The 54,933-nt window shown below is 41.1% G+C and overlaps 1 protein-coding gene and 1 long non-coding RNA gene across 5 annotated transcripts; one reads left to right on the top strand and one right to left on the bottom strand.

Moving 5' to 3' along the window:
- Positions 1-1,203: 1,203 nt before the first annotated feature.
- On the top strand, positions 1,204-48,191 carry TNFAIP8 (TNF alpha induced protein 8). 4 transcript variants are annotated; one of them, XM_035100002.3, is made up of 2 exons: positions 1,204-2,397; positions 44,947-47,681. In XM_035100002.3, the coding sequence occupies exons 1-2, from the start codon at positions 1,968-1,970 to the stop codon at positions 45,510-45,512; spliced, it is 996 nt and encodes a 331-aa protein (XP_034955893.2). In that variant the 5' UTR covers positions 1,204-1,967; the 3' UTR covers positions 45,513-47,681. The 4 variants fall into 4 exon arrangements, with proteins under 4 accessions (XP_034955893.2, XP_034955892.1, XP_060136128.1 ...); XM_035100001.3 differs by having other exon boundaries at positions 1,605-2,150; XM_060280145.2 differs by having other exon boundaries at positions 2,296-2,329.
- LOC148684382 (uncharacterized) lies at positions 33,756-52,768 on the bottom strand. Its single transcript, XR_015946138.1, has 2 exons — positions 52,657-52,768; positions 33,756-33,852 (listed from the first exon to the last, which is right to left on the bottom strand). It is a non-coding gene; the product is annotated as an uncharacterized LOC148684382 (long non-coding RNA).
- Positions 52,769-54,933: the final 2,165 nt, after the last annotated feature.

Below are 54,933 nucleotides of genomic sequence, written 5' to 3'. Positions count from 1 at the left end.
AGCCAGAAATTTCAATGTTTCCATTTACTATGAACAATAGCATTTAGAGCAGGCATCCCCAAACTGTGGCCCTCCAGATGTTTTGGCCTACAACTCCCATGATCCCTAGCTAACAGGACCAGTGGTCAGGGATGATGTGAATTGTAGTCCAAAACATCTGGAGGGCCGAAGTTTGGGGGGGGGTGCCTGGTTTAGAGCCTATTATTATCTGTCTTTTACAGTTCTCTCCTTGTTTTTAAACTTCTGTATAGCATTTTGTATGTTTTAGTAGAAAATGTGTGTGGGTTATTTAAAGAGCTAAAACCCAGAATTATACTCGTAGATATTGTTTTCACAGGACTTCTGGAAGTTCGTATTTGTGCTCAGCCTCATTACAGTCTGTAATGGTAGCCTATACTGAGGACAAGATGACCCTTAGGGTTACTTCCAAAGCGAGTTCTAAGATTCTGTGTTGCTTTCCCCCTTTAATAGACGGGGAGCTGAAGCTACAATAATGGCAAATTATCTGGGACCATATAATACAGCAGGTCTAGGTTTAATAATAATAATAATAATAATAATAATAATAATAATAATAATTAGCCTACATCCCACATGGCTATATAAATGCTAAAGAGAAACCAACAACTTTTTGTTGTTGTTTCAAGCTCCTTCAAGGCTCCTTTCATGACAAAGCAAACCCAAAGCCCATTACCTCTTTATAAACATTGTGCACTTCCAAATATTATTTCCAATACATCACCAAACTATAAGATGAATGGTGACAGGGATTCCTACAAGTTGCTTTATTCTGGAATGAAGTTATTCAGGGAATATGAAAGATTGTTAAAACACATATTCAAATTTCTCCCCAGTTATCCCTACTTAAATATGAGGGCATACACCATAAATACATTTTGCCAAAAGGAACTTTTGACATGGATGCTGCCAGGATCCCTATAGCAAAATAGTGGAAATTGTTAAAAAAAAAATAAAAAAAATAAAAAAGATTATATCCTTAGGCTTAGGGCATAAAAAAATCTCTTGGAATTTAGTTATTGAAGAAAAATAGCACATATCTGTAAATCTGAAGCTAAACTGTATCTCTCACCACACTATCTACAGAAAGATGGTTGTGATTTTAAATTGGGTGTCATTATTTAATATATTTAGGTTTTGTACGCGCAGCTGGATATATTGTTGATTTTTTTTGTTATTGTGTTATGTGTGTGTTGGGGGTATGTATTGTGCATACACAAGTGGGAACTGCAGCAAAATGTTGTAGCATATTCCAGACCCTATAAGAGGCGGTCTGGTACACCTTTTTGAACCTTGGGAACTTTAATTTACATCTCAGAGCTATGATTCCCAGCATCCTTAAACTACAGTTCCCAAGAATATTTGGGGCGAGTCATGTACTTTAAATAGATAGCATGTATACACATTGAGACACCCTTAGTACTGTATAGTAAAATCTTGATTTCCCCACCTGAAGAGTCGGCCAGCTATGATGTGCCCATTGTTGTTATTATTTATTATTTATACCTAGCAACATGGGCGGAGCTGCTCAAACCGCCCCCCCCCCCCAAATCAAGTAAATAAATAAAAATACTTAACTAAAAGTAGACATTGTAGAAAGTTTTTGACAGATTTTCCTGAGCACTTGGGGTCAAAAGAAAGCGATTTAAATGGCCATCTGCCATGGATGCTTTAGCTGAGATGCCTGCATGGCAGGGGGTTGGATTAGATGACCCTCGGGTCCCTTCCAACTCCAACTTTCGTTCCCGATCTGATAGACAGAGGATGAGGACAGGCGGGTGTCCTGTACCGGTTAAAGCAACAGGAGCGCTGAAGCACCCAAAGGCGGGACACTTCAGAAAGGAGAGACTCGTGTTTCGCATCACAGCTGCCAAGTGTTCCCTTTTCTCGCCAGGAAGCCTATTCAGCATAAGGGAATTTCCCTTTAAAAAAGGGAGAACTTGTCAGCTATGTTTCGCATTCCCGTTTCTTTACAAAGGGTTAAACCATTGAGAAAGAGAGAGAGAGAGCACGGCTCTCTGCGCCTGAGACAAGCGGCCAACGAAACACCACCTCTCCCGCTGGCGAGCAGCGGCCAACGCCCTGCGGCCACTGAGGGCGAATCCTCATGCGGCGCACCTTTCAAACCTCCGGTGAGACCCCCGCCGCCCCCCAGCCCCCTCCTCCGCTCTGCGATTGGCCCGAAGTTTCAAGCCCCGCCTCTCCTTGTCCCCCTGTGGGCCAAACCTCTTTCTTTCACCCGCCTGTCACTCGGAGCCGCGCTCTCTCGCGCGCCCCGGGGAATTGGGAAGAGTTGTGAGGAGTCGCCAAGGTGCTGCTGCTGCTGCTGGCGTCGGGTTTTCCCCTCCCCCTCCCAACGGTTTCTCCGCGGGCTACACAGTGAGTGTGTGACGTCGTGGCTGCGACCCTGGAGGGAGGGGTCGGTGTGTGTGTGGGGGGGGGGTCCTTTATGACGAGAAAGAGAGAAGTAGCGGCAGCCGCAGCTTCTCCCCGCTTGTGAGGAGACGGGAAAATGCTCTTTTTAAATAGTTTACGGTGGGGGCGCTCTGAGGGGAGGCTTCCCTTCTTGGCTGGGGAAACGTCTTAGACTTCGCTGAGGAATTCGTGAGATAGATAGGGAGTAGTACACACACACACACAATAAATAAATAAATAAACAAAAATAAAAATCACAGGTTGCCATGTTGGTCTTATTCGAAAACCATCCCCAGATGACGCTCACATAATAGTCATGCTGGTTTGGGATACATAGCAGCCAACTCCTAGGAGCCAAGGTCCCTTCGCCCCTCCCCAAATAAAATATTTGAGGGGCCGGCCCCTCCCCCAAAGTTGATGGACATTGCCATTCAAATTGTGTGTGTGTGTGTGTGTGTGTTGCACCACAGGCAGGGCTTTGATTGATTGATTGAATTTATATACCGCCCTATACCCGGAGGTCACAGGGCGGTTCACAAATAATATTATTTATTGAATTTATATTTAATATATACCTGCACCCCTATTATTATTATTATTATTATTATTATTATTATTATTATTATTTATATACTGCCCTATACCCAGAGGTCTCAGGGCGGTTCACAGATATTATTATTTATTGAATTTATATGCAATATATATCTGTCCCCCATTGGCATCCCAGTTGGAATACCAAGGAGAAGTAGGACTGCGAAGGAGCGAGCTGCTGCTCTCCTTTTTTTAAAAAAAGGGGGGGTGAGACAGAAAGCTGGAAATCTTGCGAGCTGAGACTCTTCATCTCAGAGGTTGTGAGCAAAATATTCCTGCACTGCAGGGAGGTTGAGCTAGATGACCCTCATGGTCCCTTCCAACTCTATGATTCTGCAAACTCCTCTTTTTTGGAAGGTGGGCGGGGGAGAGAATAAGACATTGCTCCTGCAATCCCATTGAGCAATTGGGATCATTGGAAGGGGCGCCTCTTGTTGAAGTTGACTGTCTCCCCAACTCTCTCAGGTTGGGTTGCTGGGTCAGCTCGTGTAACTGTGAAAGGCGTATGGCTGCTGCTGCTTTGGAATTTCCAGAGGCTTGCAGCCCCAGAGCCCTTTCTATTCTTTTCTCATCCTTTTTTGGGGTTCATTGTGGAGCTGGCCTTTAAAAACACACACATACACACCGCCTGAATGGTGGGTTAACTTCTAGCCTGTTGTTCAGTGTGCTTAGAGAGGCTTCTAAGTGTGGCTGTACAGGTCGCTAGGATCTAAGCAACTGCACTGTGTAAGCAGGACTGCAGCGTTAAATATTTAATGTTAAATATATGTTAAATGTACATTGTTAAGGCTATTTAAGGGAATCGGATACCAATTTAAAAGCTTCAGGGGTTGCCATTCTGTGTGCTCTACTATCTGTCTTGTCTGCTGCATTTGTACACACAAGGCAGTTCAAAAGACAGTTGCCAAATAATAGGAAGGGCCATAGCTCAGTGCTAGAGCAAAGGTCCTAAATTTCATCTCTGGCATTTAATGGTAAAGCTGGGAAAATCCCTGTCTGAGACCCTGGAGAACTGCTGCTACCAATCAGTGTACAGTCATACATCTTGTTACGAATGCTGCGGGTTGCGTACGACACGGGATACGTATGCGCCAAACCTGGAAGTACCGGAACAGGTTACTTCTGGGTTCGGCGGTTCACGCATGCGCAGACGCGACGAATGACGTCATGTACATGCGCAGACGCGACGAATCACGCTGTGCACATGCGCAGACGCAGCACTTCATGTTGCGTACTGCTCATGTTGCGTACGGGGCTCCGGAACGGATCCCGTACGCAACATGAGGTACCACTGTAAATGATACTGAGCTAGATGGACCAATGGTTTGAATTGGTTTAAGGCAGCTTCCTTTGCAAATAAATGCAGCCTATATATCGACCATCCCCAACTTGTAATTCAAGCTTCCATTATCTTTGACTGTTGGCTTTGCTGGCTGAGGCTGATGGGAGTGGCAGTCCAAAACACCTGGAGGGCACCAAGTTGTGGGGGGCTCCAGATGTTGTTAACCCCCCCAGCTCACATCCGTCCCAGCCAGCATGGCCAGTGATCAATGATGATGGAAATTACAGCCCAGCCACACCAGGAGAGGCACATCTTCCCCATGTCTGCTATATATGAACGGTGTGTGTGTATGAGAAGAAAGGAAACAAATGCCTTGGGTTTTTTATGGGTGTAATTAGAAATTTTAATATTCTGTCAAAATAAACTGCATTTTGATTTCTAATTTGAGCAAGCCTGAAAGCAGGAAACAATATTAACCTATTCAAGGAATTAGACCAGGCATCCCCAAACTGCGGCCCTCCAGATGTTTCGGCCTACAACTCCCATGATCCCTAGCTAACAGGACCGGTGGTCGGGGAAGATGGGAATTGTAGTCCAAAACATCTGGAGGGCCGAAGTTTGGGGATGCCTGAATTAGACAATAATCTATATTATTGATTAACCTCCCGAGAACAATGATTGTTCAAACTAAATTACTGCTGTGAAACTGTAAAAAGAAAAAAGGCATGATCATAATACTTGACACATTTTTTAAAATGATTTGTTGTTTTAATGATCAAGTTTATATAATGGGAGAAATACTAAGTTTGATGGTGATTGTAATCAGAGTATTTATTTCATGGGTTTCTGCCTTGGGGAAACTGGGGGAAATGGAAGTATTCAAACCAGTTTATTTTGCTTCATTCACCAAAATATATTTTATTGAGTTGTTTGGAAAGAAGATTAAAAACTCAAATAAGTGTCTATGTGTATGTGCATGCATGCACACATCTGTTATACATTGTATAACATGTTTTGGGTTATGTGGCTAAACCAGATTTCTCTGGTCAATGTTTTTCATTTGTAAGCAAACTAAGGTGACCAATGTAATCATTCTTTTGCTTTTCCTGTCATCTAAAGCAAATATTTGCTTTTTAATAGGTGTATACTTGATACACCCGCTTTGTATGTATAATGTGTATTTGGTTGGGTGTAGTGCAGGAAGAATAGGATATGCATCCTGAGTTTGGCAATGATTCAAGTTTGTTCTGGTAGATAGTTCAGAGCAATCTTGTCTTGCACCTTGTACCAGACTCCTGCCTTAAACATCAGTGAAAGCACCCACATTAGAACAAAAAATCCTGCGTAGGCCAAAGCTATGTTTCCCTGCATGCCAGTAATCCAGGGCTCTGTATTTTCTTCACTTAAAAATAAAATAAAGGGGAAAGAAAAGAGTATGTACTGATACTCCACATACTTTGTCAATGAAAGCTAAATTCTGTGACAGTGCAATTTTTTATACATTTGATTTGTGTATATTACCTTGCTTCCACTACTAGTGGAGGGACAAAACATTATATAAGGCAGTGAAAGTATGCCTCTTGGTAACCAGAAATCGTGCTCACTGCTCTCACATACCTGAGGTTTCACTAGGCATTATCCTTACTGTTTCTAAAAAGGAAAAAGAGATTTTCAGGATGCTCAATGTATGTATGTATGTATGTATGTATGTATGTATGTATGTATGTATGTATATTTCTATACTGCCATTTACCCAAAGGTCACAGGGCAGTTTAAAATATAAAAACACAAAAAAATATAGTACAACAGTAACAAACAAGAATCATACCCCCAGTATATTCCAGTACCCATCTCTGTACTTGTGAAATGTGATTTGTGAACTACCTGGATTTTTTAAGGACAATTCAAGAAAGAAAAAGACTTGGGGCAATGTAATGTGTGGCAATTGTAACATAGGCAAACATTCCAGTAATACAGGTTGAGGAGTTTCCGGCCCACTGCTTAGGGAAGAAGAAATGTCTGGAAAGGGTGTGAACAGCCTTATTTATATTTGAGATACGGGTAGCAATCATTCAGAAATAAGATTGAAGTTTTGTAAGGTTTGGATCGATGGTCCTGGTTGTAAGTTCAGCAACTACTAAGAGGATTGTGATTAGAATTTTCCTCCCTTTTGGAGTCCTGTTTGCGGGCAAACTGTAGAAAGGAGCCAGGTCTACCTGAGTAGACTCCTCTCAGACTTAAAACCATGATTGTGTAGCTAGACTGTGCACTGAGAACAGGCTCCTCTACAGACATGTTCCTGCAGAGAATGGATGATGGGGCTAGGTCGGTAGGGATACTGGTACAAGGCCAATAGGTGCAGCCCCTCATCTGAATGTTATTCTTGTGGGTAAATGCCAGGATCTGTCCAGGTCTTCTTAGGCCCCTATGCCTGGGCAGGACGTCTGGAACACCTTCAGCATACACCCGGGAATCATGGACTCATAACTGGGCTTTATGAGCACCAAATCAGCAGTAAACAGCAGAAGCATTTGTAGAGGTTTCAAAACATTCCTCATTTATTTCTATTAACTACTGCATATTTACAGATCTGGCTTTGTGAGTGTTACAGCCTCTCACTTAGCCATCTTGTCTACAGAAGATATTAAACTGCACACAGCACACGGCAGAGAGCAGAGTCAGGACTGAAAAACAACAAAGTAACAATTCCTAACTGTTCCCTCTCAACAGCAGATATCACCAGATTTTCAGAATGGGAGGGGTGAAAATGCTCACAACCTCCCCCTTTTCATTCTGACCATTATGAAAATCTAGCACAAAAGCAATTTCTTTACATATATACCAAGTTGTTCCTTATTAACAGCTTTAGTCAAAGCATCAGCAGGTATTTCTTTCCCTGGCATATATGAGACTTTTACAACTCCCTTCTGAATGCATTCTCTGGCACGGTGCAATTTGATTAGCAAATGTTTTGTTCTTTGCTTGCACCCTTCTGAATGGATTAGTTCTATGCAGGCTTTGTTGTCCTGATAAACTTGAATTGGACAACAAATTTTAACTCTCATATCCTCACATAGTTGCAATAACCACTCTACATTCATGAGGGAAAAATTTAAAGCGTTGAGTTCTGCTTCACATGAACTCATGCTTATTGTTGCCTGTTTCTTACAAGACCAATCAAATAGGCACTGATTGTACAAATAACACACACCTGAGGTGCTCTTGCCATCAGTTGTATCACTACCAAAACTGGCATCGGCATAGATCTCAAGACCTCCAGAGTTTTGGCTAGTAAGCTTCAACCTGTAATGCATAGTGCCTTTTAAATACCTAACTATGCGTTTCAGCGCCTTCCAGTCTTGCACTGTAGGTTGATTTACATATCTGCTGAGCAAATTTACGCTAACAGCAATGTCTGGTCTTGTGCACCTTGCTATAAAACTAAGTTTACCCAAAACACTTCTGAACAATGTAGTGTCAGGAAAAACATTAGCATTAGTATCATGTTGGTACCCTGTGACCATGGGGGTGTCTACAGAATTGGCATCTGTCAGATTTAATTTTTCAATCACATCATTGATCTTACGTGATTGATGCAGCAAAACATCACCTTGCTTATTTCTCTCTACTTCCAGTGAGAGATAATTGCTGACTTCCCCTAGGTCTTTCATATCAAAATGCTTTTGCAGTTTTGCAAGAGTGGTTTTGTAAATATTTGCATCCTTCCAGAAAAACAAAATATCATCCACAAAACAAATGCAGTACAATTTGTGCTGGTTAGATTCTTTAACAAAAACACAAGAATCAGCCTTTCCTTGCTGGAAACCTAAGGAAAACAGCACTTCTGTCAGCTTAGTGTGCCAGCATCGAGCACTTTGTTTTAGACCATACAGGGATTTTTTTAATTTACACACCATTCCCTTTTTTATCTGCACTCCGTCTGGCGGTGACATGTAAATACTCTCATTGAGAATTCCGTACAAAAACGCAGTATTTACGTCGTGATGAGATATGGTCATGCCCTCTTCTGCAGCAATTTTCATCAACAGCCTAACTGTCTCAAATTTGACTGTCGGTGAATATGTCTCATGATAGTCCTGATCAGGAACTTGAGAAAAACCACGTGCAACTAATCTGGCTTTATATCTGACCACTTTACCAGTCTGATCAGTCTTGGTTTTGTAAATCCACCTGCTGTCTACAAGTTTCATGCCTGGTTCTGCTGGAACCAATTCCCACGTGTCATTTTGCTTTAGGGAATTCAATTCAGCTTTCATGGCGTTAAGCCAAGGTTCAGCATCTTTTTCAGGTAAATTTTGAACCTCTTTGTAGTTAGTTGGTTCAAAAACTGAGTTTGGGTTGCTAGTGGCAGCCATATCTGAAATAGCAGCTTTAGCAAATTCTTTAGAAAATCGTTTAGGTGCTTGTCCCTTGGTAGTTCTCTCAGATCTACGCAATACTCTGGGATCCTCTGGGTCTGGTTCCTCCTCCTTGGGAGAATGGTGACCTGTATCTGGCAAAGATTCTACCTCTAGATCAGTGTCAGACCCATCTGATTTCTTAAAAGAGGTCTTTTCATTCTGATCATCTGTATCAGTGTCAGAATCTGTGCTACCATCAGCATCAATTACAGGTTTTGCCTCTTTGTTAATTGGTTTCACCACCTCATCATCTGAAATGGGATGACATTGAAAAATGCCAACTTTGTCCCATTTTGGATTACAATCCATGCTTCTGGTCAGCCTAATTGTGTTTGTGTCTGTCATCAGCACACGATAAGAACCTTTTTCATAACCTAGAAAAATGCCATGTTGACCAGATTTGCTCAGTTTGTCACCTTGCAGAGTGTGCACCCAAACTTCAGAACCGAAAATTTTTAAATGTTTTACAAACGGTTTCCTTTTGAACAGCATTTCGTATGGGGTGCAATCAATGGCTGATTGATATCTGCGGTTGTAAATATAGGTGAAACACGATAGAGCTTCAGCCCAAAAGGGGTTGGGTAGGCCTGAATCATGCAACAGAGTTTTAATTCCTTGTTGCAAGGTCTGGTTTACTCTTTCACATAAACCATTCTGCCATGGAGATCTGGGCGTGGCAGTCATGTGCTCTATGCCCTGTTCTGCAGTAAAGTTTTCAAACTGTTCTGAACAAAATTCTCCACCCCTGTCAGTGAAAAGACAACGTACATGCTCATCGTGAACATTCCTGAGCCATGCACAAAATTTTTGAAACTTAGAGAAGGCTTCAGACTTCTTTTGTAACATATAGACCCAAACATATCTAGAATAGGCATCTATCAGAACCAAAAAATAACATGAGTTTCCTCTAGAGAGCGCTAGAGGTCCAACCAAGTCTGCATGCACAATCTCATAAGGTTTCTTAACCTCCCTCCCAGATTTTGTACCTTTGGGAGCTTGCTTAATTTTGTTCTCTGCACATGAGACACATTTCATATGATAAGGACACTTTTGAACTTTCATGCCCTCAACCATATTTTGCATTTTACCTACTGCCTGGAAATGCAAATGACCAAACAAACGATGATAATCATGAATACAATGGTTATGCAATTTCTCATTCTTATCTACTGATATATTACAGCACGCCTTTTCAGTTTCTTTAGTTGCTCCAGCAGCTGTACCTGTAACAAAAGGCAATACATATAAACTATCAACACACTTAGCATAAAGAATGAGTTTGTTGTCTCGAAGAATTTCACACCGAGAGTTTGCAAACACCACTTTAAATCCTTGAGCGTCTAGCTGAGAAACACTCAAGAGATTATCCTGCAAATGAGGAGCATACATAACATTTTTAACTGTTGCATTAAGGCTCTGCAAAGAAACCGTTCCCTGAGCCAAACTTTTAATAGTCGTTCCATCCGCTTGATGAATTGCTCCTCCCTGTTTCTCAAGATGAAGAAAGAGATTTTTATCATTGGCCACGTGCCTTGTGGCTCCTGAGTCGACAACAAAAACAGAACGTGTGAGTTGATTAGAACTGCGTGAAATCAAAGCCTTTGATGCAGCTGGCCCTTGGGGTTTTCGGCCTCCTCCCCCTTTGCCTTTGAAGTTGCCCTTCTTCTTTGAAGAGTTTTTACACTGATTTTTAAAATGGCCGACCTCTCCGCAAGAAAAACAGCGGCGCATTTTAAGAGCTTTTGCAACACTTTCACTTTCCCCTGTTGAAGGCTTGTAGGCATTTCCAACAGCCTTGTCCCTGCTTTCTCTAGCAGTCTGTCTGCGATCCCACTCATTCAAGAGCACGCTAGACACATAATCTTCTGTTAGACGGTCATTGGGCAAAGACGACAATTGAGCAGCTACAGCATCATAAGATTCATCCAAACTGTTTATGATAAGCATTGCAAAAACAGCTTCTGAAATATTTAAGTCTCGCTGGACAAGATCCTGTCTGAGACGTTTTAATTGGGCTAGATGGCTGGGCAAATCACCATCTTTCTGCAATTCCAGCCTACACAGCTTTTTAAAGAAAAGCACACTGGATCCTGCATTTTGTCTTAGATGCATATCTCGAAGTTTATTCCAAACAGCCCGTGCAGTCTGCTGGTTCTCCAAGTTGACCAACAACTGGTCCTGGACACTCAGAATAATTGTCCCCCTGGCTCTCATGTCTGCCTCATGCCACGCTGGCCATCCATCATCATCCTCATTAGGGGGGTCATCTTCTATAATATGGTAAAGCTTTTCCCTTTGTAAAAGTGCTTTCATTTTGACCTGCCATGTAGGATAGGTCTCTGGTGTAAGGAGAGGAAAAGATAGAGACATCTGGCCAGAATGTGCAGAAGCCATGCCTGTGTTTAGTTAACAGCAAGACACTTCCCTTCATGCACCCCAAATACTCTTGACTCTCTCAGCAACTTCTCTCCCCACTCAGCACAATTAACAGGCAAACTGGAAAAGCGTCTCTGCTGTCTTCCTGGCAGCCAGCAACATACCTTTCTGTAAATCAAACAGCAGCTTGAAAAACAGCTTCAGCTCACAGCTCAACTCCGATGTGCAGCATCAGATGGAAATGGATCAGAAACATCCAATTATCCAACCATCAATAGCCATCTGCAACCACCAGTCTGCTACCAGCAACCATCCGCCTGCTACCATATGTGGGTAAATGCCAGGATCTGTCCAGGTCTTCTTAGGCCCCTATGCCTGGGCAGGACGTCTGGAACACCTTCAGCATACACCCGGGAATCATGGACTCATAACTGGGCTTTATGAGCACCAAATCAGCAGTAAACAGCAGAAGCATTTGTAGAGGTTTCAAAACATTCCTCATTTATTTCTATTAACTACTGCATATTTACAGATCTGGCTTTGTGAGTGTTACAGCCTCTCACTTAGCCATCTTGTCTACAGAAGATATTAAACTGCACACAGCACACGGCAGAGAGCAGAGTCAGGACTGAAAAACAACAAAGTAACAATTCCTAACTGTTCCCTCTCAACAGCAGATATCACCAGATTTTCAGAATGGGAGGGGTGAAAATGCTCACAATTCTCATGAAGATTAACTCCAAATAGGGTTGCAGGGTGTTGATGGCTATCTCAGGGGCGTGGGTTCAAGCCCCACTTGGGGGCCCCTTGCAGGGGATTGGACTCAATGACTCTCATGGTCCCTTCCTGCTCTACACTTCTATGTTCATGCCTGATCAACAAATCTATGGCTTAACTCTCCCACAATTTGAGGCAATGTTCGGTCTAGTTGTCTTTCTCCTGACTGTTGATGGAAGTAGGTAGCATACTTCCCTTTACCAGTACTGTATACTCTTCAGAAAAAGTCTTTCAGTTACTGTTGGAATTGCTGCCTTTATAACAGTAGTGATTAATTTGGAAACAACACATAATATTCAGCAGCAAATGTGTATTTGCTTCCATAGTGTGCATGTGACATGGAACTTGGATCTTACAAAAAGCTATGGGTGTTCATGCCATATACATATGTAACCTTTTTGTGTACTTGTAAAATAGTTTAGTATACAGTATAAAGCAGCCCTTAGCAGTCCTAGTGTATTCCAAGGTCTATTAACCTTACCAAATGAAGTTGCAGACATAATTCTACATGCTACTGGCCAAAATGTGATGAAGGGAGAAAAGTAAAATCTAAAATACATTACCATGATTTTAATAACTATTGAATTTTCGGACAGCTTGTGACAAGGGCAAATGAGTTTGGAAAAATTATTGATTTTTCGCTTCAGTAGGGAGAAAATGAACAATGGCAAATAGGTACATCATCTAGTAAGGAACTTGATAGGAAGCATTACCTTAAGTTGTCCTTGGTAAGGAAGTTGCTCTCATTTGAGGAACTGTATCCTTCATTTTCAAGGGCTAAATTAGATGTGACTATTGCAGCCTCACCACCCACATATCTGTTCCATTTTTGTATTTTCAAAAGGCATGTTGTGGGTAATATTTAACATCAAAAAGGGTTGTATAGCTGACAGCTAAACCCTCACATATCTTCCCATGGCCCACTGCTAAGAGTCATTCTCCCCCCAACCTGGTGCGCTTCTAGCGTCATTCAGATGGTAGGCCCCTAGAGGGTGAGTGGGAGAAGATTCAGTTGTCTTTACATGTGTACACTTTTTGCAGTAAATGTTAGCTCCCAGGTGATGTGCATAAACAACAAAAATGGATGGCCCAATGGCTCTAACAAGGCACTTTAAGAAAAGAAAATACAAAAATCAATAAATTTAAACAGTAACAGAAAACATTAAATACTAAGACAAAGTTGAAACTTCCAGTGTCAAGTTAAAATTCATTAAAAGCCATGCTGCCTTAAAATATGTACGCTATGAGTATGATGTAAACCAGGTTTTTCTTCACACATGTAAAGGCACTTCCTGTGTATGCGTGTTCGTTCCTCTGAATGCAATGTAGAATAGCAGAATTTGGGGGCAAAATCTCCTGTATGAATGGTACTACAAAATACTATGAAGTACAGAAGATTATTTGTTTACTTCATTTTCCATTCTTCTGCATGCGCCTGTGCGCTATCCCATCTAGCACCTGCAGACCAGAAGATAGGATCTTGCTTCTGTTTGGGAGGAACAGCACTTTGATTTATTAAGGTGGAACCCAGGAACTGTGCAGGAAGCCTAAAGTGTTTGGCTGTTTCCCAACATAACCATTTAATAAAATTCTTCATTACATGAGCATAATTACTAAGTTCTTGTTCACAGCTTAGACTTTCAAGATGTTGAAAAGACAAGAGTGATGGGAGTGAGGAAACTTTACATCTGTAACCTGTTTATATCTGGGCACCTTCTTAGTGCGTCTTCTCTGGGCACCAAGGAGTGTTCGGAGGTAACAAGACTCTTTCTTGGTGCTGTTTCAAGTGCTTGCTGGTGGTTTCTTCGGCTACTGTGTTCATTTAGAATGCTATTATGTATGGAGCAAGTGGTATGTGTAGCCTGTACGTTTCGGCTAAAACTCCCATCACTGATCATTGGAAATTGGCGAAAGCCTGTTGTTGTGGCATTCATCCACAAGTCACCAACCCGTTTAGACCAATGGGGACATTCAGATTTTTCAGTGAGATCCATGGGCAGTATATTCTAGCCCAGGGGTCAGCAAACTTTTCCAGCAGGGGGCCGGTCCTTTGTCCCTCAGACCGTGGGGGGGGGGAGCAGACTATATTATTTTGGGGGAAAATTCCTATGCCCCACAAATAACCCAGAGATGCATTTTAAATAAAAGCATACATTATACTCATGTAAAAACACCAGGCAGGACCCACAAATAACCCAGAGATGCATTTTAAATAAAAGGACACATTCTACTCATGTAAAACAAGCTGATTCCCAGACCGTCCGTGGGCCAGATTTAGAAGGTGATTGGGCCGGATCCGGCCCCCGGGCCTTAGTTTGCCTACCCATGTCTAGCCACACAAGGCGGAAATTACTACACCCAGATCTTGCCATACAGGCAAGCAGGTAATATTAACACAGTTAAAGGGCGCATTACAGCCAGCCAAAAGCACTTAAGAGCATGAAGAGCATGATGATGTGTAGTTTGCAAATGAGGGAGGCACCATCTGGGAAGAATCCAGAGGGCGGAATAGCCTAGGAATCAGCCTAGGAAGCTGATTTTGGTCCAGGGTCCCCCACCTCATCCTAAATAATCTAGCTACGGTACCTGCCTTTGGTACTAGGGGAGGCTTCACTTAGCAGTGTGGGGTGCACTGGTGCTTTTCTTTTCCTTAGTATGACTAAACATACAGCTGCATTGGAGTCGTCGTCCCCAATTGCTGACCTTTATATTAAATTGGAATTTTCCACCTGAATGTTAATGGTACTGTATATAAGATGGAGGAAACAACTAAAATATAATTTTCCTTATAGAAACATGAATCATAGAGACAAGTGGAATACATGTTCATAATGGTGTCTGTATTTCATATTGCCACCTGATCTTCTGTCTACGCTTACAGTGTAAACAGGGCTTTCTTTGCATAGCTCCTTATTTAGATTTGCATAGCAGGTTCTGGAACTAGTTTGAGGATGAGCTGCACAAATGAAGTAAGCATATAATTCAATTGGTGTATGCAAAGACAGTTAGAGGGAGGCCTTCATTCTGAATATGGAAGAGGCATGAATGAGAAAAGTTACTGGACATTAAGGTCTGACTTTATTAATATACCGGTACAGTGGAACCTCGGTTTATGAACACCTCGGTTTACGAATTTTCGGTTTACGAACACCGTGGACCCATCTGGAATGGATTAATTCACTTTCCATTACTTTCAATGGGAAAGTTCGCTTCAGTTTATGAATGCTTCAGTTTATGAACAGACTTCCGCAACCAATTACACCCATGCTTCAGGTTAAGTACGCTTCAGGTTGAGTACTCCGTGGACCATCTGGAACAGATTAATCCACTTTCCATTACTTTCAATGGGAAAGTTCGCTTCAGTTTATGAACAGACTTCTGGAACCAATTGTGTTCATAAACCGAGGTACCACTGTACAGCACTTTATTTTCATCATCTGATGCTGGTGAGTGGCAAGAAGCTGAACTAAGCTATAGAGCTATATAACACTAAGCCATGGTTTGTTAAACTATGGCTTATTTCATCATCTGAACTCTGCCCAGAGGCTTAACTATGGTTTATTAATGTCCAGCGAGCTTCAGTATGAAGCAATAGTTTGTTCTTAAGAACAAACTTTGATTGTGTTTTAACAATGACTTAGTGTTCTGTCCTTAACTATGATTTGTTTGCTGCCTTGCCAAGTTCACTTGCCTCTCCAAGAACCTGTGCAATGGAGCTACCACAACACCACCCAGTGCAGGATGAAAGTGAGTCAAGAAGTCAAGAAAATTGCCACACAAAATACTCAGGTGTATTCCTTTGTATTCCAACACCATGGTGATTCCTTTCATCCTTTTACACCAGAGAGCTGTATGTCCTTTAGCATACTGCCCTCTGGATGCTTTGGACTAAAACTCCTAGCATGACTCCAAAGTGGTAAAGTTTTCACTTTATTGAATGAGGCTGGGAAGCAAAATAGTGCCCCATCCAAGGGTGGATTGATGCTCTGCACCATGGAGGCCATGTGCTGAAGAGCAGGGACAGGGCAGAGGCAGTAGACGAGTGTTCCAGGCAAAATTGGCATTGCCACATTTCAACCAGGAAAGACAGCAAGGCCCCTAAGAGCAAAAGAAAGCTTGTTAGTACCCTGGAGAGCTCACATTGGCCAGTGCTGACTAGGACTCACTCTGGGAGAGCTGTTGTCCCTTTTAAGGACTCCTGAAGGTTGGCTGGCCTAACCCACCACATAGCCCCTATTTCCTCCGAGGAGCTGTTCTTAAAAGACCATTGTCTTTTTCTGTAACCACTGGTTTCTATGGCATGGAGGTGGTGAGGGATGGTTTAGAGGTGTGTCAACTGAGCTGGAAGATAATTGGGAAGTTAATTGGGAGGCTGCAATAGGAATGGGGTGTGGGCTTGACCCTCTTTTTACCTGTTGGTAGAAAAGAGTGTGGAGAAGTGAGGAGCACTGAATTTTACATTATTCAAAATAATGGGTCAAATACTTCTGAGCTTTAAAGAACAATAAACACATTCATATTTTCTTGCATTTATAATGTCATTATATATATATATATATATATATATATATATATATATATATATATATATAACAAAATGTAATTACTTAATAAAGAATACTTTATTAGACTAATATATAATATAAAATATAAGATAATAATACATAAATCTTCAAAGAATCAGGAAGTGATGAGCCATGACAAAATGACATATTGTGTCTTTGTCCTTTCTTCTTCTCAGTTAATCTATTTTCAGCTTAGTAGCAGATTGTCTTCATGTTTTCGCCTAGTATTTAATGCATCCATGTGCATATCAGTGTCTTTTCTTTGAATAATAGGGAAATAGCTTTGTGCTGCAGATGGAAATAGAGCTATTTGAATACTTAGTTAACACATAGTAGCCTAAAAGACAAACAAGTTAGGCTGACTGCTAGAAAGGATTCCCAGAATAAACAGGTGAATAAGTAGTGGCGTTGTTGAAAGAATACATGAATTGTATGTGAAATACCATTTTGCCCCCTAGTCAAAAGTTCACAGAATGAATGCGGGAAATCACTGTGGGTTACATGCAGTATGGTTGCTTTAACGAAGGAAGGCTCTTTGATTCCAGCAGAGGTTGTTGTCAGCCAAAAAGGAAATGAGGCTATTTTCATCAATTTGTACTCCTCCTCACACCATTTCCCATGCTGTTCTAAAGGAACTCCCAAACTTCTGGAGAAGGTTTTGGGAGGTAATCGGTGCTGCTAAAGGAAAGGTGAAATTCACATTCCTTCTCTGTTCCACTGATAAAACCTCTGCTGGATCAAAGAGTATTCTGCCATGGTAGAGGCTTTCTGCTTATTTTATGTGTTAGAGAGCTTTTGCCTTTATATTACATGAACTCCAGCTTTTGTGTAAGCTGCTACAATTGGTCTGCACGTCAAGCACCCCTAATCCCCCTGGCTCTGTGTTAGGCCTTGCGTTGTCCAGACCCTTGTTTATTTATTTATCTACTTTTGTTGATCGTGTTTTTCCACTGGCTGATGCCCGAGGGTAGTTTTTGCAGAGAGCTAAACTGGGAAAGGCAAACAATATAGAGCTTACTAGTGTGTATATGCCAGAGGGATGAACATCATCTATTGATACCAAGAGCAATGCTGTAGTTGCATACTTTCCAAATGAGGTCAGAGAAGCGAATCGTGTTTTCTCTCTTTGATTTTACTGCTCTGTAATTGCAATCTATAGCAGCGTTCTGCCCTCCTTGTTGCCATTTGTCTCTCAGGTATTCCTTTAACACTGTGTGTGTCTAGCACTTTCGCTATGCAGCTTTCGGCAAATACTGAAGATGCACCTCTTTACCCTGGTCTTTGACACCTTAGATGTGTGTTTTCAGGACCCACCCTATTCATGTGACTGTGATTTGTTTTAAGTATTTATATGTCTGAATTTTAAATTATTGCAGCAGCAGCCCTCCTAGACTTGTTTGTGAAGGACGAGTAACAAATTACATAGTCTAGAAAAGTAGTACGCAAATAAAGTGACAGTGACATAGTTTGAATGCCATGCTAAACCATGGTTTATTGTTATGTGCAGTGCTTTTTAAGTAAGAAAGGCGCCTTTACTCACCATGAAATTGTTACAGTAAGTGCCACACTTTTAACATTGGGGGGATGTGGGTACTGTGTACCCTTGAGTACCCTCAGGGAAAAAAATGGGTTATGTACATGAGCTACAGCAAACCCCAGACTTCTTAGCTCCCCACCTCTCCTCCTGCCATATTGTTGGGAGAAGGAATTTAAGCAAGCCAACTTCATAGTCCATAGCTTGTTAAACCACACTCCCCAATTTGAAAGAGATGAGAAGCCATTGCTTTAAAAAAAAGTGAAATTAAAAGCTTCACATAAAGCATAGGAACTTGGGAAGCTGTCTTAAACTGTGTCAGACCTATGGTTCATCCAGTTCAGTATAGTACACACTGACTGGCAGCAGCTCTCTAAGGAGTTCAGAGTTCAGACTTGGGTCTATCCCAGCCCTACCTGGAGATGCCAAGAATTGAGCTTGGGACTTTCCATATGCATAGCAAACACTCTACCACTGAACCTCACTGTGGCTCATGTGTGATTTATTATGATGTGCAAATGTAGCCAATGAGAACCTTTTAGTAGGATCAGCATTCTAATTGGTCCTAATAAAGGTAGAGGCAAGCTTTTGTGTATTTTCGACTCCAGACTTCAAATTAAGCTCAATATGATTAAGAGTTTGCAATGAGAAATGCATGAACAGTAAATTGTATTGATTATTATTTCTGAACAATAACATAACACATAGGTGCCTATTTGTGTGGTTTGCATTTGTGTACAAGGTATAATTCAAGAGTTAATACCTCATTTGTAAGAACATGAACTCTGCAGCATAACTTAACATTTTGCAGTATTTTGCAGTTAATATCTCAATTTATTTTCTTGAATGCTCAGTGACCCAAACGCCCCCCCCCCAAAAAAAATTAATGGGCCAGTTTAAAGTGTGTGTTAGTGCTCAAAAGACCACTAAAATCCAAATGTTATAATGCAACAATTCTAGTCTTGCCCTTTTTATTGTTGAATCATTGTACTTCAAGGAACACTTTTATAGCAGGATCCTTGAAATCATTAGATGAGCTTACAAAACACATCACTATGTTTTCACTCCTCTCTTTCCTGTGTTCTTTATGACTTTCCCTTTTAATGTTTTCAAAATTCACTCTGTGACTGTTAGATGTTTGAGCAGTGATAATACGGGAACACCCATGTTGTAACATGACTCATATTTGTTCTTATTTGCAAGGAGCCTTAAATTCAGTTGTGTCATTCCTACTACTTGGGATGCATTTGCTTATTGTTGTTGAGCAAGAACTGTGATTGCATTCCAACTTACTACATCAGTTGCCACTTAAGATAAATACTATGGTCATGGTTGCATCAATACTAGGGCTGTTCTCTAACTGGGAACAATCAAATATTGCATCTTATCACTAGGTATATAATTCTGCAGAATAATTTAGAATAATGTTTCATCTCAATCCAGATAATATGGAAATGTTGACAAAGTTTCATCAATTTGATGAGAGATTTGCCTGTTCTATTCACACTCTCTCCACTTTTAATGATAACGTATGCAGCTTGTGTTTGCTTCTAGACCTGGAACTGCATATCCTGGTGGCTGCTAAAGCTTGAAGTGCCTTAAGTACTTCAGACTGATGCACCAGTAGAAGACAGAGTCTTCTGGCCTCTTCCGTATATGCTTTGCTTCTTTCCAAGCCTTAAACGATTAGGGCTGAACAGTCAGGGTAAGGAAAGTTTTGTGTCTAGGCTGGTGCCAAGTGAAACTTCCATCCCAATGATGATTGTAGATAGAGAGACATACATACAGAGGTGGGTGAAAGTATGTAAGTGGGAGAGAAGGGCTAATTACATCAAAGCCCTTTCTCCCTCTGCTTTGGCTTTGACTGCTGCAATTCAGAATCTGGGAGTGTCTATCAACAGTTCTCGTGGCCTGGTGGTGGCGGTGGTGCTGGTGGTGTTAACTGATGGGTCTGTCCAGAATCAAAACATCCATCATCCACAGTTTGATCATGAAAGGGGGAGCCGGCTTGGCATATATAACTGAGACCTGGGCAGATGAGTTTTTGTGGTGTTGGAGAAAGCTTTCACTGTGGTTTTGGGGGACTTCCGTATGCGTGCTTTTCACACTGAAGCAAAGCAAAGCAAAGATGTTTATTCGGCTGTACGCCCATCATAAAACACGACACAACAAACCAAATCAAATAAAAACCGCAGACTCGTACAAACCACAGATAATATAACACAATTCACAGCTCACACAATTACTCCTCACCATCACTGTTAAGCATGTATGTCACCTTGGTACTCCAGTGACCTGTTGATAATAAAACAGGAGGGCTACAGGCACTCCGAAATCTAGTGTCCAGGCTTGAAATTCCATCCATCCCTACCTGCTTATGTGGATCTCCAGCTGTGAAATCACCTATGCATGAATAAAGGGAAAGGCGGTGTGTGTAACAAATATCTGAGAAGCATTGCGAGCCTGTTTAAAAAGTGATGATTGGACTGAGTTTGAAATACTGTGCTATACAGAAACACAGTAAGGTAGCTTCCCTGAGGAGTTACGAAGCTAAACATCTAGAAAAATAAGTACCACCTTTTATTTCTTTGTTGACTAAACATATACTTTGTTTGCTGCTCATATGTATTTGTTTGCACTGTGCATAAGCTTTGTTACATGGCTATTGGAATAATCTGGTTTGAACAAGAAGAAAGCAGAATCCTGAGGTCAAATGTAATGGCTGCAAAATAGCTTTGTTAATATGGTGCCGAGTCATTTTCACTCTGGTTTTCAGCACACTGGATGCAAACCATTTGGGATGTGGTATCAATATTAATAACAAACTTAGAAAGTCTCTCAAATTATATATAGGAATGACAATGAAATTTTGACTTTTCTTCTGTTCCTACTATAGAGTAGTATTCAATGCTAGTCCTACTTTGAGTAGACCCATTGAAGTTAATATACATGACTAATTTAGGTTCATTAATTTCCATAGGTGAACTCGGGGAATGGCTTCATTAAATACAGCCCATAGTAACTTGCGTCAAACTTATCTAATTCTTCTCTCCTGTATTTTAGTGAATGTGGCCATAAAAAAAATTGATATTTAATTATGTTCATGGATTTGTGTGATTATGTGGATTGCCTCCAATAACCTTGTTGAAAATTAATCATTTTAACTGATATAGTAAGAAAATAGATATTTAAATATATGTTGTTGTTTTTGGAGTCAAGGCATAAAGTTTTTTCAAGTTTTTTGGGGGAAAAACACTTGTGTAAAATTCTTGTGAAGCTTCTAATGGTTTTGTTCCAACCAGCAGAAAACTTGTTCCTGTGTAAAAGGATATTGTTTCTTAGTGATGAAGTGCCATCTAGTGGCATGTTGATACAACTACATTTTCTAAAGCTTGAACCAAATTTAGAATACAGTACTGTACTGTAGATAAGAATTCCTTAATTGGGGTCAGTTCACACAGTTTTAAACTGAGTCCAGATTATTGAATTATGCATTTATCTTGGGGAAAAGAACTGGATCAAATCTGTAGCATTAATTCTATCTAATTTCATATGGGATTCATACACAGATACTGCTGCACGGCAAAACTCTTTTGAAGATAAAAGCAGACTTTCAAGAGAGAGGCAGGTGTCATGTATGTTTAAGGTTTTCAAATGAGTGCAAACAATAACTGCTTGCTTCCAAGCCATCATTAGATGTCTTCTGTGTTTTAGTATGCATTTTAGATGACCTGTTTTGCATACATGCTTGCAGATGAACTTTCATTTCGCCTTATCACACACCTGTGGAAGGCAGGAACCATTTATGTTGGTTTTGAGCACATTAAAACCAATAGCTGTATGGGAATTCAACTTTGCCTTGAATAAAGCATCCCAAAAATGTCTTTCTTTCTTTCTTTTTTTTAACCTTCAGGGTCCTGTAGAACTCTTGCTACACAAAATACTGAACCATAGGGCTTGGAAGTTTGTGAACATTAGTAGGAAAGGAAGCTGACATGCCATGGTCTGTTACTGTGTACTACAGTGTCAATGTCTTGCCACTCTCATCTTGCAAAACAGCATCAAACCTGGGGTTACGTGAAATACATTCAACAAATTATGAAACCACTTTAGTGGTTAATTTATCTGACAGAATATTAAAACCAGAGGAATTTCTAGTATTAAATTTAGGTCTAGGTTTTGTTCCTACACCTAAGTATTCTGCGTTTCAAACCAGGATTGATTTGTTCAAATTAATTCGTCAGATCAAATTAAGAGATTTTTTTGGTAATACTCCTTGGACACCAGAACCTTTTAAACGTAAATCTACCTTCATTCCAGTTTGTCACAATCACCTTATCAGTTCTGTGGAACTGTAGCAAGCTCCCATTTGGATTTTATGAATATATACAAAGACATATGTGGAATAGAAACTAGCAAATATTTTGACCTCATGAATGAACTGATCTATTGGGGCCTTTGTTTACTTTGTTGAACTTTATGTGTTGATTATGTTTGAGAGAAATATTTGATATTGTGGAAAATATAGAAAAGCGTTATTTATGTGAATGCACATTATGTGAATGTTTGTTGCCACTCTCATCTACATCACTTACAGTGCAATCCTATACATATGTACTCAGAAGTTCTTTTAATTCAATGGTGCTTATTCCCACTTAAGTGGATATAAGATTGTAGCCTAAGGGTTGGATCCAATAAAGTTGTACCATTTGCACAAGGACTTTTGCTTGCACAGCAGAACTTTCCTTCTCTCTCCATACCCCCCATCTCCTGTGGAAGGTTTGGGGAAACAACTAGAACAGGAGGCATCAGTAGCGGAGGAAGGGAGCGGGACGACAACAACGGGGTGACACAGTCATCACTGGGGCTGCAGGGTACCCTCCAGCGGATGGGCCCAGCACTGCCTGAAAATGCAGCATGGGACGCATGTGGAGCATGGCCTGTAGGCTGTCCCAGCCGCCGCCTTCCTCCCGGCCGCAGTTGCCCTCTAGCTGGCCCCTGCCCCAGCTCGCGCTGCCCAGTGGGCAGCTAGCTCTTCCTCCATGGTATCTCATCCCGTCTCCCATGTCGGTGCTCGGGAGGCTAGCTATGCTGCTGGTGGGGGGGGAGCATTCACCAGGCTGGGGGGAGTCGAGTGGCGCAGCCACCCACCGCCAGCGCCCCTGTGCTTCTCCTCCCCTAGACTTTAAAGTCTCCCTGGCCTAGCGAGGGAGGAGTGTGACAGTGCTGCTGGTGTAGAGGGGGTGGAACCCTCTCCTCCTCCTCCTGCTGTCAGGAAAAGCTTCAAGGAAAATATTTCAGATGATTCTCTATGTTTCATATTGTTTCCCCCATATTTATTTACCTACTTAATTTATATAGCTGCCCCATAGCAGAAGTACTCTCGGAAGCCAACGTGGTTTGATTGTCAGACTGAGACCTAGGTGATCAGGGTTCAAATCCCCAGTCAGCCATGAAACTCACTGGGTGACCCTGGGCCAGTCACAGCCTCTTACCCTACCTCGCAGCATCATTGTAGGAGGGGGTTAGACCTTGTACTCCTTGGGGGAAAAAGGTGGGATATAAATGCAATAATCTCTTCTGTTTACCTGCTTAAGAAAACTGGAGAGGCCAGCCAGATTGAGACATGAGTTGCCAACCTGGCATTCAGAGATCTCTGTGTGGTCACAGTTGGACCCGCATCAGTCGCAAAATGTGCCTTGTGCCTGGCTACTTTCTGATACTGCCTGTGCATAGTGGAGAGTAGCTGGGTACACTTGCCCTGGGCATTGAAAGTCTAAGCCAGCTGGTGGGGGGGGGCAAGGGGCATGGGCCTGCCAGACTTAGGCTGTTGTGCCCAGAATGCCCTATACTTTCCAGCAAGAGTAAGGCTGTAGCATGCAAAGTTGGAGGCTAAGAAAGAGGGAAAAGTGAGAAAATGGGCAGTGTGGTTTAACTGGCTTTGAAGGAAGGAAGGAGGAGGGACCAGTGAAAGGAATGGATAGTTTGAGCCTCCTCTGAAGAGGGGGCATTAAAGGAACTTAGGAGAAATCCAGTATTTATAAAATGAGTACTGATAAACTGGGAATAAAGGGGAAGCAGGGCGAGGGAAGCTGTTAAAGGAGGGATTAAAGAAACTGACAGTTTGTGGACTGGGGAAAGGGTACAAGTTAAAGGGGTGAAATGAGATGGGAAGATGAAATGGTGGATGGGTAAAACTATTTTGAGAGGCATGTGGAAGGGAAAATATAAAAGCCATCTGATCAGCAAATTCTGCCTAAAATAAAACATAAACCACCATTGGATGTGCCTAAAAAGATAGTCTATAAATAATTGTATGACTAAGAACAAATTTATAAAATAAAATGGAGAGTCTAAATCATGATGCCTCCGAAGCCAATATCTGTACTTAACTATTGGAATTCCCTGCCACAAGGAAATTGCTATGGCAAAGAGATTAGATAGAAGTGTCAATAACTGGCTCATCAGTTATACCTATTTCTGTCTCTATTGACCATCATTTGGTTATCAACTCTGCTCCTTCACTGCCATTTTATGAATCATGGGCCATCTCAAGTGGGCCCTAGGAGGGAGTTTTGAGGACTGCTGGACCTTATCGATCAAAAGGAGAACTTTGAATTGAGGTCAGAAACATACTGGAAAACAATAGGGATATTTGAACAGTGGCAAAATGTTAATTGTGGAAAACCCCTGTTAATATCTTCCTGTATTCAGAACCAGATGAAGTTTCTTTGTGAACACTTAAAAGGCAGCCCTATTTGTCATGAATTAAAAAGTATCCAGTCTGCATGCTCCCGGGGCAAGACAACGCCAGATTCAAAAGCACTCCCGAGCTTTGAACTTGCTGTTAGAGGAAAAATACAGCACTCTGTTAAAAAAAACAAGTTAACTATTGTTCCATTGCTCAAGTAAATTCTCTACCAACATAACTTAGATTTTTCTGTTTTTCTGTTTTGCTTGTTTTCATTAACAGTATTTAATGCTCAAGAGATTAGTAACTCGCCAGTTGCTGTTTGAGTTGACAGGGCACAAGGAGAGCTTCTTCACATGTAGTCTAACAATCACCTCGGGCACTCTTGGTACGAACAGTGCCTCTTCCACAAGAGAGCAATACATCTCGTGGCAATTACCATGACTGACACAATTGCAGCAGCCTTTGGTCTTACAAAGCACCACAAAAGCCTATTGAAGAAGACACTTAGATTGTGCGGAATTGTTGCAAGAAGAAAGCGCAACATTAGTATTGATGTTGTCACCCTGAACTGTAACACTAAAACAATTTACCTAGAACATACTTCAGTAGAAGCAATTTCAAAACAAAAGCATAAAACTTTTAAACAATTTAAGAATAGGCTCATTACAGAGCCTATGTCACTCTCAGTAAAACTGATATGATAGTTCATACAACAGTAAAGGTTCAATATTCAATTTTATGTTGTGAACCGCCCCGAGACCTGCAGACGAAGGGCAGTATACAAATTTAATAAATAATAGTAGTAGTACGGTAGTAGTAGTAGTAGTACCGTAATAATAATAATAATAATAATAATAATAATAATAATAACAATACAGATGCCACCCTTAATGATGGTTAAGGAAACCGAATTATGATTCTGTATCACGTCTGAACTGATGAACCTTTGCTTGCAATTGGACCCCATAGTTTGAAGTGGGGTTGGAAACTATGTTTGAGCCAGTTGAGCCAGGGCTCCAAGTACCTTGAGAACCATGAACATACCTGCCTGTCCAGAGTACTTGATCCACCTGTGGTGGCTCCACACCTACATGTGGGGACATAATATGTGAATGCTGTCCACATACATACACTAAAACCTCCCAGTTGATTTCCTAAATGAAATCTAGTATATGCATAGGCATAATATCATACACATTCTCGACCATACACATAGTGAGACTCGAGTGGTGCTTGCGTGTTGTCTGGGTGAGGCTGGCAGGCAGGCTTGTTCTCCCATCTCTATCCAGTAGATCAGGCAGGTGTGTATCATCTAAACCAGCCCCAAGATTTGGTATAATGCCTCAGAAACCACAGTTGCAAACATTGTCTCCATATGCTTCTGCCCTTTTCAATTTAGGAAAGCTGAGAGGGCAGAATGTAAAAGCAGACAAGGTACTGCAAGTCATGGTCATCCTTGTACATTTGGAAGCACAATCCATTATTTTCATTTAATAATAATAATAATAATAATAATAATAATAATAATAATAATAATTTATTTGTACCCTGCCCATCTGGCTGAGTCTCCTCAGCCACTCTGGGTGGTTCCCAATTGAATATTAAAACAATACAGCATTAAATATTAAAAACTTCCCTAAACAGGGCTGCCTTCAGATGTCTTTTAAAAATAGGATAGCTGCTTATTTCCTTGACATCTGTTGGAAGGGCGTCCCACAGGGCAGGTGCCACTACCGATAAGGCCCTCTGTCTGGTTCCCTGTAACCTCACTTCTCACAATGAGGGAACCGCCAGAAGGCCCTCAGCGCTGGATCTCAGTGTCCGGGCTGAATGATGGGGGTGGAGACGCTCCTTCAGGTATGCAGGACCGAGGCAGTTTAGGGCTTTAAAGGCCAACACCAACACATAGAATTGTGCTCAGAAACGTACTGGGAGCCAACGTACTGGGAGTATTATTATTACTATGAATATACCGTCCTATACCCGAAGGTCTCTGAAACTATGGTTTGGGTTCTAAACTCTGCTCACAACAAACAGTGGTTTAACATCAGATCTATCTGAGCTGAGACATTAAAGGTGTGAAATGCACAGATAATGGGGGCAGAGGCAAAAATATTTCACCAAAATTGCTCCTGTTATGGACAGATAAAAAGCCACAGGCTGAATTTTAAAATAAAACTGGAAGAAACAATGCTAATACCTTTTCCTTCCTTGAGTCTTTCCCACCCACATCCACCCTATAAAGCAATTCATTATCAAATATCACGTTAATTGTTAATAGCTCAAAACACTGTTTTAGACAATTACAATTGGAGGTTGTAGGCCCATGCTGGTTGTCAGCCTCTTAATGGGATATTAAAAACTGAGTGGCTTTTCTGCTGTTTTGTCTTAACTGCCTTTCATGTGCATGTGCTCATACTGCTTAGCAGGCTCTAACGAGTAGAAGTCCACCATTTGAAAGGCTGAAATAGAACAAAATATATAAACTGTGATTCCTTGCAAATGAAATGGGTGTCTGCAAAGGTGCTCCTTTTCAGACAGTTGCTCAGAATGCCATTCCAAAAGAGGCGGAAACTTTTAGAGCAGCTGAGCTGTGATTCGTTGGTTTCACAGGACTTTTCCTCTCTTACTCCCAGCCCCCCTTTTTTTCTTTTGAGAAGTTGACTTTGCTGCTTCTCAGACGTGCACGTCATCTGCAATCTCCTGAGATTTAGTGTGATACCATGAGCGCCGAGGCAGATGAATCTAAAGAAGGTATGACTTTAGCGTTTTCTAAGATTTGGGTTTCTGTTTTTGAAAAAAGTTAGCGTCTCCTTCAGAGCTGCTTCTGGCAGCAATATGAGATGATGAATAGAGATTTGTGCTCTCTGTAGCACTGAGCTCTTCCTAGGGGAGGGGAGAAAGCAAAAGGCATCTAAAGACTGCTGTTCAGATTTCACTGAAAATGCAGAAACACGAGCCTTGATGCCAATGGCGTTTTGTTTGTGCAATGATAACTAAATACAATACACAGTATTAATAATGTTCAAAGGGCTGAGTGCTATGTGTTCACACAAGCAACAATGGCTTAAGTTGAAAGCGGAAGATATTTTTTTTTTAGTAGATGCAGTGTTCCTTTTGCAAAAGGAAGTTGTGTAATACAGAGAACTGAAAGATCGTTATTTTTAGGAAAGAGGTTTCTTGGCGTTAACAACTTCTTTTTCCAGTGTGGGTATATACTCTTGATGTATGTGTGCCTTTAAGTAACACTAGGTCTGAAACAAGGCTTGTCAATGTGGAAAACTATTTCATTTACTTTTATGATATGGAAGAGCATGTGGAGAGCTGGAAATACCCCAATTATGTGTGTAAACAGAGAGGAGGGGGGGAATCTAGTGGAGGAAGCAAAGAAATGGCTTTCTGAAATGTTAATACAAAAACCATTTAAATCAGAGGTTTGGAGAAGGGGTGGGAATGGGGTAAGGACAATGCCTTAAAAATGTGGGCACGCTTTTAAAAACTGGAATTTCCTGACTTGTTAAGAAGCCGGATAAACTTGCCTTAAATAAAGGGCTGGTATAAGCTAGTCAGAACACCAGTTTGTAGTAGATTAGGAAACTTTCCAAAACACTGGAATTCTCCTCTATTCTCCCCATGGCTTATCTGATACCCCCACCTTGCCAATGTTTTCAACATAGCTCTTATCCTTCCAGTTGGAGTTGAAGGAGTGTGTATTTCCTAGCACAGAAAAAACACAGCCTACTAAATGAAATCCACAAACTGCAGCATAGCTAATTAACAAATACAATGATGCTAAAAACATTTTAATACTCGTCCCTTTCCTTTCCTCAACAACCAAGAGGATAAATGTGAATCCAATTCCATTGAACAATTGTAAAACTGTACTAAACCTTTCTCCTCTGGCAATTCCTCAGTGCGGTCCTCCCCTGGTGGCACGTTCATTCCATCCCTCCTGTATGCGAGATGAGTAAGCAGCATGCATGCTATGACATGACACAAGGATTGCAGAAAAACCTTCTGAAAGTGGCCTTCGTTTCACACGAACATTCAGTTGATTTAAGATAAAACATCCAAATTGCCCCTGCTATCTTTGCTACAGGGTGATTGTTCTTCTTCTGGCATCTTGAGATGCCCCTGTGTGCTTCTGTTTTCTACAAAACTCCTGAGTTTCACATGGAGCAAGGTGAAACTTCTCTCTGGGGGGGGGGGGTAATCAAGGAAAACAAAGTAGAACACATGTTGGCATTTTTAAAAGTTGAATACAGTATATTATGTCTCAGTTTACAAACCTGTTTCAGTGTGTTGGGGGCACCTCTAGGGCACGTTGGGTGGAGGGGCTATAGTGAGAGGGGGAAATAGCAGGAAATTACCTACCCCCCAATTCTGCTGATGGATTTCTTTTGTCCACCCAAAATTTAGGTTGCAGTATTTCAGTTTTAAGTGGGATTGATGGCTGTTGTAATTAGCGTTTACGATGTGAGGCATGGAATGGAGAAAAGGGAAAATAATGATGAAACCAAACAATATACAGTCATACCTCGGTTTAAGTACGCTTCGGTTTGAGTACTTTCAGTTTAAGTACTCCGCGGACCCGTCTGGAATGGATTAATCCACTTTCCATTACTTTCAATGGGAAAGTTCGTTTCAGGTTAAGTACGCTTCAGGTTAAGTATGGACTTCCAGAACCAATTACACTCATACTTCGGGTTAAGTACGCTTCAGGGTGAGTACTCTGCGGACCCATCTGGAACGGATGAATCCACTTTTCATTACTTTCAATTGGAAAGTTCGCTTCAGGTTAAGTATGCTTCAGTTTCAGTACTCCGCGGACCGTCTGGAACGGATTAATCCACTTTCCGTTACTTGCAATGGGAAAGTTCGCTTCAGGTTAAGTACGCTTCAGGTTAAGTACAGACTTCCAGAACCAATTGTGTACTTAAACCGAGGTACCACTGTATTTGTTATAAAGATGTGTATCCAGAGTTCCACTCAGGTGTTTAAATTAAAGACCACAAACTTTTGCTAATTGTGTTGATGCATGTCATTACAAAACAACAACAACAACAACAACATTGTAAACTTTTGGGCCTGGTGATAACTTATCTGTTCCTCTGTGGATGCTGGGATCATAAATGAGCTCCTCTTGCCAGTGTTATGCCTCAGTTGCATTGCAATCCTGTGCATTGTTGGTCAGAAGTAACTGTTTCCAATGGGGAGCTGCTTCTAGGTAAGAATGCAGAGGACTCCGGCCTTGAACAGCAAGTTAAAAGGAACAGTAGCATATTGGTAGTCACACTCTCCTAAAAAGACTTATCAGGCCTGTTTGTTTTCCATCTTTTGCTGGCCATCTATGCTTTTTCTTTTCAGACAGGCCTTTGGAAAGTGTTGATGCTATTCCTGACTCCATTTCCCCCCCTGTCTGATTACTGTGCGTGTGGCTTTTTATTTAAGCTGCATTCTCTCTCTCTCTCTCTCTCTCTCTCTCTCTCTCTCTCTCTCTCTCTCTCTCTCTCTGTGTGTGTGTGTGTGTGTGTTTGTCTTATAAGCTGTTTCAGAAGGGCTGCAAGGGGAGAGATAAAAAATATAAAATAATGTCTTGGGTTAGGAAATTTGAGTTAGGAAAATAGGGCACTTAATTTTTGTTTTGGCAGAGGTCTCGTTAATGTTGTTCATTTCATTCTTCCATGGCTTTGCAGTATTTGTGTGTTTCTTTCACTGTTTTCTGTATTTTCCAGATGCAAATTTCTCACATACTGGCCTTTTAATATCCCATAACAAATGATGCTGCTAAGGAGCAATTACACTGGAACATTATAATTGATTTCTAAACCTCAACAGATCAATAGAATTGTGCTTTTTGTTACATTCTGTATTAAATTTTGTATTAAATTTTTGACCACAAACTATTATTAGAGGTATTTGTACTGGACTGATGTTCAGCACAAGTGATTTTAAGCTAAATATCTGTAACATTATGTTCCCTTAAATACTTTGGGGGGAGTGAGTTAATGTGAAAATTGACATCCTGGTTAGAATAATTGCTTTCTTAGTTTAGCTAGAACACATATTTTCCCCAATTTAGTAGCAATGCTTCTCCTTCTTGCACAACACAGTCGTGTTGCAGTATAGTGTGGGCAGGGTTAAAGTTAGGGGAGGTTTAGAGTTAAGTCAGACAGATGTCTCAGCTACTTCCGTGATTTTGGGATAGATGGGGTGGGATTGGGAAAGGTTGGAAGACATTCTTTGCTAAATCGTGTATCCCACGTTAAAAAGAGGCATTTTGACAGGTTTTTGGGGGGTTTGAATGTGTTAGGTGAGCAGCCTCACCTCTGTGCTTTTTCACAGTATATTTCTGGGTAAGATAGAAAGCTGTATTTGAACTACTCATAGTTCATTAGAACTTACTAATGCTTTGTTATTTGTATGATCAATAAAGTCACACCAGAATAATTGTGGTGGCACTGGTGGTTAATATTAAAACTGCTTACCTTCTTCAGGGCATGGGGCCATGAGGAGAGCTGGGGGTGAGAATCAACTGCGTGGCCAGCTGATGTCAGTAATAGTCTTGACGGCTGTGGGGAGCTGGCAAATGGACCAATTGACAGCCTAGTGGGGGGGCAGTGCCCCAGTGGCGGACCTGACAGTCCCAGTCTTCTGTTTGGTCCACCACCGGCCATAAAAGCTGGCTGCGCTGGGTATGCATTTGCTTTAAGTTACTTAATTATTCTGTGATAGTCTAACCATTTACTCTTCTGCAAATGACTGAACTGAGGTGGCAAACATTATAAGGTCAGAATCTGACCTGTGGTTGTTGTTTAGAGTTAAATAAGAGAAGCCAATCCATACCTCAATGGGTCTTGGACCAACTTGCACACACGCTACATCATAACGCAGCATGAATGATAGTCTAGACCAGGCACCCCCAAACTGCGGCCCTCCAGATGTTTTGGCCTACAACTCCCATGATCCCTAGCTAACAGGACCAGTGGTTGGGGAAGATGGGAATTGTAGTCCAAAACATCTGGAGGGCCGAAGTTTGGGGGTGCCTGGTCTAGACATATTGAATGATGTGGATATTTCATGTGACTACTGTATTGCATTAAACACCCACATATCTACGTACATTAAATAAAGCCTGATTTTATAAGGAGGGATCACAGTTCTGAGAGCTGAAAAGTAGTGGTTGAATTTAGTGTGTGATTTCTAATACAGTATAGAACTTACTGAGCTCGTGGTGCTTTGGACAATAAGTTACCCAGCATACCCACATGGCTTTACTGCTTGGAAGGTACTTATTTTATACATATATTTAGAAGTGAGCCCTTCTTGTAAGCTTCCCATAGATATCTTACTGGGCATTCTGAGAAATAGGATGATGAACTAAATCAGATCCAACCTCCAGCAGGACTCTTGCTACATTCTTATTTGCATTGATTTGAATGGTTACTTAATTTCAGTAATAATTTATGTTCACAACCTTCAAGTTACCTGTTCATGCCCTTCTTTCAGAGTTGTGTAATTCTGTTAAAATGTCAACCTGCAGACACATTTTTCATTTCCATGTGTAACGAACATGTTCTACAGTGGCACCTTGGGCTACAAACACTTCGGGTTACAGACTCCGCTAACCCAGAAGTAGTACCTTGGGTTAAGAACTTTACCTCAGGATGAGAACAGGAATCTGCGGCGGCAGCAGGAGGCCCCATTAAGCTAAAGAGGTACCTCAGGTTAAGAATGGTTTCAGGTTAAGAACGAACCTCCGGAACAAATTAAGTACGTAACCTGTACTTATACTGTATACTGTATATCATAATTTCCCAAAGATTCATTATCTGGCAACGGTTTTACAAAATTTCATTTTACATGTTTTTTGTTTTGTTTTTATGCTGCAAACTGCCCTGAGAGCTATGGATATAGGGCGGTATGCAAACACACACACACAATGACTCAGAATTTCTCTTAATTTTCTTCTAGTGCTCAAAGACCTTCTCCAAGAAAATAGAGACTAGGTTAATGGCACCTGATTTTATTCATAGTTTTACTTTCTCATTAGGTGAACTGACAATAAATTTTTATGTTAGGAACAAAATCAGATGAACTTGGGACAATGAAACCTATGTTGAATGAGCATGTTATTTTTGCCACCAAAAGCCTGACCTCAGCATCTCCCTATATTTTTCCCCTTAAAATAATTATTAAGGTTTATAAAGAAAAATACAAAGATTATTGTCAAACATATTTTCTTTATCCAAACTGAAACATTAATCTAAAGGCGGAGAAGGAGGAGGAAGGAAGGAAAATGAAGAAATAGAGAAAAGGAATAGAAAAACATTTAAGAGAGAGGGAGAGAGAGAAGTTAATAAGCTAAAGAACTTCAGAAGTTCATTAGAATTTGATCTTCCTTTTGGATCAGCTGATTTGAAGGGAAAGTGATTCTGCTTAGCACTGGTTTGTGTAGCACTTCAAAGGCTCCTGACAACCAACTGGTTGCCAGTTGCTTTCGGAACTGGACAAAGCAGCTTTGGTCAAGCCCCACCCTTACCTGTATGGCATCAGGTGTCATGGGGGTGGCCATGGCTTACGCATGGTGGACTCATGCGCCAAATGGGGACGTCTGGTGGAGCCAAAGGAGGATCCCTGATCTAGAGATACAGAATTTCACCTTGGGAGCTGAAGGTCTCTCACCTTGCCTCAGGGGAACAGTACAGCCCTGTGAAAGGTTGAAGGCAGTCTTGAACACAAAATGTAAATGAATTTTAACACAACTTAAAAGAACACCACAAACACAGGGAATAATGTCCCTGTGGGAAATGTGATTATGTGGTTTAGGCTAGCCAGGTTCCACAAGGGAGGGATTGGGAAGGAGCATGTGGTTAAGCAAATTACATGTGCACTGGCCATTTGAGTTGCTGAGGCTCACCTCTCTCTCAGAATCACTACCATTAAAAGTAGAAAAACATTTCTAAGTGGTTAGCAATGTACAGTACTGCCTATATACCTTAGCCAGTCTTAGCATGAAGCTAGCCACATTCACAGCTTCATGATTTCTGGGTTGTGTAGTTATGCGAACAGCAAGAAAATGAAAGAGGGAAGTGTTCTCAAAGTTTATAGTAGTTTAAAGGTCCAAGACTTTTCACTATTCTTTTCCTTCTTCAGGGGCACTTCTTTTCATTGGATCACTGCAAATATACAAACATACTATTAATACACACACGCAAACACAAAATTGAGACTTCCTCCTTCAAGCATGCAGATTCAAGCATGTGAACAGCAACATCTACCGGTTCACAGCAACAATAGAGACATGGCTTCATTTTTTTCATGGGCTGATAAATGTTAAACACTTTGTTTGTGTAAAAGCTAGTACAAATATACCTAGATCAACTATCACAAAACGTTTGATAAGGTGTGGTGATTTGAGCAAATATAAGGGTGTTGGGGTTTTTTAATAGCAAATACTATCTTTGAAATGTTGCACATAATAAATGCATTTGTACCTAACTTTGCTAACTCCCTCCAATATATCTTCAAAAACTCCCGTTGAATTAGTTTTGGAAATGTGCATATTTTTGACTTAAAAACAGAATTTGTAAAATAAATCTCTATGCTACAAGTGTGACTTTAAATATTCCAAATCCATTCAAAGTAGTTCAGCATACAAAGGTAAATGATACATGAATTAGTCAGTGTATGGGAGTAGGTACCATGACTAGGTAAAACAGTGAAATATCAAAATGCCCATAATGAGCTTTTATGGTAATTAATTTTTAAAAAATAGTTACATTTGCTTGGATTCAATCCTTCTGCTCTCTCTTGAGCTCCCTGAAAATCTGCTTTGAATATTGGGGAACCCACAGGCCAAAGGTTCCCTACTACAGTTAATTCTCTCACATCCTTTCAATGAGGTGACACTGAACCTGTTGTTCACTTGAACTGAACAGACATTTGAAGGACTGGGTGCTTGGAACATAATCATGGGTAGGCAAACTAAGGCGCGGAGGCCGGATCCGGCTCAATCACCTTCTAAATCCGGCCCGCGGGCATGTTTTTACATGAGTAGAATGTGTGCTTTTATTTAAAATGCATCTCTGGGTTATTTGTGGGGCCAGGTGCTCAGTGCCACCCCTCTCTGCTGACCACTCTGGCAGGAAGCATATCCAGAGCCAGTGTGGTGCAGTGGTTAAAGTGTCTGAATAGTAGCAGGGAGATCAGATCTGTTTAAAGCTGTGAAGCTCACTGAATGACCTTGGGCATTTCACTATTTCTCAGCCTGAACTACCCTACAAGGTTGTTGTGAAGATACAATTAGGAGGCATGAACCCTCTAAGCTCCCTTGAGCTCCCTTGAGAAGAGGCAGATAGATGCCTTGGTTATCTGACATTTGAAAAACATTTTCATTACCCAACTACAGTAGAGCTGGTAATATCAGTTTTTTTTATCTCTGCTTTAGTGAATTGAAATTACTACTACTCACATTGCATGACTTCCCCCTGCTCATTTTGATGCTGGTTCTCCCAGCAGAATGGCAGTGCTTATCATTCTGCAAGTTTAAGAATTTAATGTTGCCTGATGTACCAACTAATAACTGTAGCACAGCAGTACTTGTGCAGATGCGCTTATTGTTACAGAAAGGCAAAGAGGAAGGAAATGCGTTAACGTTCTGTTATGTTCCCTCATATAGATAGAAAGAACTGCGAATCAGCATTCTGTATTTGCATTCACCATATTTATTGGCTTAGAATATATGAATGCCTAGGCTAAAGCGCTTAAGAATCACTGCCTTATGTTTTAGTTGGAAGAGAAGGGAGAAAGTCATTGCACATAAATGAGAAAAGAGCAGTTCTTGATTATGATAATCCAATGCTAGCTATGTTAGTAGTTGTGTGTTTTAAACTAATCACTGGCATCTATCTCACAGGAATAGTCTCACTAACAATACTCTGTGCACTCTCCTGTTAAGTAGATTCATGTCATTCAGAGTATTGAGAAGAGTTACAGTCTCATGCTGCATTTGTCCGCATTAATTCTTGTATTGCAGAAATGAGTGAGTGTCTTGGTTTTAAGGGGAAATAGGATTTTATCTAACACAGTTCTTCAAGGCAAAATCGGTAAACATTTCAGCAGAATATGCAATTCAGTCACAATAATAAAAATGGTGGTTGTGATATACTCCACATAATGTCTTGAAGATTGTAATGCAATCTGTACAAGTTAACTTAAGCCTTCTCTTGCCACATCTTTGGACAGCTAAGTATATGCTTTAGCTGTCTGATTAAAATAAAATGTGTATTTCTGGATTATATTATTGGTCCATCCATCTAGGCCCTATTTAGATATTCTGATACCTCATATTAGTGGGCTAGTTCCCCTCTCCCTCAATAAATAAATAAAATGTTGTACCCTCCACAAATTAGAGCATTATTTTCCGAAGTATGGAATCTTTTCTACATGACTTGCTGTTTAGTAGGACCCAGCCCTGCTTTGCATTGCAAGACATTTGCCTCTAACTTGGAGAGAGTGGTGAGAACAGTGACAGGGAGCTGAGCTAGCAACGTTTTGCCACTCTTCTTCATGTGATTCTAATTGCATAGGATAACTGGAACACTCAAATAGGGCCATAGCCCTACAAATTTTAGACACAATCTCCAAGAAGTTAAACAAGGGTTAATACAAATGGGGCCTGTAACACATGTTGCAGCATGGAATGTTTAAAGTGCCCACTGGCCAGTTGTGTCCTTTCCCAGGATACTCCATTCCATTTTTGTCATCCTGGTTTTTGACCCCCACCCGCAACAGTCGGTCATCATCCCACACCAACTGAGGATGCTCAGTATTCATTTGGCTAGTTCGTCGTTCTTTTCACCCTCTTCTGGCTACATAAAGATTAACACTTGGAGGATGAGATCAGTATTACTGTATAGCATGGCACTGTCAGAGTAGTATGTGAATTTGTGTTGTCCTGCTTGTGTCCGATTGCACCTTTACCCACATCCTGTAGCAAATTTCCTCCCCAGCGGTTTTCAAATGGAGCAATAAAGTGGCTTGAGCATATCTGCTAGAAAAGAAGTGTGGCTAGATCTCCCCATGTTCTGTTTTGTCCTCCTCTTGGAAAAAGATAGTATCTCTAATATTCTCAGTTTGCTTGCAACCCATATGTATCCTGCAGAATTGACTTTAGAAGTACTCAGGAAACTGTAACTTGAGTGCAAAAGGGTATGACTCTCACTCAAAGACTTTGTACTGATAACTATGTGGATTTGGGGGGGGGCACCTATGACCCTTTAGATATTGTTCGAGTCAGATTCTCGGCAGCCCCAGCCAGCATGGCCCAGTAGTCAGTTGTGCTGGGAGTTGCCCAACAACAGCTGGAAGGCCACAAATTTTCCATGCCTGGTGTAGCACAGTTTACTAAAACTTCTTAACAGCAATTTGCTTCATTACTAGCAGTGAGGTTGATACCTGGACTTTAGTTTACCTGGATCAGTGGGTCTAGGATGCTTCTTTATTGACTTGAGGATACAATGTGGTGGGGAATTCCCCCGTTACAAGGTGTCATAACCTGTAAGGACCCTGGCAGAAACATTCTGTGCAATTTGGGGAAAATACTGTAATCCTCTTGGGCAACTGCAGAGTCGACATCTGACCTGATAAAAGCAGCTTCCTACTGATCTTTTTTTTTTTTTAGCAAAGGTTTGAGATGTGAAATCAGCAGGTGAAGGTTTTTAAGGCATGGAACTAAACATTTCCACCTGCTAACTGCTGCAGACCTGGCTAGTGGTTAAAGGGCAGCTACAGGAGCTGTTTCTAAGGTTGTCAGCTCAAATTGGGAATAAGCTGGATCACTGAAGCTGCTATCTCATTTTGGTACTATCAGTCTTCTAACAGCAGAATCTACCATGTGTATTGTGTGAGGTCAGTGTCTGCCACTTGGTTTTCTTGACAAAATACAGAATAGAGATGGTCTGAGAGCAGAAGCAGATGGTTTGATAAACAGATATTATGAGTGATGGCCCTGCTGGCCAGCCAAATACTGCTATTAAGCATAATTTCCTTATTCTCTTCAAGATAAAAAATGGTAAAACGCTTGGAACATGAAACGGTGATGTACAATAATCCATTCATTGTTTTAGTCATAGTCACCTGTCATAGTAGAAAGGCAACTCGGAATGTATGCATTTTGAATATAATGGTCTCAGCAAGTCACTTTTGGTACAATGATCCTAAAAGTACTCAGAACAGAGGTTTAAGTAGCCTAGTCTATGGCCAGGCTTCAGTAGAGCAAAAAACCCCACTGCAGTTTCCAGCGTATATGTTACATCTTGTCTAATTAGTTTGTAAAAATGCCAAAGCAAATAGTGGAAAGAAAGCGTCAGGCTGAGAGTAGTTTGACTGCTGAAAATATGTTGTGCAGGGGCAGTGTTTAAAAATGCCATCTTCCATTATGAAGTGAAAGTTAACCATTGGGGTTCTTTTATATTTTGTTTCCAGGTCATTAGCTCATAATTATAAATATGCCCAAAGTGTTCTTTTACACCCCTGAGAGCAAGACATGTCCTTAAAACTGAAGGTTATCAGGTGTTTGACAGCAGCATCCAAATGTCAGGATGTAGAATTAGACATGGTTAAAAAAGAAGAAAAAGTCTGAACTCAAGTTAAAAGAAGTGGCCTGTATCTGTTTAGCATCACTCTGGTCCTGTAGTTGGCAAGGGGCGTGAGGAGAGGAAATATCTGGCTGATCTTTGTGTCTCTTCTGGCTGTTAACACATCCTTTTCACCAGTGTGTTTATCCAGTTCACGTCTGCCTCCCCCCACCCATTGCTCTGTATATGTTCGCACCTCCACCGCCTAGTGTTCTCTTTGTGTCTGACCTAATAGTCCTTTCTTTCATCTCTAGTTGTTTCCTTCCCTTTTATTTCCCATATCCATCTTCTTCTTCATTTTGATCTGAAGGGCTCAGGACCACAATACCTTAAGGACCGCCTGTTCCCATATGAACCTACCCAGACCCTGAGATCATCTTCTGAGGCCCTTCTTCATGTGCCTCCTCCTTGAGAGGTCAGGAGGGTGGCAACATGAGAATGGACCTTCTCTGCAGTGGCTCCCCGTCTGTGGATTGCTCTCCCCAGGGAGGTTTGCCTGGTGCCTTCACTATACACCTTTAGGCGCCAGGCAAAACATTCTTTTTTAACCAGGCCTTTGCCTGACTTGATCTACATCCTATACCCTTTTTAAAATGCTGGCTCTTTGTGTGGGGGTGGGAGTGTGTGTGTTATTGGGTTGTTGTTGTTATTTTGATTTTTATGTATTTGATATTTTATGTGAACTGCCCTGAGACCTTCAGGTATAGGGAAGTATAGAAATTAAATGCATACATACAGTACATACTGTACATCCTTTTGCTCGTCTCTCATGTATCTGCCCAAATGCATTATCATGTTCCTCATATCTGAAGAAGTGTGCATGCACACGAAAGCTCATACCAAAATAAAAACTTAGTTGGTCTTTAAGGTGCTACTGAAGGAATTTTTTTATTTTACTCATTTACCCCGTTATCCCAGACTATTTATTTTTTCCTTTCCATGTTTTTCTACCCCTCATTTCCTTGACTTTGTTCAACTAAAGCTTAGCCCAGATAAGGCTGAGGAAGTGTTAGTTGGTACCGGATAGATGGGATTAATATACCCTGGATGGGATTATGATCCCTCCGAAAGAGCAGGTATGTACGTAGTAGTTTGGGGAAACGTCTGGATCCACTGCTATCACGTGTGAGGTTCAAGTGGTTTCAGTGGGACGGAGTGTCTTCCGTCAGCTTTGACTAGTGCCCCAGCTGTGGCCCCAGCTGGACAGGGATAGCCTAGCTTCCATTGCTAAAGCTCTGGTAACCTCTAGGTTGGATTACTGCATTGTATGTGGGGTTTAAAGATGGTTCAGAAACCGCAGCTGGTTTCTACAAATTAGCCAGTGCAGTCAAACCATAATTATGTTTCTGGCCTCAATTTAAAGTGCCAGTTTTGACCTGAAATACCTTAAGTTGCTCAGGACCCCAGTATCTCAAGGACCACCTCTTCCTACGTGAACGAACCCAGATCCTTGAATTGTCGTCTGCGGTATTTTCTTTGTGTCCCTTCCTCAGGAGGGCAGGATGGCCACATGAGAACTTTTCAGTGTTGGCTCCCCACTTGTGGAATGCTCTCCCTGGTGCCATCTTTATTTCTTAGGCACCAGGCAAAAGCTTTCCTTTTTACTTAATTTGAAGGGCTTCATACATTTGTTGCCTCTTTTAGTGTGGTGGGATATGTATGACCTGCCTTTCATCTGCATAGATGTGCTTTTTAGGCATTTATTGGCTGTGTGTGTGTTATAACTGGTTTTGACATTTATATTATTTTTGTAAGCCGCTTTGCATCATTTTTGTGAGGAAAAGCAACTAAAAAATTAATGATCACGTCCCTGTGACTCTTGTGCAAAGAAAAACAGTGCTTTTGCAGTTAAATAAATGTTAATACATACTAGTTTTAAAACTGTCAACTGCCATTGACATGCAAAATCTAGGCTTGATGGATAGAAAGTTGGAATGTTAGAGGTGGTGTTGAGGCAAAGCCTGCAGCAACAAATCCACAAATACCATAGCCAACTGTCACCCTGTCCACCCACATTCATTTGGTTTAAAATCTTTGGTCAAGCAGTAAGCTGTGTTTGTCTGCAGCTGTCCCATATGTATGGGGCTCAAACCGGCAACCTTGGTATTTTCAGAACCATGTTCTAACCAATGGAGCTATCCAGGCAGCATTATTAATTATAGTGTGGCATGCAGCTGCCTCTTTTGTATTCTATGCAGTTTTGTTGTATTAAGCAAGTGACACAATCTTATACTCGCACAACTTTAATTTCAAACATGACTCCAGATTGCAGGCTTGTTGTTGTGTGAAATGTGTCTGCAAAAGCCCTGCAGATTGCTGACCAATAGCATATTTGGGGGAGTGTGGATTTGAGAGCACAGAGCCAGTAGTGGATGTCTAGAAGGAAGAATGTGTATATAGATGTGCCCACTTAATCAGAACCTTAAAAAAAACACCCAAAAAACCCCCCAAAACCACAGACTGGTTCACACATATATGTGCCTCACTTGGTTTTCAATATTCCATTGAAGAGGATTCCTGCTTGAAGTACTGAAAATTCTGCCTGTCATAAAAAGGTAAAGGACCCCTGACAGTTAAGTCCAGTCGCGGACAACTCTGGGGTTGCTGTGGTCATCTCGCTTTACTGGCCGAGGCAGCCGACATTTGTCCGCAGTTTTTCCAGGTCATGTGACCAGCATGACAAAGCCGCTTCTGGTGAAACCAGAGTAGCATACGGAAACGCCATTTACCTTCCCGCCGGTGCAGTACCTATTTATCTACTTGCACTTGCTTTCAAACTGCTAGGTTGGCAGGAGTTGGGACCGAGCAACGGGAGCTCACCCTGTCACGGGGATTTGAACCGCCAACCTTCTGATCGGCAAGCCCTAGGCTCAGTGGTTTAGACCACAGCGCCACCAGCATCCAACGCCTCAGTCATACATGAGCTGCAGTCCAACAGTCCAGTTGAGTTGATTTTAATATTTATTTATATGTAGCAAAATCAGAGCAGTTTAGAAGAAATAGAATTCAAATCAAATAATAACAAAACAGCAGGATGTGTGTGTAAACTAGCTCAAAGCTTATTTAAGCATTGTAAGTTGGAATTTGACTTTTCCATAGCAACCGCTTAAATTCCCTCTGCACTCTTGCTCACTATAATATGGGGGCGGGAGGTTGTGTTAAAACAAACTATGAATTAAATTTAAAGCAGTTCATTTTCTTTGTGGCTAAGTAAACTGTGAGACCTCAACATAAGAATATAAATCCCACTGGACCACACCAAATCCCTGCCTAGTGCAGTATCCTGTTATCCACAGTAGCAAAGCAGATCCTTATGGGAAGCCTGGCCCACAAAAGCAGGACATAAGCTCAGTGGCCCTCTCCTGCTGTTCATGCTGTGTCTGATCCTGAAAGTGATTATAATTAGCTGGTTCACACAAAACACTAAGCCAAACCATAGTTTATTCCCAGAAAGGAGATCACAACCGCTGTGGTTTCCCCCCGATCATCCTTCTGCTTTGCTGCTTTAAGCCAAGGCATGCTTTGGCTTAGCATGTTGTCCAACCTGGTCTTATAGTTTGCCTCCATGACAAATCATGAGCTATAAACCGAAGATCAAACCTTGGTTACAACTTTTGTTTTTGTCTGGAGCAAGAAGCACCATGGATCCAGCTAGGATAACATTCTAAGTTGATTCATGGTTTTGCTCACAGGAGTGCAGCAGCAGCAGCAGCAGCAGCAGCAGCAGCAGCAGCAGCAGCAGCACCCAGTGAAAACTACTGGTAAATCAGCCACAATGTTCCTTTAAGACATAGCTTGGCTTAGTGCAGGCATGGCCAAACTTGGCCCTCCAGCTGTTTTGGGACTACAACTCCCATCATCCCTGACCACTGGTCCTGTTAGCTAGGGATGATGGGAGTTGTAGTCCCCAAACAGCTGGAGGCCCAAGTTTGGCCATGCCTGGCTTAGTGTAAAATGAGACCCCAGGACATAGTCGTCATGATTAGTAGCCATTGGTAATCCTATCCTCCATCAATTTGTTTAATCCTTCACACTACATAAGATTTAAGCCCTGGATTTATTTATTTATTTATTTATTTATTTCAATGAAGAAATCACTCACTGTGCAATAACAAAGGCTGAAACAGTTTAGAAAACCATTTATAGGATTGTTGTGGAAAACATGAATTATTAGATTTGTGTCAGATATTGGAAGTACAGTATTGGACAATGGAAGTAATAGTAATTGTCGAAAACTACATATAATAATCTCAATCATATTTTAAAAACTTCTAGCACTAGTTTGCTATTCTTAAAATTAAAGGTAAAGGTAAAGGGACCCCTGACCATTAGGTCCAGTCATGACCGACTCTGGGGTTGCGCGCTCATCTCGCATTATTGGCCGAGGGAGCCGGCGTATAGCTTCCAGGTCATGTGGCCAGCATGACAAAGCCGCTTCTGGCAAACCAGAGCAGCACATGGAAACGCCGTTTACCTTCCCGCTGTAGCGGTTCCTATTTATCGACTTGCATTTTGACGTGCTTTCAAACTGCTAGGTTGGCAGGAATTCTTAAAATTACTTAATTCTAAATAGGTTTCCTAGGGTAGTTATAAAGTGGAATGTCAGTCATTTTAGAGCAACTTTTAAAGGATCTGGTGATAGAAAACTGAAATAAAGTAACTGCAATCACAGGAAAGGCTGTGTGTGTGAATGTGTGTATTAGGAAAAGAAATTTGCTGTCACTTAATATGAGAAAATTGAGTTTTGATTCTTACAAACAGTTGAGACTACCAGTGAGCCATTTAGTGCAGTATTCATTCTTAAATCGACCGACTCACCCCCCACCACATGGTTAAAACACAAGTTTGTCCATCATGTGATCCCAGTTGCTTCTCTTAAAATAGATCACAATAGCCCATCTGGCATCTGAGTAGCTTCATCTGTGAAAATTGGGCTATTAAAAGACATGTTTAAATGATCTGAGAGTTAAAATAAACTGTTTAGACTGTGTCTAATAGCAGAATTTTTGTCATGAGCACTAGTAGGCTATCTTGGACACATTCCAAGTTCCAGGATTTGATCTGTAGGAGTCTTCCAGATGTACATAGTTTGCTCTTTGAGTAAGACTTTATTCAAAGTTCATCAGCTATTCTCTCAACAAATATTGTCTAGGAGGAGCAGACACGTGTAAAGCTTTGTGCTAATCCATATGCATGTGATTAGCTGGATTTTTAAAAAACAACAAATAAAGCAGTATTCCACTTAGCTGTTTCAAGATCTAAACAGTCTTTTGTAGGGCCAGATCCTATTTGTTTAGTATATTCCTCAGAATTGCTCTACCTTTCTTCCAGTGGAGTAGTGTAGTTGTGTAACTTTCCAAGATAAGGATGGATCTCATGATGGACTTTAGTTTTGACTCTGCAGGTATTGTGCCCACAGCTGCTGTGTTGGGAAACATGGGCTAAAGCTTTTGTGGATTTAGGAAAACCATTTGAGGGAGCATAATAGATATAATAATGTTGTAATGATAAAATAATGCTGTGATGTGGATAAGATGAATAGAATCAACTCCCCCCCCCCCAAAAAAAATCCTGAATTGTTTGGCACTAGATTCAGGGCAGACAAGGCGTTTCTTTATACAGTGCAGCGTTTGTGGTGTTGCACATGGGTCATGTGTCCTATGGAGGGGTATGTCAGCACAGGCATGGAAATCTGACACTTAAGACAAAGAACCACAATCCTCTATTTCACTCAAAACAAACAAATTGTTCTTACCAACCAAAGTGCACATTTAGTGTTCAAATATGTACATTCGAGGCGCAATCCAAGATCCCACTAACTACCTTTTTTGCTTTTTGGAGCTACATCCACAGCCCTGCTGCTCAGAGTGGTAGAAGTGGAGAGGGCAGGATGATAGAACCTCATGGGGACAGCGATGTGCCTGCACCAGCTCCATGCTGGAGCACCAGCCAGCCAGATGCCATCATGTAACAGCAGTGAGTCCGGCTCAGGATATAATAGATCCAGGATTGGCTCAGCCATTCCACAGCCCTCAGAATATCCCATTTCAGGACTTTCTGCTGGCTCCCACCAGCATGTTTGCTCATAGCTGCCAAGTTATCCCTTATTTTAAGGGATTTTCCCTTATGCTGAATAGGCTTCCTCGCGAGAAAAGGGAAAACCTGGCAGCTATGTGTTTGCTAGGCAGAAGGGAGAGTGGCTTTTGGCACAGATACGCCTCAGCTCAATCAGCCCCCCAGCCCAGCTTAAGGGAAGCTTTCATCGCTCAGCCTCTTATCATCTCATGATAAACTGCTTTGCCCAGTAGCTACCACCCTTGCTTCTTGAAAATTCTGGGTATTTTGCCTATAAATAAATGATCTTTCTCTGTGTTCTTCAGGTGTATTCTATCTTTTTTTTTAGGATTTTTATTTTTTTAGGGTCTGTAATTAGCTTCCCATATTGGTTTCAGGATTCCTTTGGGTGATTATATTTCAAGAAAGCAAAATAGGGCACTCTTCACTGAAATAACACCAGTACTTAAATATAAAAATATATACCCTCCTAAGTAGTATAAAGGTTTTAGTTATTTGTAAATCAATGGATTGCATCAGATGGACTGAAGTTACTAACATCTACTCCTTTTCTTCCAGTGGCAACAGATGTCTTCAATTCCAAAGGTTTGGCCATCCAGGCCCAGAAGAAAATCCTTGGCAAAATGGCATCTAAATCCATAGCAAATGCTTTGATAGATGACACTAGCAGTGATGTGTTGGATGAGCTTTACAGAGTGACAAGGCAATACACACAAAGCAAAAAGGAAGCGGAGAAGATCATTAAAAATCTCATTAAGACTGTAATCAAGTTAGCAATCCTCTACAGGAATAACCAGTTTAATCAAGAAGAGATCATCCTTATGGAGAAATTCAAGAAGAAAGTTCACCAGTTGGCCAAAACTGTGGTGAGCTTCCATCAAGTGGATTATACATTTGACAGAAAGTTTTTGTCAAAACTCTTGAATGAATGCAGAGACCTGCTTCATGAAATCATTCAGCGTCACCTAACTGCGAAATCTCATGGACGAGTCAACCACGTGTTTGATCACTTCTCAGATTGTGAATTTTTGGCTGCCTTGTACAATCCATTTGGATCTTACAAGTCTCACCTCCAGAGACTCTGTGATGGTGTCAACAAAATGTTAGATGAAGGGAATATATAAGTAACTGCATCGGTGGTGTATATTCATAGGCTGAGGACTACTGGTGGTCTTGATTCAATGAAGGAGGGCTAGAAAAACTGTGTGGTAATGGCAAAATTGAATACCAAAGCAAATACTAAATATTTAGAAATTTCTTCATCAAATTGACCCATTTATTTGGAGTCATCTATTGCTATTCTTTCTTTTTGCAGTACTTTGCTTTAAAACGTGGAGCAATAAAGCCATGAAATGGGATTTCTTGTGAAACAGAGCTTTTGTAAAATAGACAGGAAAAGTGTACAGCAAGATAATCAGAATCAAAATGCATATTTCTACATGTAGAAGAGTATTTATAATCCTACAAAGGATCAATATTTTTTTATATACACAAATCATGACTATGGCACATATATGATAACTGGAGTTAGATTTAATAGAACCTATGCTACTTAATCTAGATCCATATATGCTATACATAAATGCTTAGGTCACATGGTCTTAGTTATACTGTTAAAATAGTTCTGTTTCGTAGGGCTGGTTCTCATATAAGACAGTAAGAGACCACACAATTACCTTTGAAATGTGCAGGGCTGCTGCCAGATGCATCTGGAAATACTTCATTGGCATAAACTGACATCTGTACATGGCAGCCCCTGTTCCCATAACGATAGTAGTAGTTCATCAAGCTGTTGTCCTGTGGTTATTGCATCTGCATATGCTTTACATGTATTGGCATGGTTTCACATAACATACTTCCATGGAAGACCAGTACAGCCCACCTCTAAACCTCGTGGCATGTACTCTCGAGGGAATTCACAAAGGTTGCTTCCATATGCACCTACCCTTAATCATATCATTTAAGGCAGGCATCCCCAAACTTTGGCCCTCCAGATGTTTTGGACTACAATTCTCCTCTTCCCTGACCACTGATCCTGTTAGCTAGGGATCATGGGAGTTGTAGGCCAAAACATCTGGAGGGCAGCAGTTTGGGGATGCCTGATTTAAGGCTTTGGCTTGTTAATATATAGTACCATAATTTAGTGTGCTTTATCAGCTGAATGGTCTGGATTTGATTGATGTATTGCTATTCTTAGTTGGTTACAGTAATAAAGTGTGGCCAGGAAAATTATACTGTACATTAGTAGTGTGTAGTTAAATGAAGCACCCATATACATTTCGCCATTCTGCTAACAATACCCTCACACAAACAAAAAATTAGCTTAATCCAAAATTACTCTCATCGCTAAGGGGTTTGCTTTTAAATAGAAATTGTCCTAAATACTCCAATCCCACAGTGGGCACATGGAGTTCAGTCTGCAAATGCCTTTTCTCATTTCTGTAGAAGAATGTACTTCCAGATCAAGTTCCTCAATAAAATGAGGCAGCCTGCATGCACAAGTCAACGTTTTGTGTATGTGAGCACATGAGAATCTATAGTGTGGGGTGACAAAATGCAGTAACTATAGTCATACCTCGGTTTAAGTACGCCTCGGTTTGAGTACTTTCAGTTTAAGTACTCTGCGGACCTATCTGGAACGGATTAATCCACTTTCCATTACTTTCAATGGGAAAGTTCGCTTCAGGTTAAGTACGCTTCAGGTTGAGTACGGACTTCCGAAACCAATTACACTCATACCTCGGGTTAAGTACGCTTCAGGTTGAGTACTGCGCGGACCTGTCTGGAACAGATTTATCCACTTTCCATTACTTTCAATGGGAAAGTTCGCTTCAGGTTAAGTACGCTTCAGGTTAAGTACAGACTTCCGGAACCAATTGTGTTTGTAAACCGAGGTACCACTGTATGGGTGGTATTTTGAATCTGCAACCATAAGTACCAGCACCAAATTCTGAACGATATTGTGTACATAACTGAAATAGAAGTCACTGTGTAGAACCTAGAATAAATGTATAGCAAATATGGTGAAATGCATCTTATAACTGCAGCAGCTTGTATAAGATTTCTTTAAAAAATAATATTGAGGTGAAAATAGGACTATCCAAAGGAATTTGCTGAAAATGTAATGTTTTTGTATGTCACACAAGTTTTTGCTGATTGCCAGGTTTTTTAAAAAGAATTGTGACTAAAAGAATATATTCCTTATATATGCTGTGCCTCATTTTCTCTGGCATAATGAATCAAAAAATGGATATGCACTACTTAATTAAATCCAAACCATGTTTTGTTCCTTCTGACAAGTCTCTAACAATTTTTGTACAACATGTGATTCCTACTATGGGTAGTTGCTTTCCCTAAGGTATTGCAAAATATATGTTTTATTGCTGCAGGAAGAAACTTGATTTCCCTTTAATTTTACCACTCATTAGCATAGTTTGAGATGATTCTATTAAGACTTATTTAGCTGCCTTTAACACCACTACATTTAGATTGAGATGGGTATAATTCAGAGCATGGGAAATCCCTAAGAAAATATATACTAGAAATTTGAGTGCTATCAAACCCTGGATAATGTATAATACTTCTGTTATATAGGTGGCACATAATATTCTAAGGCTGCAATCCTGTACAAGCCTTAACTGGGGGTGACCCATTGAACTCAGTGGGACCTATTTTTGAGCAAACATGTTTCTGAATGTTATAATTGCATTTTAGCTGGCAAAATTTCATACTGGAATATCAGAAGTGGTACAGAGTGGCTATACAAAGCATCATCTAGTTGAATATATTACTGAACATTTCTACATTTGTCTACCTATTGCTCTTGATTCTTTATGTACACCAACTATTTCTAAGGCTGTTTTCTTCCCTTGCAAGAAGGTAATGAATCAGTGTCCTATAGCATTCATCACTTTTTTAATTTTTCAAAATACTGTAATCATTACATGATAAGCAAAAGGGGTGTGTGCATTCACACGCATAGAAAGATGGAAGCCTAAGTGTTTTCTCCCATAGCAGAAAAACTGCCCACCACACTGGCTTTTATCACCTCTCCTAAATAAAAGAAGCAGCCTCAGGAAGTGTATGTTGAACATAGGACAACTACCTAATGGCATGAATTAACAGCAAACTGTATGGCAGTTGGTACCTCTGTTTCAGCTGATGTGAAAAAAATCTCATATGCCAATAAAATGGTGGCCAAAGCAATCAAAAGTGCAAAAAAAGAGGTGACAGACAGTTGCTGCAGAGCTCCTCAAAGAAATAACAAAATAAAACTCATCTGTAAAGATATTGTAGATAAGTGGCAATCTGCCTTCAAAAATTGCTGAATTAAAGCATAAAATTAATAATTAAAATGCCCTGCTATGGTACCATTGGATATGGGGATGAAAAAGTGTTTTAAATATGCACTCATGGAATTTTCTATTAAAACTGGATGGTCAGGGAAATTGTGGGTTCTATAGGAATGTGAGGGTGAAGAATGGGGACAGTATAGGATTCCAGACTGGAGGGTTGGGCTCCTGAACTACCGTATCTAACTACCTGCATTAGCTATAGATGGCACTCATCACAGTTTAGCCCCCAAGCCAAGGGCAAACTCATTCTCCAGAGAGACAAATAAAACTCTTGAAAAAATTTCAGTGAAAGGCAAACTGTTGAAAGCTATCGGGACTAATAGTGAAAATAAATTTGAAAGAAAACCAATGGTAAAGCTTCAACACCTGAGTGATAAAATAGATGCTGAATGGCTCTTAGTTCAACCACAGGAAGGTTCCAAGTGACTAAAATACACTATTGCTGAGCTTCCAGTTCTGTGTGGTTGTTCACATTGATAGAATGCCTCACTTTGCTACCACAAAAAGCCACTCACAAATCCTGATACTGCTGAATATAAACATTTATAGAAATAAAGGTGAACTAGAGGAAGCAGTGGCTGGAAAATGGAAGACAATACCATCTAAGGAAGTGGCTATCAAGCAAGATGTGGATGTTCCAAGATCAATGCGCCGAAAGAGATCTGGTTCAGTCTCCACCTAAAAACCATTACTGTTAAAAACCACAGGGGCTATGATATCTTGTCAATGGAAAGAGCATTGCTTGATTTATTATTCTAACCAGGTCATTACATGGATGGCCATCTTGAGTAATAACATAAATAACACAGTATGTAAAATGGGAGATGGGAAGAGGGGGGAAAGTGAGAAATAAATAAGGGAAGGGAAATGTGGAAATGAAAACAGGAAAACGAAACAATTTGGAATAATGTTGAGTTACTGGAAGAGGGGAGGGGAAAGAAATACACCAACACTTGCTAGGCACAAAGCACTACCCTCATGGCAAATTTTAAAATAGAGTACTATTGCTAAATATATGCTAAGTACTATTGACTGGAATAAGCTCAAAATGGAGGAGAAGCCAGTATCATTTTCTGTTAGACTCAGCAAGAACACAATAATCCCCCCCCCAAGTTTCTTCTGTTTGCTTTTTTCATCATTAGTATAGATTTGGTGTTCCCTCACAAGATCTGAATAAAAGCCATGTATTGATTACTGCTTTATCTTTTGCCACAGGGAAAAAAATTGTCCTTCAAATTCTACATTCAAAGTAAGTTATTTCTCTCTGTGTGTCCCCACATTAGCACTTTAACACTTTAATCTTTGGGTCTTCTGAATTTCAATTGAAAAACTGAGAATAACTACTGAACTCATTAGAATAAAGAATAATTTTAGCCATATGTTCAGCAGCCTGATTCCACTTCATTTCACATATGTACTCAACTACTTCCATCAGTTACATATTAAAATATTAAGCTTTCCTACAGGTCAGACCCAATGGATCCAACTAGTAGAGAACTAAACTGCTGTCAATATCTATCTGCAATTGTCATATTCTGTCTGAATATGCAAGCTCCATCTCTGAATAGCAACTACAAATACAGCTCAGTGATTTCATCCAATGTTCTCTCCTCTCACCAATAATTATGGTGGTAGTTTTAACATGCTGGATAAATTCTACAGGTTAATTCGTTCAATGACCAAATGATCCACATTTGTCCCCCCCCCCCCCATGGCTGTACATTCTACCATTCTAAATTAAGCTGCAGAACTGAGAGTAAGCGCCATTGAATTTGATGGAGCTTACATCTGAGTAGACATACATACTGTATAAGTAGACTGCTAAGAGTTCTCTATAATTCAGACTACTGCATTGTATCTCTAATAGTAGCAAGCCACATACAGCACTTGATGCAACAATTGTTTGTTACATTATTTGTGGCCAACCTAACTAGTGAAACCAGTACATTAGCACATTGAGACACTGGGGCCTTGGGCACAACCTAACTAGTGGAACCAGTAGCTTGCCAGACCTGGTGCCTTAGGCACAACTAGTTGAACAAATGCATGCATTACAAATGCAAAGCTTGGCTCTTGCAAGAAAACAAGCGAGCAGACCTCTCCTATGAAAGTGGAAAGTTAAGTGCTTCTCAAATGTTTACCTTTGCCAATTTGTTCTTTAGAACTTCCCACTATGTGTTGCACAATATGCAGTTGCTTGCCATCAAATCCAGGAAGCAGCTTTTCAGATACCATTGCTGACAGATGATCAACTGCATGTATCTGAAAAGAGGTTGACTTCAGTGCTTTTGAAGCAAAGAAGCAAAGGATATATATAACATGTTTATAGTTAATCTATGGGGACACTACTGAATTAGTGATACACCACAGTTGCTACAGACACTACTTCCAGTGAAGGCGTTTCAGAAAATGTATTGCAAACTGGGGGAACATAAAAATAGCTGTTAAAACACAGGGAGGAACTTTCCCTCCTTATGCAAGGTATTTCAGACAGGAAACCGAATTTAGGATAAGTACAGCTCCTTCATCAAGTTACACTTTTCAGTTTGTTATCAATAGTGGCAACTTGTCTTTTACCTAGCAGAAGATGCCTTTTTTGTGCAACCCAATGTATGCCATTAAAAGACAACTTGTACAAGCTTTGATTTATTCATGGGGGACATTAGCTTTGAGGCATGAAACCTGAAAGGGTTTCAGAATTTAATGAAAATTTTGTCTCTTTTTTTCCAGGGGCATGTGCTAAAATCAAAGATGTGGGAAAATAAAGATTGCTTCTCTGGGATGAAAAATACTGAAGCAAGCATGATAGTTGCCTGAAGTTAGCACATACAACACAGTAGTCAAAGGTCTCTAGTGTGTATGTAGCTTCCAAAATCATTTTTTTATGTTGTAGCTTGAGTCGGGAAGGCGTATCTCAGAGCATATGCAATGTTTTCCTCACTACTAAGTAACCAAACACAGCTGATGGAAGCCTGTCCTACTAGCCATGATTTTGCATGCATGAGTTCTGTCACCGTCCTTTATACACACGAGGGATGTGGATACAATTACTACATCTCCTAAATTAGGCTCTGGTGCCTAGTGGAAAAAAGTGCTCTTCAGGCATTTGGAAAAATCTGGGTTTAAAGTCCTACCCCAATATCCCCTGTGTACTGGGTTCTTTGCTGACCTTCACATATTCTGTGCAATGGTTCAAAGGGGAATTATAAGAGTGTTCAGTTGAATGTGATCCTAATGCTCTCTGCAACTGGGAACCATGCACAATCTGGGTTCCAGTTAGAATCTTCCTGCATACCTTTATGCTGAATGAAAAATGGCAGAAGAGGAAGGAGTTGGGAATGCTGCGGTGGGGCTAGAATACACATCCCTGCACCCCTAGTTTGAACCCTCATACATTATTATGAAAGACTGAAGATGCTAAGCAGTTGGCTGGCACTCTTGTCGCACTGAAATGGTGGGCTGCACAGAGCCATTGACACAATTGCTACTGAGTGCCTTTGGTGCCACCACCAGTGGCGGAGCTTCATGCTCAGGCACCGGGGGGCGGAGAACAGGCGTGGGCGGGCATCCTGGGGGCGTGGCATGCCGTCCACAGGGGTGTGGTGTGCCACCTGTGGGGGGCCTGGCGCCCAGCGCGGGCGGGGGGACAGCCGCAATGGCACCCCACTGGGATTGCGCTGCTGGGGGTGGTGCGCTCCCCCCACCCCTTCTTCCTCCACCTGGGGCCACCACTGCCACTGCAGGTAGCTGTCCAGCAGAGCTTCCAAGTAGCAAATGGGCTGTTGTCATCTGGCCAAGAGAGCTACTCTGACACCCTGAGCAGCCTGCTGTGACAAATTTGTGATGCTCCTTAGGGACAAAATTACTGATTCAAAGCAGGACAGTGCAGTTAGTTAGAGCCATCTATACTTACTTATTTTTCTCAACCTCTCAGGGACTTTTGATACTGTTGCTAATGGTATTCTTCTGGAACAGCCCAGGGAGATCAGGGTTGGGGACACTGTACTTCAGTACTGTAGTTTCACCTGCAGGGTGGATTCCAAAAAGTAGCTATGCATCGTTTGGTGCCATACAAATTTTCTGTTTAGGAAGGTTTTTAATGTTTGATGTTTTATTCTGTTTTTAATCTGTTGGGAGCTGCCCAGAGTGGAGCTGGGTATTAATGATAATGATGATGTGCCATGCAAGCTGACATATTATTTAACAGCTACAGTATCTGAAAATGCTCAGTGTTTCATAGTGAGGTGTCACCAACATGGAGGACACCCAGTTCTGTTTCATCTGAATCAGAAGAGATTGAAATGCTAGAGTGGTGCTTGGAGATGGTGATGGACTACATGTAAAACATACTTCAGTGAATCCACTCCTTTAAACTGGCCCTTTTTTCTCTAATGCATTTAAAAAAACAAAAACAAAAAAACAAAACCAAAGAAGCAACGTTCTCTCATTCAGAAACTGAAAACATACCAGCAGTCAGTCCTTTCTACAGTAATAAATCATCTAATTATAAAGATGCAATTCTGAGGTTGGTGCAAAGCACTGAGAGGGTGCAAAATTGTGTGGTTGTGTCAGCAGTACAATACTCCCCCTAGTGGGGAGGAAATCAGATTTTGATATAGTATTCTTATCAGGGAATATGCCCCTCTTTTTTGCAGGATTACATATATCCCTTACATGTCCTGTGTTGGGGACCACCGGCCTTGAAAAATGCAGGTCTCCTTGTGTAGTTTTATTTAACTTATTTAATTTTCATTCGTTTTCAAATGTTTCCATAGTGTGTGTGATGCTACTTGTGTGGCTTTCTGAGGTTGACAAATTGGACATTAAAAAGGTTTTGATATTTATATTACTGTGCAGGGAGCCTCGGAAAAAGGCGGGGTTTTGGGTTGGGAATAATTACAAAAGCAACAGCACGAGCGTTCCTGGCCATGTGCAGAGGGCATCCATCAGCCCCGCCCCCTTTCCATGTCCCCATGAGGTGGGCGCAGTCATTCCCCTTCCTCCTCGTCGCCGCCACGCTGCGTCCGGGCAGGTCGCGTCTCCCACGCCTTAAAAGAGCGTGCCCTGCCGGCCGCCGCCACGCCTTACCCATTTGAGAAGATGCCTCGGCGCTAAGCGCCGCCATCTTGTCTCGCCGACCGAGCCCTCGAAAGCCCCGCGGCCTGAGCGAGGAGCGCCCCCATTGGCTGGTTGGGCAGAAGAAGTCGGGCGGTCACGTGCTACGCCCAACTGCCAAATACGTCATTTCGGAGAGTGACTGCGCGTGCGTTCTCTCTCTCTCTCTCTCTCTCTCTCTCTCTCTCTCTCTCTCTCTCTCTCTGGCTTCTGTCGCAAGAAAGCAGGTCTCGCGAGATTTGAAAGTACTCTTTGCAGTCACTGTATAACTTATCGAAAAGGACCATTGCGGTGCTTTTAAAACAGTGATGTGCGGCTAGTGTATTACCCATTTTTTAGAAATTCCGGAGCAGCTGCCGTAATCTTAAAAAATTAACCGGTTTATTATGACAAAATAAAAAAATTACTTCCAGTAGCACCTTAGAGACCAACTAAGTTTGTCATAGGTATGAGCTTTCGTGTGCATGCACACTTCTTCAGCTACCAGATTATTATGGCTCAACCTTCTTTGTAGGAGGCTAGGGTTGGGCTTTTCGGTATATAAAGAAAAATCTGTAGCGTCGTTAACAAACGAAAGTGCCCAAAATTTGTTAAGGGAAAGAATATATTTCGAACTGCTTTTCGTCCCAGCAGTAACCTGAAACTTGAATAGACTTGGTTATGTTAATAGCAAATAGTCCCCAGGCAGCTTAATGACTAACATATGGATTATCACATAAACTTTTGTGGACTATGTAGTTCAGTTAACCATATGTATGCCTCTAAATTCCCATATGGTATTTAATTAGAGTACAGTATGCTCTTCTATCTCATTCTGTGACTAAATGTATATTCTAATGTCAAGCCAGCTTCTCTCCCTCTCTCCCATGCAGCCTAATAAGAGAACAGATGAACACTAAAAGTGACCCCCTGTTTTGTTACATTTCCATTGGTCTTAACAAATATTGTCTGCCCATGGATTTTGGATAGTCTTTACTTTTATCTTGCCCTTCTTGGCTACGAAGAGAACGGATAGATCCCATCTACCAGTTCCGCAAGTAGTAAGGCATGCCTCATACCAAGCTGTAAATCTCGC

Source organism: Zootoca vivipara, chromosome 10 (assembly GCF_965207765.1).
Source record: "Zootoca vivipara chromosome 10, rZooViv2.hap1.1, whole genome shotgun sequence".
In the NCBI taxonomy this organism is placed as follows: Eukaryota; Metazoa; Chordata; class Lepidosauria; order Squamata; family Lacertidae; genus Zootoca; species Zootoca vivipara.
This window is presented reverse-complemented; position numbering and strand designations above follow the sequence as displayed.

Bases quoted from the DNA above. Each gene is read 5' to 3' on its own strand.
- TNFAIP8 (XM_035100002.3), top strand. From the start codon at position 1,968: ATGTTTCGCATTCCCGTTTCTTTACAAAGGGTTAAACCATTGAGAAAG. The intron at 2,398-44,946 runs GTGAGTGTGTGA...CTTTTCTTCCAG, and splicing joins GTTTCTCCGCGGGCTACACA to TGGCAACAGATGTCTTCAAT.